Genomic DNA, 71,926 nt, shown 5'->3' with positions numbered 1-71,926 from the left:
GGAGAAGGGGGAAGCACAATCTAAAACTGCAGCTGAAACTTATCGTCCTCTCCTGCTACTCTGACGTACACATGGTCTCTTATGCTCTGAGTTCGGTCACTGGCTTCCTGTGTGAATTAAGTTTTTAGCTTCTTTGTCCTTTGAGGTTCTATATGGCGCTGTCCTGCCTACATTTTACCTCATGTGCTGCATCTCCCGACTGTTCCCTTGGACTCCTCTTCCCAATTACCTATCTTAGGTGTTTATATGCCTCCTCCCCTTACCGTCACATATGAGCACCTCCTAATCTTCAGTGTATCATGATGATCCTTGTGAAGATAAATTTTACAGAGGGGGAACTATGACACAGAGACTGTCAGAGAATGAGCCAGGGTTGTGTAGTGAACGACGCTCCTGTCTGTAGGACCCCAGCCTCATTTGTTAGGTGTGTGGTGAATAAGGCAGGGGATTGCAGGACTAGAGGGTGGATTCATGGCTGAGATAGTTGATTGCCACCCTAGAAATTGGATTCTGCCTGCCTCTGCTAGAGTTCCTGTTTGGGCAAATAACTTTGATTTATCATAGAATCTCAGGGTTGGAAGGGACCTTAGGAGGTCATCTAGTCCAACCCCCTGCTCAAAGCAGAACCAATCCCCAGATAGTTTTTTACCCCAGTTCCCTAAATGGCCCCCTCAAGGCTTGAACTCACAATCCTGGGTTTAGCAGGCCAATGCTCAAACCACTGAGCTATCCCTCTCCCCGGAAGTGCTGAGTGCTCACAGCAGCAGACGACATCAATGAGAGCGCTGTTCTGAATAGCTAGTGCTACAAAATGCTAAGTATTCTGAAAAATCAGGTCCTAGGAGTCTTGGGCTATGTCTACACTGCACACCTTAAAAAATGTGGCTGTGCCAGTGCCACTGCAGCCACGCCATTGTAAGTTGCGCGGTGTAGTTGCTCTTTATCGCCGGGGGAGAGCTCTCCCAGAGACAAAATAAAGCCACCCCCAACAAGGGGCGGTAGCTTGGTCGGCGTGAGCATCGCGCCTGCGCTGATGAAGCACTGTCCACACCGGCGCTTTTCGTTGTTAAAACTTTTGGTGTTTGGGATGTGTTTTTTCATACCCCTGATTGACACAGATTTTAACGACAAAAGCACCGGTGTAGAGACAGCCTTAAATTGGGTAACCAGGAGTAGTGGCTATTTGTGACCTTAATCTCTCTGACTCCGTTCCCCATGTATAAAATGGGGATAATACCATCCCCCCACTTCACAGGAGAGTTGTGAAGTTAAACCAAGTGTTTGCAAAGCACTTGGATACGATAGTGATGAGCTCAATAGAAAAACCTAGGAGGAAATCAAGGCTTGGTCTACATTAGCAACTTCTGTCAGTATAACTGCGTTGCTCAGGGGTTTGGAAAATCCACACACTGAATAACTATGATAAAATTAAATACTGACTAGCTGTTCCTTCCGTGAACACTATCCATCCTGTGCATTGAATGAGGCAAGGGTCCTGTGGAGAAAATAGGATGTGATGATATAATTAAAGCCAGTGACACAACGCATACACACAAAGGGGCTGAATTAATGTTGCAAAGGCTTAATTCTGGCATTTCCTAAGTTTTGAGTGCTTGTCTTCGCAACCTTTATGTTCTCTTACTATTTCTGTAGAGTGCCCTGTATCTTGTTCTGGCTGTTTTAGTTAGCTACTCAGTAAGATGTAGTGATGCTTGCTGCCTCTTTCCGCACCAGATGCGTTGTCCCACATTAAGAGTAAACGTTTCGGAACGCAATGCTATGAACAGTGGATCGTTGACACTCAGAAGAAGTGCAGAATGTTGCAACTGCCGGATAAGGAAGAAGAGAGGAGGATTTGTAGAGCTCTCTTTATTTATACTGAACACTTACGGGTAAGTGAATGCCCTCTCCTGTTGCATGTACAGAGGGATCAGTCATGTTCCCAGCAGTGCAGGTGCCTCCAATTGGAAGTTGAATAGGACCCTACACAGTTCCCAGATTTCTGGGTGCTCTTACCTTTGTAGTAATTATGGGATGATGCAATGGGCCAGACTCTCGGCAGTACAGATTGGCATCGCTCCACTGGCTTTACTGCAGAAGGAATGCAAAAGACCTTGAGCCAGATCCTCAGCAGTGTAAATGGCGGGTTCTAGCCCACGAAAGCTTATGCCCAAATAAATGTGTTCATCTCTAAGGTGCCACAAGGACTCTCGTTGTTTTTACTAAAGCCAAGGAGCTATATCAATTTACACCAGCTATGGATCTGATTCAAGGTCTTGATTGAATTCTGTGTGCTCCAGGGTAATGTGTAAAGGACTGGAGCGCACTGGGGAAACCTGTGGCTAATTGCCCGTGGCATTTGGGAACTGGTGATAGTAACATTTTAGAAGAAAGATGACATTTATTTTGTCTGTTTCGTTCATGCAAAACAGTTTTCAATGTTCTATTAAGCTCTATGGGTCAAATGGGTGGAACACAGTCTAATAAATGTAATGTGAAATGATCAAATAGTTTGTTTTCTTAAGGGCTTTAGAATACTGCAGAAATTAAACATTGGGGGATAGAACTTGAAACATTTTGAAAATAAACCTCCCTTAAACCATAAGAATATAAATTACGGGTGATTACGAACAGTGGCATTATGTCAGTGCTGGACTTCAAGCACCTCAATGAGTGCATTGAACTCAACCCTGAAACATGTGTAAATCCTGTAGGATCACGGCCAGTATTTGTGCCTATATCAGGGCCTCGATTCCCATCTGGCTTACATTCAAACAGAGGTTTGAATAATCAGTTTGAGATTGGAATCAGGCTTCAGAAATTCAGAGATTGGAAAATAAATTAGTGGATTTTTCTCAGAAGTCTAGTTTAGCGGAGAGTGCAAATGTACACTTGTTTGAAAAGAGCAGATGCATTTTTTTAGCACCCCACATCTGAGCTGTGTCTTGGATGCTTACTAAAAACTATACTATTCAGAGGATACTGCTTGCAATCACTGTTTTCCTGTGCTACTGTAGAAGTAACAAGTATTTCAAATGAAGAAGCTTATCTTAGTAAAATTCACTGGGGTTCCCCCCCCATTACTGATGAGCATTTGGCCTGAGAAATGAGTGTTTTAAAAATATATTCATCTCTCTAAACAGAAATACAATGATGCCCTCATCATCAACGAAGATGCACGGACTCAGGATGCGTTGGCCTACTTGACTGAATTTTTCAATGACATTAGAAGTGGAGGGTTTGATGAGATAGATAAACAGTTAACAGCGAACTTTGAAGGTACTTCATGCAGCCTATCTGAAAGGTGCAAGTACCAGGCAGGGGGAGAGGAATTGTTTAAGGTGGTCCAACTTGCTTTTCTTCTTACTTGTATCCATGTTTAGAGGCTGTAACAGTTGGGGTCCAGACCTTCCAAGCCAGTTGTTTGCATGAAACCAGCTTTGAGTAGCCATCTGTTGTCTAGCCCAGGAAAAGACTTTAAAGTTAATGGAAAGTCAGTGAGACTTTCCCTGTGCTCCCAGTGGACAAATGTCCTGGCTCATCAGTGGGGGCTGAACTTGAGACCTTAGTGCTAAAACCATGAGATAAAGAAGTAATAACCTTCGCTGTCAGCTGCTATAGACTCTTATTCTCTTATGTGGGTCAGTGGCTAGCAGATAAAGACTGTCTGGTCTGTCTGTCTCTCCCTCCCTCCCCTGCTGTGTTTTTACATGAGCACTGGGAGCCTGGCGATAGGGGAGGGAATCATGAGTGCTAGCAACTTCAGAGGGAGGAGCAAGGGTAGGACACAGCTGGGGAACGGGCACATGCTGCGTTCTGTGCTACTTGGGCTCATGCTACCCAGGCACTCCTGCAAGTATTACAGCAATGCCTCAAGGGACTGTGATGCTAACCCCCTTCATGAGCTGTGGTTTAATGCCACAGGGTAGCCCTGCATGTGGAGAACAGCTGATTAAGAAATCAAGTGTACTAAATTAGGCTCTTATCTGGCAACTGGTTGTGCAGAGTAATTCCCGTTGAGGTCTGTGGGGATTCACATGGATGCAGGGTCTGCCTATACGGAGCCAATGGAAGGATCATAACTTTGGGGTTTGTCTACATGGCAAGCTAGGGCACTGTAGATTCACAGCCTGGCTGGCCACACGCTGATCCCTCAGTCAATCAAGAGCCAGCAGAATCAATATTTGTCTTCAAAATAGCTGGGTTGTGTGTGGGTTTTTTTTAATCAATTTTCTGGTTTAGATGCCTGCTCAGGGGGTATGCTGCTGTGATTTCAGCTTTAAAATGCAAGTGATTCAGAAATAGCTCCATAGGGACACGGTTACACATATACAGCTTTTTTTCTTTGTTTTTAAGAGAATAGTTGAGAATTTTTAAAGACATTAAGGGCAAGGGAAAGTCACTTGACATTTGGCTGCTAGATATGAGTCAGCTTGCTGTTTGCTGGAATGGATGATGCTAACTGCAATCTGAGGTCAATGTTTTCTTCCAGCTAAACAACCGGAACTGAGAGAGGCCTCAGTAGATGAGCTGAATGAGAATCCCAAACTGGAGGAGCTCACCTTCATCCTGAATGAAGAATACCGCCTAAAGCCAGAGACCCGCACCCTTCTCTTTGTTACCACAAGAGCTCTAGTGTCTGTAAGACCTTCTCCCTCCAACACTACTAAAAGGGGCAACTAGAAAATAAATATGGGGTAGTGTAGTAGCCTGCCTGGGCTGCGCTTATTGCACACGCCAGGGGCTCCTTGCATCCCTTTCTGCGACCAAGAGTTTGGAAAGGGTTACTAACGGGTGTCTTGCTTTACAGGCTTTGAAGAAATGGATTGATGAAAATCCTACACTCAGCTACCTAAAACCGGATGCGTTGATGGGGCGTAACAAAAGAAACCAGCAGACAGGTATGGGAGTTTGCACTGAGGGAAGCAAGTTGTTATACCATGTGTTCCCAGACCACTTAATGCAATAATTTATCTCTGTAGTCAGTCTCCATGTTCCAGGACAGGCCAACAAGCAAATGCCCAAGCTAATACTACAATTCCTTCATCAATATTAGGGAGGGATATGAAATGTACAGGAGATTTTACCACATCTAAACGGACTCCTGCTTTTCCTGCCAAAACCTCTGGTTAAAACGCTAGGTGCATTAGCAACAATGCTCTGCTATGCAGTTCTGCTAGATAATATTAAAAAAATCCCTCCTCTCTTTACTCAGAGCGATGCAGTGGGTGTTCCCTGCCTCATTTGTGGCTCACTGAGTTTCCCTGTGGTTGGAGGTAAACACACGTTTAAATACTTGACTGCACCAAACAGAGTAAATCTGACTTATTTTGAGAATATCTTAGTGTTTTAAAATAGCCAGGGAACAGGATCTCATTAAAACAAACCAGTTTTTAAAAGGACAACTTCAAACACTTGAAAGTGTAAAATGTTGCTTGCCAAAGTGATTCACAGTGTGACACCTTAACAAGAGTCCCTCTTTGTTAGATATTGTGCAGCTTTCTAGTCCTCAAGCAGGCAGCTGTGTATCCTGATTTGAGGCATTTCTTTCAGTCTCCAGAGCAAACAGACTGACTTTTGGTACTGACTGCAAGGATATGTGTATTATTTGATTTAGGAACTTTTCAGCATCTCACCGTGCATTTTGTATTCTGACTTTCTTGTACTGTAGGGATGACACTCTCAAATCAAAAGGATGTACTGGATTCATTCAAAACCAACGGCGACAGTAAGATACTAATAACTACAGCAGTCGCAGATGAAGGGATTGATATTGCTCAGTGCAACCTGGTTCTCCTCTATGAATACTCTGGCAACGTCACCAAAATGATCCAAGTCCGAGGTATGTGTCACTGGAGCTTAAGAAACTATTATCATGTGAATATGGTATAGGTCTAGAAAATACCCCCGTCAGCCTCTCTGACTGGCTGTCATGTTTACTTTAGGCTTTGTGTGTGTATCTTACTCTTATTTCTCTCTGCCTCTGAGTGCTTTCAGCTGAATGAAGGGTCAGGACAAGTCTTGATGTCAGTTTGTCACAGGACAGAAGAGCCATTAATTAGATTTGTGTGTGTGTGAGTAAATTATACAGATCACATGATGGTGCTACACATTCAAGGAACATCTCAAGTGTGCATTTGTGCATGCAAGTAAATAGAAATATGCACAGAAGAATAATTTAATGGCAAGTGCAACTGGAAATTCTGCAAAACATGCCCCCATGGAGAATTCAGAAGAAACTCCGTTAGGAAGTCTCGCATAGTGGCTTGGCCCCTCTACGCATATGCATATGGGCACAATCGGTCCTTAAACTTGTGTAATATAGTGCCCTCAGGTGGATTATTGGAAGTGTGGTTTGAACCTGGGACTCCTAGATTTAAAAACAAGTGTCTACTGTCTAAGCTAAACGACACTATTAATGCAAAGAATGCAGTGCTCATAAACCACTATGTAGTCCAGCCACTAGAGGGGGATAGAGGGTCCTACTCTAAATGTGGGTTACACTTTCAGCTACAAAAGGGAAAAAGGGTCATAAAATTACCCAGCCCTTTTAAAAATTCTGCTGCAATATTTAATTTTGTGATCTGAGCACGTAGTCAGGCTATGCAATTCAATACTATTGTGAAACGGTTATTTTACTCATTTTAAATGGACCTTTCATTGAGTGAGCTCCTGGCTTTTGGGGTTTATATCACACTCGATGGCAGTGTTTTATTGTTACGTATCTTTTGTATTAAATAATTACCTCAAAATTAGACACTTAAAGTGTGAGGGAAAAATCTCTCTCGCTACAAGTGCTGTTGTAAATATCTGAAAAAGAAATTGGGCAGGTTGTCAAGTATCAGAGGGGTAGCTGTGTTAGTCTGGATCTGTAAAAAGCAACAGAGGGTCCTGTGGCACCTTTAAGACCTACAGATGTATTGGAGCATAGGCTTTCGTGGGTGAATGTTGCATCCGACAAAGTGGGCATTCACCGAGCCTATGCTCCAATACATCTGTTTTAGTCTTAAAGGTGCCACAGGACTCTCTGTTGCTTTGGGCAGGTTAACTCTATAATTTTTGGAACTCAAACTAAATGTGAGTAATGGTTGGTTCTAACAACCCTCCTTTTTAAAAGCATAGGACAACATGGGAATCCTATGAATTATTATTATTTATTATTCTTAGTTTGTATCACGGTAGAGCCAGACCCCAGTTGAGATTAGGGCTGCATTATGCTAGGCATTGAAAAAATACATAGTGAAGAGACAATCCTTCCCCTAATGGTATTTCCTACTGTCAACTATCAGTTTTCATTTTGATGGGAATCCAACAACGGGACAGATAACTAATGGATGTTCATCTCAGTCTTGATCCTCACCTAGCCTTATGGATCTTTCTAAAAGAAACCATATACAGTGGTTGCTGGCCACAAAATGTCTGAGCTAATCACCCCTGAAGGCCTCGTGCACCAATGTGTAACACAGTACTGACAGAGAATACATACAAAATAGGGTGGGGTCTTTGTAACTTCAAAACTTCATAGAATGTGTGTGGTTTTTTGGATGCTTGTTCGGATTAAGAGGGCCTGGGCCCAGTGAATTTTAATTGGGAGGCTTTTCTAAGCATGTGTAGTTGCTGCAGCTTGGGAATGGGCAAGGGCCACATGAGGAACGGGTAAGGGCCACATAAGGAACCATGCAGAAGCATAACGTTTCCAATGTCTCTATGCCTGCATTGAGATCCAGGCTTTGTGGCACAGCCTGGCTGCTGTTTTGCTCTGTTCTCTCTAGAGCGTTATAAAAGGGCTACCTGTCACCCCCAGGTCGTGGAAGGGCAAAAGACAGCAAGTGCATCCTTGTGACAAGCAAAAGCGAAGTGGCTGAGAATGAGAGAAACAATATCTATAAGGAGGAGATGATGAACAAAGCCATCAAGCAGCTGCAGGAGTGGGATGAGGAAAAGTTCGCAAGGAAGGTGGGTCCACTCGCTGCCGTTCTGCATGTTCCGAATCAGAGACAGACAACCTAAATTGGCCATTGTCACTGGGTTCTCAGCTGCACCACGTATTCACTCAGGGTGAAATTCACTCTGTGCACAGACACAGCACAGGGCCTGTGCGCCACTTGAGGCCTTGTGCTGAACCTGTGCACTGGGGGGCCAGGGGGAGGGATACATTTCCCCCTGTATGTGCTAATTCATTGTGTAGTGTTGCTGTGTGCTGCTGTTTCACCCCAATGGTAGCTGCAAAGCATTGGTGGTCAAAGTGGGTGTTCTAGAGACCTGTTTGCATAGCAATAGATGGACACGCTTATTTTATTTTTAGCATCTCTGCATAGGGCTGTGGGTGGGCTTATTAGCACTGAAAAAATTTCTGAGTTGATGACCAAAACCAGTTTAAGCTCAAGTAGTTCATTGTATCCACACTAGGTATTCCGATTCATGTTCTGAACCATTCCAGATTTGCTGGGTCTACACTAGCAATGTCCTGTTTCAGTTGCAGTAGCCTTTGGCTACTGATTTCACAGCTCCCTGGAGCAGTGGATTCTGGGAGTTTCAAAGCACCACTAGTGAGCAGGTTGGGACTGTAGGGGGATGGCTCTTTGAATGGTTTCCGTGATTATGCCATTCCCTTCCATCCTCACAGGCACTGGAATAGTGGTCAGGTGCGCTGCAAGGCAGCTAGTCCAGACAATATTTGACATTCACATACTCCCAGCATACTTATAAAGCCCGTGGTTTATCTCATACATCTTAGAACTGGAAAAGTCTCCAGTGTGGAGAAGGTCAGAGATGTGCTCTCCTTCATGCAAATTGTCCCAGTAGTGGTGTCTGGGCCAGACTCTTAGCTGGAGTCAATCCGCAAAGCTCTATCCACTTCAATGCCAAAATTAACTTTGACCATTTGTTTAACTGCAACTACCGCAGAGATGAAAAGCAGCAGGTGTCAAACATTGTCTGTGGGGCATGTGGCTTTACAGCAGATGAGGATCTGGGCCTATGAGATAGTATTGCATTGTAGTGAGCACTGTGATGTCAGAGCCTCGGGGCTCTGACATCACAAAAATCTGTCCTGAGCATGCTTGGAAGTAACTCCTCCCTCCCCCCCCCTCCCCAATGCTCTTCACTCATCAGTGACCATCTCAGACAGGTGCTGGCTTCATATTTCTGCTAAAAAGAGACTTTGTTCAAGAATTGGATGTCAGGCTGCCCGTCATAGATGCATAAGAATTGCAGTAGAAGTGGAAAATACATGGGGATAACTGGAGTTTGCAATTCTGAAAAGAATAGGTGTGGGGTCCGTTGGGGAGAGTTTAGATCTGAGACTGAGTCACATTTTCATAAGGAAGAGCAAAGAGGAGCTTGAATTCCACCACAACCACCATTTTCAGGACCAGGTCTACAGCTGGTATAAATCAGCATAGCTCCCTTGACTTCACTGTCGCTATACAGATCAACATCAGGTGAGCCTCTGGCCCTCAGTGTTTCTTTGAAGATCATAATAATCCATTTGTTTCTAATGCTTTGCTTTATAGATAAATGACCTGCAAAACAAGGAAAAGACACTGCGAGATTCCAGAAAGAGAGAAATAAAACAAAAGCCCCTGGAGGGCAATAGACAACTGCTCTGTGGGAAGTGCAGAGCATATGCCTGTAACACAGAAGACATCCGGGTAATAGAGGTAAGCGTATAGCTTAGGAATCTGTGAATGTTATGCTGTGCAAATAGTTCGTTACCAGTTGAGCCTTACCAGTCCAATTTTAGGGTTACAGATGTGGTGGAAGTTAAAATGACCAGTTTGATGCAGAATGGGACATAGGAACTTTAGTAACATATCATCTGTGATTCATCCTGTGGACAGTGTCAAATATTTCAATGAAAGGTGCAAGAATCAGTGTAATGTACAATTATGGAATAACAGCCCATGGGAGAAACTTCTTCCTAAGCCCAGGTTGTTAACGTTTAATTTACACTCAAACAGTGGTTTAGATTTTTTTTTAATCCTACTTTATGTATGTTTATCCTTAATCATAATCCATTGGTTTGTAAATGTAGACAAACAGGAAATATCGATATCTAAACAAACCACCCACCTTTATAACCACACATGTTCATATTATACATCTACAATATACATGGTACCTGAATACTTAATGTAACTGGATGTTCACTTTCCACCCACAGGTTACTTTTAAAAAATCCTGCTAAGCTCTTTGCTGCAGGTTAGCACTGAGTTGATGATTTCCAGTGGCTGGTTATGCATTGTAGGAGGGAAAAAAATCCTTTAACTGCATTACCTTTCAGTTTCATTGGCTTCCCCCTTGTTCTTCTATCATGACAGACGCTATATAGGAGTGCGTTATTTACTTTCTCTATACCATTCAATATTTTATATAGCCCTATCATAGTGCTGCCTTCATCTCCTCGCTAAAATGAACAGTTGTGATCTTCTCAATCACTCCTCCTAAGGAAGTCTCTCTAGTCCTCAGATGAATTTCATCACCCATAGCAGAGCACAGCATTCCAGGAGAAGACGTATATCATTGCTTAGCACTATCCTTTTTCAGGATTATTTTCCTTCTCATTCCTTAGGTGGTGTAACGTTTGTTTTGCTTTTTTAGAACTGCTGCTGGGCATTATTCACATGTTTTCATGGGGCTGCCTATGTGACCCAAGGGTCTCAGTCATGCTCTGCTCCCACCCACTGAGGTTGGGGAAAGTCAGCTGGGCAGCTCTGCAATAGGAGAGCCTTTTCCTTGACATCAGGAAAATCTAAGCATTGATGTTGGGTTTCCCATACCTGGGGTATTTCATGTGCTGCAAACGGGTGGTTTCCAAGCTGTGCTCTGGCCGAGTCCCCACTGCTCGGTGACCTACTGCTCCTTGTTTAAAAAAACTCCCCACAACTGACTTGCAGTCTCACTTATGCCACCCAGCTGTACATGCTTTAGCACTAGGAAATCACAGATGGGCACTAGCTGTGTCTCGATTGTTTGTTCGAGTAGCAGAGAGGTGTGGGAGTAGGAAGCAGCAAGGAGAAGCAGGGTTCTGGCTCTGAACTTCCTGTCTCTCTGGTTCTGTAGGGGACTGACACCCCCCCTCCCCCCAGTACCATAAAGGGGGAGCCTTGCAGCTGGAAACTCCCTGGAGTTTCCATCCAGCTCCCCAGCGAGGCAGTAACCGACATTAGGGATGATGGAACACAGTCCTTTAAAAATGATTCTTACCCTTGTAAGAACAGCTGTGCATTGTAGTACCACACAAGGAAAGATTTCATTGGAGATTTATAAGAGTCGACTCAAATACGTTTTCACAAACTCTTAGCTGAGACTTCACCAATCCTTGCAAATTGCATTTGGTTTTACAATTTTTGTGTGAGAAAGGGGATGAGTGACGTTATCATCTCCATTATTTTTTTTTGTAAGGGAATTTCCTTTTCCATAAGTGCTACTGCAACTCAAGCTATTTTGTATAGTCGTTTACAGTTTAAACCAAGTGACCAAGGCAGAACTCCCTTGGTAGTTGTGTAAAATCAGCATATGAAGACCAACAAATGGAAATGTAAGACTTTAGAAATTATGATAAATTTCTGGTATTAAGTTGCATCTAATATTTTTACTGTCATTTTAGAAGTCTCACCACACCGTCTTAGGTGCCCTGTTTCGGGAACGTTTTCTAACAAAGCCTCACAAAAAACCAAGCCGCTATGACCACTTTGAGAAGAAATGTAAAATGTCCTGCCGAGACTCCAAGTGCCAACATGACTGGGGCATCACAGTGAGGTACAAGGCATTCGATGACCTCCCAGTGATCAAAATTGAAAGCTTTGTGGTGAAGGATATTACAACTGGGAAACTCGCAGTTTTCCGGAAATGGAGAGAGGTGGATTTCGCAATGAGGGAATTTGACATTAATGAAATGTCCAGCACAGAGTGAGTAACAACTGGTTCATCACCGCCCTACTGGGTGAGCTATTTCAAGGTACACAAATGCATGTTCCTAACTCAAGTGTCAAATAGATTATATGCAGATTGGGCAAATGGCAGCTCTTGCTTAAAGGGGGCTCTGCAGTCTTTCATTGGTAATTCTAGTATTCTGAAGGTTGCACCTTATTTTGTACTCGGAGTTCCAAGTGGATGAGGACTAATAACGCTCTAGGAATTATTGTATTTCATGCCATGGCTGATAAGACTTTTTGCCCATTTTATCTAAACAGTCTGGCATTCTTAAATAACGAAGAGGGAGTATACACATGTCACTCCAATAGACTACTTAGAGCACTCCCTAATTTGTATTCTGATGGCATGCTTCACCTCTGCAAAATAGTTTGTGTAGTGTGTGAAAAAACAAATTTGAATGCCTAATCAAACTTATTAGCTAAAATGTGTAGATATTTAGGTGGAATTCTACAAGTGAACAGTTGAAGTTGCATGTTTTGCATTGATTGGATTTATCTGTTTTATTGCTATTTGTTCATGTTGCACTTTATGTAGCCTGAACTCATTAAATCTTAACATTCAATTTGCCTCCAGAGATCATTTATGCTAGGATGTAGTTGTTTACAGGCAAAATACAAGGCAGATTGGTTCCCTCACAGTAAGGAACTGAAGTTAGATTTAAGAGATTCAACTTTCTGGATTTAGAGACTACGCTTGGTCCCTAATTTAGTATTTTGTGAGAAGAGCTGGATAATTTTGTTTTCAACTGAACAAACACACTTTAGATTTAAAAAAATCCGGTTCAGAAATGTTAGGCTTAACAAAATGAAGCCACTTACCTCCTCTGCAACTGCTGCTATTCAATCTCCTAGTGGGAGGCAGGTCTAGCCAGAACTGATTTAAAGTCAAACCAAAATCTCCCATTTATACCTGCAAGAGGTTAGCTTCATCCCTCCCATTAGACAACTGAAATCCACTGTTTATCCTTGTCTGTTATGATACAGACAAACAGTTCCTTTGTTTTCAACTTAAGCAATTTACTTTAGGAGGAAAACTTTCTCCATAGTAATGATTGGCAGCTGTTTAACAATCTGCACTAACTACTAATTAGCACAATAAATTTAAGTAGACAGTATTGCTCTGTTTTAATTCCTCATGAAAACAGATGCATTTAAATAAAATAACTTTAATGGAAGTGTGATTAGTAATCCATAATTAAAACAGTCTTTCTACAACCTGGCTGCTTCCTGCAGCAAAATTTGAAGTGTTAGTCAAATGCTCAAGTTCAATTTTCTATTTCCATTGTTACACCATTACTTTCCTGCTTTAGGAGTTTAGAAAGTTTCCATTAATAAAAGCCAGTGCGTTTCTTATACTTATGTGACAGTGCCCCCCATAAGGCTTTATGGAAATATGCTTATGCTTATGAATGTATACTGAGATGTGTTATATGGCATTAAAGGCTATGATCTATTGAATCTATTAATCCTATTTGTGTGCATGTATCACTTTTGTATTCAAAGTCATGAATATTGGCTGGGCGCTGGCTTGATTTTTAAGTAGCCTTTGTAAAGCATTTGGTTAGCTTCTTAAGAAAGGAATGTGCAAATTAAGTGCCCAATCAAGAAGCACTTAATGGATCTTGGAGGCTCCGATCCACAAGTCACCTACATGAGGACCTTCAAGGTAGCAGGTAAGCCATGGTTGCTGCCTGTAAAAACTAAGTCATGCATGGACATGTGACTCAAACACCATCTTGGAGCTGGACTTTGCATAGGAGAGAGGAGGGGGGGGGTCTCCACCCACAAGAGTGTCTATTTAAGCCTGTGGGAGACCCCTCCATTTTGTTTTCAGATGGCTAAAGAGTGAGCCTCTCCATCCCCAAGGATACCTGAAAGAAACTGGAACAAAGGACAGTAAGTACAGGGGGTAGGTTGACCAGACAGCAAATGTGAAAAATCGGGATGGGGTGGGGGGGTAATAGGAGCCTATATAAGAGAGACCCAAAAATCAGGACTGTCCCTATAAAATTGGGACATCTGGTCACCCTAACGGGGTGTGAGTGATTGCTGGACCCAGACTAGAAGAAGGAGACTAATTTAGTCTGTAAAAGGAAGCTTACTTGAATTCCTCTAAGGGTGAGGTTTTTATCTGTATTCCATTTTCATAGTGTATTAGAGTCAGACTTGTGTTTTATTTTATTTTATTTTACTTGGTAATTCACTTTGTTCTGTCTGTTACTACTTGGAACCACTTAAATCCTACTTTCTGATTTAATAAAATCACTTTTTTTACTTATTAATTAACCCAGAGTATGTATTAATAGCTGGGGGGGGGGCAAACAGCTGTGCATAACTCTGTTATAGAGAGCACTCAATTTGAGTTTACCCTGTATAAGTTTTATACAGGGTAAAACGGATTTATTTAGGGTTTGGACCCCATTGGGAGTTGGGCATCTGAGTGTTAAAGACAGGAACACTTCTTAAGCTGCTTTCGGTTAAGTCTGCAGCTTTGGGGCACATGGTTCAGCCTCTGGATCTGTGTTGGAGCAGACTGGTGTGTCTGGCTCAACAAGACAGGGCGCTGGAGTCCCAAGCTGGCAGGGAAAGCAGGCGCAGAAGTAGTCTCGGCACATCAGTTGGCGGTTCCCAAGGGGGTTTCTGTGATCCAACCCGTCACAACTTACTTCTGCCAATCTTTGTTACTACAAAGTTAGAAATTGTACTACACTAAAGCACACTAGCAGGGTCCATGCAGACAAACTAGTGCATGTTACCCCACCATGAAGACAAGCCCAAAGATGTTCTAATTCAAATAAGAGGTTATAGGCTTGATGCAGGTGGTCACAACAGTCCCTCATTATGGCTTTAAAAATCTATGAAAGTGTCCCCTCCCCCTGCTGAGTAGTTAAATGGTAATAGGTCAGGAGCCTCTTTAGTAACACTGACAGTTTTGGAAGCCACTGCAACCAGTGTGTATGCAGTGAGGTCTCATGAGTTCATGTGTAGGTATTAGACACTTATTTAGAACCAAAATGTGGAGTCTTCAAAGAGTCAAACAATATTCTTCTAGCAATATTAGCATTACAAAATATTGCAGTATTTCTGTAATAGCAGTAGTTACTACTTACCTGTAAGTTTTTTTTGTAGGTTGGATGTTTATCACTGAAGAAACACATACTATTGGCCCTATTGCTGAAGATAAATCAGAATGCAAAGAAAGTCCAATGCTATGGTCAAACTTTTTTGAAAATAGATTTTAATCTCTTAGAAATTTGTCCCCCAAAAGGTCCACTGTCATAACGAAACCTAGTGCTTAGAGAAGATGTTCTTAAAGGAAGATAATTCACATTTTGTAATTAAGAGCGAGCTAAGCAATTTACTAATTTCAGCATTAGCCTCTCAGAGAGGGATTCTGATCAAATGCTGCTTAAATAGGAAAGAGCCAACCTCTGACACTTAATCCAGATTGGGGGGGGAAGGGGGAGGAAGGGAGTTAAAATCCCAGTGTACCCTGTCAGTTTCTGGGAAACTGAAATGAGTACAGTACTGTATCTGACTGACAGGTGTCAAACTAAATGCACCGTGTACAAATCACCACTTGTTACAGAACAGGCTTTGGCAGTGTTTACAGATCCACTTTCTGCATCGCCCCATACAAGAATAGTCAATCTAGTCACCATACAAAAAATAATACAGGTATTTAATTGGGAAAAATAAACGATTGTGTCAGGAAACTGAACACATTCTACCTTTGTAAACAAGCCCCTGGGGAATACAGTCCACAAGGAAACAACTGATTTCATGGTTTAGACTTCTAAGTTCCGTGATTATTGGGCATTCTCATGTGGCCATCAAAGACCGGTTTCTAACTGGACAGTTGCTTGCTGTTGCTTTAATTAGGACGCCATTTTACGGATCATGTAGTTCAGGATGCCACCATTGCGGAAATAAGTGAGCTCCACATCAGTGTCAAACCTCATGATGGCGTGGAAGGTTTTCCCTGTATCCAGCTGTGGGGATTAGAGAGAGTCCATTAACAGAGTCCATCCTGCTATTTGAATGACTAAGTTCTGCAGGTGTGCCAAGTGCAACAGGATCTGGAAGCCATGCTGTAGCAATAACAAACATTAAGCAACCAGTAATGTGCAGAAGTGCCAGAGTCAGATCAGTGGTCTACCTAGTCCAGTATCTTATCTGACTGTGGTCAGAGCCAGATACAAAACCCAGTAACTCAGGTATGGAATAACTTATCTCCAGATAAAATTTCTACCTGAATCTAGTAAAAAATGGCTTACAAACTTTCATGCTTCAAGATACAAGTATCCCTTAAAGTGGTTAACTCTTCATGCTTTTATTGTCTAAATACAACTATTTAATGTTTCTAAACTCTTGGCTTCAGTAATGTGGCAAAAATATTAATTCCATTAACTTTTTTGTAGCCTCATTTTCTGGGTGTTGGCACAGAGAGGGTAGGGAACCAGGAAAAAAAGGTTAATCACTGTTTCTATACTAAAAACTATCCAAGCTAAGCATTTCAAGGAGGTGCACACATTGTGGATTAAGATAGATAGATATAGTTTCAAATGCATTAAGTGATGCACTGGGATTTGTAGTTCTTCCCTTGAGTATTATTTTTTTTTTTTAATTAAGCCGTCTCCTACCCATATAACTTATACATAACTAGACTTATTGACTACTTTGAACTCTACACTATGGCAAAAGTGGTGGGGCCCTTTCCGAAATCTCATCTAAAAACGTGCTCACCATTTGTTTGGCCCTAGTGTATTAATGCTCACAGTTTAGCTATATGTTGCTATTACATGGCTCTGACTGTATTGTGCAAAGTATATAATTTATATGGGTGGAGGAAGTCAAACTTAAGATTCAGTAGACTGCATCAGTATTGAGTAGTTGCATGAAGTACACTTTATGGACTTCATTCTTTGCCACACAGTCTCTCTACGAAGGTGTCACCCACACAACAAGCTTTACACCATAGCAGGGGCTGGACCAAGAATACTGGAAGGTGAGAAAGTGAGTTGGAGCTGCTAACTCAAGGGTGCTTTTGAAAATCCAACCCACAGGGTCCTGATTACCTTGATCTGGACTTTCATCCTTGGTGCAAGTTCTTCAGGAATGACAATTGTATAACGTTCCCGTCCTGTGAGACCTAGACTCTCAGCATCCTCTCCAGGCAGATACTGCAGGGGAATCACGCCCATTCCTACCAGGTTACTGCGGTGGATACGCTCATAGCTCTCAGCAAGAATAGCTTTAATTCCCTGGGAAATGCAAACAGATTCAGCTGTGTTTACTGTAGATTTAGAATAGCCTCTCTATATAGGCAGTTGGGAAAATTCTCCTTAATACCATACAGTAGAGTTATAGGCAGAGATTTGCAAAAGTGACTAGTGATTGTGTGTTCCAACCACCACCAAGCGGCCTCATTTTCAGAAAGTGCTCCTTTAAAGGTATTGTATATTGGGGCCTTGAAAACCTTGGCCATGTTGTCTTTTAGAAAGGGGAGAAATAAAGACTCATAGCGCACACACGGGCAGCCTGAGTAGGCTTGTGCCCTGGGCCCATGACCTCTGTTCTGTGCATAGATGTTGGTTTATAGCGTGCTCCTGTCTCCACTACTAAGTGCTGCACTGTTAACAGCAGTCACACCATTGATCGTATGTAGTACAGCGATCCCTTAAATAACTCCCAGTTTCAACAGAAACTTTTATTCAAACCCAGCCTCTTGGAAAAAGTGCAAGTGTGGGAAATGTAACAAAGCCCCATCCTACTCCATTGAAGCTAAGAACAAGACTCCATTGGGTAGTGAAATCAGGGCTCTTCTTTCCAAAATGTATTATTTATATATGAACAGCACATAGGAGCCCCCCTCACTAACTGCATCCTGTCAGCGTTTGGTACCGTGCAGCCACAGAACAAAGAGTTCTAAAGTCCAGGTAAATAAGTAACAGTTACAAGTTCGGCCCCTTTTTGGTTGGAGTGTCATGCACAAACCAACACAATCATACTCGAGCTTGGGGGAATAATTTGCAAACCACCTGTAGTAGGCAATCTACTGCTTTTGGTGGGTGGTTACTTGTAGAGTGGTGTTGGTCATCTCAGTTGTATGCTATTGCTTTTGCGATAGCAAGTCCTGTTTAAGAGTGTGAAACTTACCTGTTTACTAGGTAAGTATGAATTTCCTTAGGAGGGATAACTGGCTTCTCTAGTATATAGCTCTTGTTGTGGGCTACAACACTGCCGGTATTGCAAAGGCTCTGCTGTGCATATAACTGTTTGCTTTGTTCTCAAAGGCAAATCAGTTTTCCCAGCAGCAGCCCCTTCTTAACCAGCATAGGCAATAGTCTGAATTCTCCTTTCATTTGGTCTCTCAGTGATTGATAGTAACATTCTACTTGGAGTTACAGACAGACACTCCTTGGAATATTCCTTATGAATTTACACTCTTCACCTTCGAGGGGGAGTTTAGGCACAGGATACTCACAAGCATCTAGGAGAAGTGAACAATGAAGGGTGGTTCTAACTTCTCCACTTCCATTTATTACAGAGTCACTCACCAGTAGAAAAGGGCCCTTTGCTGCCCAGTCCCTCGAGCTTCCTGAGCCATACTCCTTGCCAGTCAGCACGATGAGGGGATGGCCTGCCTGCTTGTACCTCTCAGCTGCATCAAACACATCCAGCTGGAAGGAATACCAGATCCATTAGATGCCTTGTAGGGACACCGCTATGTCTGAAGTAAAGAGCTCTGCTGCTTCCAAGTCTACCAGAAGGGGGCTCTACGAACTTTTCCTTCCATAATCACACACATGCAAAATACCACCATTCAGCCTAGAGCAATAGAGCTAGCCTACACCACCATGAAAGTGTGCTTTGTTCAGAACGGGAGTGGACACAGATGTAGAACAACATCGTCGTGTGAAATAGCTCTAGCGGGTCAGTTAAGACAGAGTGTTGGCCATTTACAGCACTGCCAGTATCACTTGTGCACCCCAGCCCAAGTTATACTGCGTGTTCTCGCTTCACTGGTGCCCAGAAGAGCACAGGTGCTACGGGCAGAGCTGCAAATAGCCATTAATAGCAGAGGATGTATTTTTATGTTGGGATGAGAGCTGGCAAAGACTGCATGTCTACACACCCATGTGGTTAGATTTCTCTCTCTCTCTCTCTCTCTCTCTCTCTCTCTGTTGTCTCTCTCTAGAGAGAACATAAGAACGGCCCTACTGGGTCAGACCAAAAGTCCATCCGGCCCAGTATCCTGTCTACCGACAGTGGCCAATGCCAGGTGCCCCAGAGGAAGTGAACCTAACAGGCAATGATCAAGTGATCTCTCTCCTGCCATCCATCTCCACCCTCTGACAAACAGAGGCTAGGGACACCCTTCCTTACCCATCCTGGCCAATAGCCATTAATGGACTTAACCTGCATGAATTTATCCAGTTCTCTTTTAAACGCGGTTATAGAGATCTCTAGAAATATACATCTAGCTATATAAATATATAGAGAGAGGTTATATATAGATCTGTAGAGCCTCAGAGTTATGAACTGACCCGTGAACCACACGCATCTCATTTGGAACCAGAAGTATGCAATCAGGCAGCAGCAGAGATTAAAAAAACTAAATACAGCACAGTGTTAAACATAAAACAGTAAAGGGAAAGTTTCAAAAAATTTGACAAGGTAAGAACTGGTTGTGTGCTTGTTTCATTTAAAGTAGGATGGCTAAAAGCAGCATTTTTCTTCTGCATAGTACAGTTTCAAAGCTGTATTAAGTCAATCTTTTGTTCAGAATGATGAATGTCCATTCCTAAAGTGTTCATAACTCTGAGGGTTCTACTGCATAGATATTGCTACACACAATATATAGACAGATACAGAATTATAAATCGATAAAGATGTATGCTCTAGAGAAAGCTCTCATATTTTAAAGGGACAGATTCTCAGTAAGTCAACATAGTTCCACTGAAGTCAGTGGTGATACATCAGCGGACACTAGATGAGGATCTGACCCCAAAAAACTAGGAAATAGCCCCCCAGCCATCTTAAACCCAAAGTAAGTACTGCAGGCAAACTAGCTAGGTGCCCTGAGGTAGGCAACCCCAGTGTGGGTCAAGTAGTGTACTCACTGTTTCTCCAGAAGGGAAGTGGATGGTCTGGGGTGCCTGCTTATTGATGAATTTGTTTGACAAGCGAATGTTTGCAAACGTTCCTCTGACCATGACAGCGTCGTTACCTCGGCGGGAGCCGTAAGAGTTGAACTCTCTAGGAGTCAAGCTATTAGAAAAAAGAGACACTGATGTTTATTTTTACACTGAAGTGGCTGCACGAAATAAGATGTGAAGAGGCATCTCTGAAGCTAGAGCTAGTCATCTTTTTAACTTGGTTTGAAAGCGCTCTCCAGCACTCACATGGTCCCCAGCAGTGTAGTATAGAACCAGTTCCCAGTTCATTATTTCTATTTCAACATCGTTCTTACCAGCCCACTGTAGCGCAAGCATGTAACCTGGACCTAGCCAGAGAGGCTGCCAAAGCATTGTTACCCCAAGCAACACCTGAGCAGTGCTACAATAATAGGAACCAGGCTGCATTTAGTCACAAGAACCAATAGCAATCCCTTCCGATTAGCTGCTACTTAATCACTACCACCGCTTACTTCTGTTGCTATAGGACCTACAGACCAGAGCCCCATTATGCAAGGCATTGTTCGAATCAGTAGAACGTGAGCTCTTTGGGGCAGGCTAACCGATACATAGGGGAAAAGGTAACAGTAAGGGTGGGTGTACAAGGGAATATTAATTTATACAGAGAGCATAAGAGTTATACATGACCCCCAAAGAAACACACCCAGGTCTCCTTCTACCTGAGCCAGTAACAGAGATGCATAGCATAGAGCAGGGCTGTTTGTACTGGGATCCATCCAAAGTGTTACTTTAACATACTATATTTGTTTTGCAACTTGTGTATGGGACTTTAGACTTTCAAGCCAATTGACATCAATGGGACTTGCACCCATGAAGCAAGAATAATTTGCATTCAGTAACCTCTGGTACATTAGCACATTTCATTAAAAAAACCTGTTGAAAGGCTTTTGTTACAAAAGCCATGATTTTTTTTTTAAAAAGTATACTTGTAGTTTTCAGAAATAAAACTCGTGCCGCTCAGAGAGATGGACTAGGGATCAGAGGCACAACACGGTGCACGGAACAGAACAGGGAGTCAGGCCTGAGAGAAGATTCCAACTTTAGCCCAAGGCCTGGCAGACAAAATCCCAGACCTCCCATATAACAGTAAAGCAAGAGCACCCTGTTCTCAAGCCTGTGCCAGTGGCAGCAGCTACTCTGACCAAGGAAGATCTGAACTCAAGAGCTTCTGTAGCTCAGGATGTCCTAGTCTGACCAATGAAGGAGTCCTATATTATAGAGGAAATGTGTTTAGAGTCAAATCTTGGTCCCACCGAAATCTATGAAAGTTTTGGTGTTGACTTTAATGGAACCAAGATTTGGCTGGATTATGTGGAAGGGAAATGGCTCCCTATTATCTCTGCACTGGCTGACCCAGCTCATACTGTAGCGTGAAGCAAAAAAGTCAAGAGAGGACGTGAGGTGAGAGTTGCTCACTTGCCATGTGATCCTAGGAAGGCAGCTGCTCCGGAGAGTAGAAGGAGCAGCTCTTTCTGAAGAGCTCCTGACAGGTGCAAACAGCAGGGTGGGAAGGCACGTGAATTTCAACCCTCTGACACGCACAGTACAATCATTGAACCACAGAGCAAGAGGGGGGGAAGGAGCAAAAAGGGCGTGTACGAGAAGGAAAATATAAAGCATTTAACTTGACTTACCTTCTGCTGGTTAAATAACGAGCAGCAGGGCTGTTCCTTGCTATATTCCCAGCTGGAGATATGTGGTCAGTTGTTACAGAATCTCCCAAATTTAAGAGCACATAGGCATCAACTATGGATTTAGGGGGCTGAAGCTCCAAAGTCTAGCAAGCAAACAAAATGCAATATCAATATAATCATTCTTATATAAATAAATTAAATCAAAGAACGAAAGTGACCCGGAATTTGTTGAGTTGGTTGAAAAGGGTGGGTGGTGCACTAAAAGGTAGCTAAACTAACCAGTCAAAAAAAAAAAAAATCCACCCATTCTTCAAACAAATCCTCACCCTCTGAATATTCATTAGTTATGTTGGAGGATTTTTTTTTTGGATCTAAGCTATTTTTGAATGGGAAAAGATCACACTGAGGGAATTTGGCCCAGTTACGCAGGTGGAAGTCTGGAATAGCTTATCACATCAGTGGATTACTCCAACTATACACCATTGTAACAGGAGAATTTGGCCCTGAATATAGTGTAACTGCCCTGGAAGTGAACAGAAAATCCTTTGGAAAGGAGAAAAAAAAATGTACCTACCAGGTTCTCAAAGAAAGGGGGTGATTTAATGTATGTAGATTTGGGATTCCAAGTATATAGTGTATCTGATGGCGCATCTAAGGCATTCCAGGATTCATTTACTGTCTGAAAAACAGAAACACACATGAAATTTTTCAGAAGAATCTGTCTTATTATCTATCCCTTTCTTAATGATTCCCAACGTTCTGTTTGCTTTTTTGACTGCTGCTGCACATTGATTGGATGGTTTCAGAGAACTATCCACAATGGCTCCAAGATCTCTTTCTTGAGTGGTAACAGCTAATTTAGACCCCATCGTTTCATATGTATAGTTGGGATCATGTTTTCCAATGTACATTACTTTGCATTTATCAACACTGAATTTCATCAGCCATTTTCTTGCCCAGTCACCCAGTTTTGAGAGATCCTTTTGTAGCTTTTTGCAGTCTGCCTGGGACTTAACTATCTTGAGAAGTTTTATATCATCTGCAAATTTTGCCACCTCACTGTTTACCCCTTTTTCCAGATCATTTATCAATATGTTGAATAGGACTGGTCCCAGTACAGACCCGTTGTGGACACCACTATTTACCTCTCTCCATTCTGAAAACTGACCATTTATTCCTACCCTTTGTTTCCTATCTTTTAACCAGTTACCAATCCATGAAAGGACCTTCCTTCTTATCCCATGACAGCTTACTTTGCTTCATTACTTCATTATCAGAAAGACGTTACTAAACAGCTGCAGAAGCTCTTCTTGCTGAAGTACAAAAGTCAGTTAATGCAGTACACTAGGCAACTGAGTCACCTCTATTTTCTGGTAGACTTCTTTAAACATCCCTGGAATGACGTACTGCTGTTCCACGGCCTGGATCTCGTCTCTTGTTGGCCAGAGGTCTTTTAGGAAAATTTCCTTCCCTTCTGCATTTACTCCTATAAGAAACCACACACACTTAAGAGTTTGTGTACAAACATTCCACCTGGAAAAAGTGATCCGATTTCTGTGTGCTGTCCACTCCCACTATTCTCTGCTGTACTCCAGCACTCCGGGATCGTGCTGCCTTTGCTTTCTAGCCTGGCTTTGAGCCGGTGGACTGGGATCTCGTGGAAGCTGATGATGATATTGTCAGGGTGAACTCCCATTGGTATTTTCTGGTAGGGCTGCCAGGAGATGCTGTGCAAAGCAGGTGTCCTTCAGGTCTGCCTTGCCATGCCCCACCGAGCCTGCAGAGGCACAGCACCCAATATTCCCCTGAAGGAGCTTCCCTAGGTTCAGACTATTGGTGCTATTAACACACTTCTCCTCCACGTGCGCTTAGTGGCCACGATTGATCCAACACCTGCTTGTCTTGCATCTCATATGCACCTCACTGGGCTCCTCCCAAACCAATACATAAGCGATGCTCCCTCTGGACTCTTCACTTAATATCAGTTGAATTGACTGAAAAATAGTGGGGGAGAGGGAAGAAATCCCAGCAGTTTCTTACCTAAAGGTTCTATCTCAAAGTCAATCCTTATGGTCCCCGCGATAGCATAGGCTATTACCAGTGGCGGGGAGGCAAGGTAGTTGGCACGAGTATTGGGATGGATGCGACCCTCAAAATTCCTGTTTCCGGACAACACGCCCACCGCTATGAGGTCTCCCTGCAAGACAGTGGTAGAGACAAGTGAACACAAGCAGCAGAAAGTCAAGGGCCTTCTGGCTCAAATGTATTCGGAATGGCTGTACGGTTAGAGTCAGAGGAAAGAACAACGGAAAGGAAAGCCTTCTGGGATTGTATATGATTGAGGCTACGTTTTAGTCACTGGTATTTTTAGTAAAAGTCATAGACAGGTCATGGGATTGGGGGACAGGGCAGCTAGCAAACAGCACGATACAGCTTAGAACAGCATGCAACAGAGCAGTTTACGTAATTAAACTGCAGGAGAATGGCTGAATGGTGGCACATGGTCTGTGTAGCCGGGGAGCACTCCTGCCAGAGGGACCGGCACTGACCAGAAGGCATCAGGACCTACATTTTGTGGCTATCCCAGCAGGCAGTACTGCCACCAGCACAAGGGATAGCTCAGTGGTTTGAGCATTGGCCTGCTAGACCCAGGGTTGTGAGTTCAATCCTTGAGGGGGCAACTTAGGGATCTGGAGCAAAATCAGTACTTGGTCCTGCTAGTGAAGGCAGGGGGCTGGACTCGATGACCTTTGAAGGTCCCTTCCAGTTCTAGGAGATGGGATATCTCCATAATTCTACTCTGAGGAAATGGCTCAGCACCACCTGCTAAATTACCAACACCACATTGTCTCTGTCCTGTATTACCCTGAAGGCAGGGACCATCTGTTTGTTCTGTGTTTGTACAGGACTTAGGAGCCCCAGTCCTGGACCGCAATCCAAATAATCATCAAAATGGTCCTTTCTGGCGTTGATATCTAGGCTTGTTCCTGAAGTACTGAAGTGTTCCTTGGAGGTCTTCCATCCAAACCCTGAACCAACCCAACACACTAAGGCCTGGGCTACACTAGGGGGGAGGATCGACCTAAGATACGCAACTTCAGCTACGAGAATAGTGTAACTGAAGTAGATGTATCTTAGTTCGACTTACCTCCCGTCCTCACGGCCGATTGCCGCGGCTCCCCCGTCGACTTTGCTTCCGCCTCTCGCCGAGCTGGAGTTCAGCAGTCGACGGGAGAGCGATCGGGGATTGATTTATCATGTCTACACTACACACGATAAATCGATCCCTGATAGATTGATCGCTACCCGCCGATCCGACGAGTAGTGTAGACGTAGCCTAATATTAGCCTGCAAGAGGTCTGGCTACAAACCACCTCGATAGCCTCACAGACAGCCACTGAATGAATTAATATCATTACAGTATCGCTGAATGAGAGATTCAAAGATTGGGCCACATACAAAGCAATACCAGCTTACACTGCTCCACTGACTTTTATTAAAGACCTACAAATATATTCATACCAGTGGCCTGACATTGTTTGTTACTCACAGCAGGGAATAAACAGAAGCTTATTTTGACAGGGAAAAAAAATGTTTTACACACAGAAATCCTTCCATAAGCTTCTTAAACATGCAAGTCAAAGACATCACAACCACAAACAAACAAGCTCATCACCACACAGTTGTGAAACTGGTTAACATTAAAGACTGCAAAACCTGGCTAAGAGATGACCTCTGAATCCCAGGGCAAAGCTACATTTTGAACAGGAAAACACAATAAAATAGAATCTTGCTATGTAGCCCTCAGCTATTCTGAAGGGTCTCCTTTCCCACAGGGTGAGCAGAAAACCCTCTCTGCCTCTCCAAAACACAGGCTTCACTTTGGTTTTTTCCCTGTTAATGCCCTTGGGTTACGAGAAAATGCATGTAGGAAACATAAGTTTTGACCCTGCTATCAAATTCTGAGCTTCGGCTGAGAAGAGATTGCCAGTCAAGTGAAGATGCCTGGTTCTGGCACAGAAACATTCCTATGAGGAGACAATTTTAGAGACCCAGCCCCTTTTCACCTGTGATCTATTCAAGATTTTAAGCTAGAGGCCAGATTCAGTCCTGGTATAGACTGACTGGAACAACCCTGCAGTTGATGCATTTGCACCCTCTTACAATGGGGTTATATTTGGTCCGAAGTCTCTAGTGGTCAAAGGGGAGAGAAGTGCTTCCAGACTCCCTTGAGATGACTGAAGGCTCGGTTTTCAAAGGTGGGTAGTGATTCTGGGTGCTCTACTTCAAAGGGCCTGCTTTTCCGAGGACAGGCGCTCAGCACTCCTAGAAGTGAAACCAGGCCCCTTTTAAAAAGGTATCTCAAGTTGACCACCCAAAAACTGAAGCACCCAAAACCACTAGTCACGATTGAAAACGTAGGCCTCTCTCTCCACAAATCCAGCCAGACAGACCCATTTATAAACAGAATCAGAGTCATTTGGGTGGGGGATATTATTCCAGGGGGCTACATTTGTTCCATTTCCAGACACCCATTCACTCTTTAATTAGACAGAAAGCTACACTGCATTAAAACAAGGACATCCCAACTAACGAGCATTTTCCCTTTTATAAAGCTGGCTTCTACAGAATCTCCAATGATGATGGTAGAACTTCATTCGCACTCAGCGACTGGTTGCCTTGCAAGCAGATAGAACTCTACATTCCCCACTGCCGACCAGAGAGCTTCTTGTGGGGATCACCATCCTGAGGTTTTCTAAGGCTGCACCACAGGATGATTTAAGTAGGCTCTCCTGCTCTTGCTGCAGCTTGCCATTTTGTTTGCCGGGAGCAAGTTCTCATCTGAGTTTAAGTATCACAGCCCTCTCCTGCATGGATCACCTTGGCAACAAACCTTCGAGATGTACCTCAATCTCTTGACCAAGAGAAATAAATACGTGATTTTGTCTCTGAAAGACCACGAGTATTCCATGCTGCAGAAGATTTAATAGCAGCTGAGTACCTGAGTGATGGCTTCTGCAACAGCCTCTGGTAGAGGTCCACTGTTCCCAATGCAGGTCATACACCCGTAACCCACCACTTCAAACCTAGAGGCAGTATTAAATATATTAGCGAACACAAGATAGATATTAATTACTTATTGATAAAGCAAACGATCAGGCAATTTCCACTTTGAGGAAATGTGTTACAACACAAGCTATTCAATATCGTTTTCTCCTCAGAAAACTGTCTGTGATGGTCATTTGCATTCTTTTGCTGCTTCTAAAAAAAAAAAAAAAGGTGTATATAGATAGGTGCATAAATTTGTGCACCTAACTTGCACACACAATTGCGATGAGTACAATGTTTTGCATGCAAACAGTCATTAGTGCATGTGATTGCAACGATGCATACTGGAGACCATATGTTTATCATCAGCCAAGGCTTAGGACAAATTCCTGACCTAGAAGTCTTAAGTGAGATACTCGTTTAGAACAATTACATTTAAGAAATAAGCCATTCCCTTGCCGAACAACAAGTAGCCTTTAGTGAAATAAAAGGCTCCAATAGCCAGCTGAGCAAATGGCGCGGGCTGGGTTACACAGTCGAGAATCTAGCCCGAAGGGCTCAGCTATGGCTTTCAAACTGTGGACACCCATCATTGTCTTATGGTCCATCACTTGCTGCAAATGCTTTGCTTGCCCAGTCATTACATTTGCCAAGGATGATGGGAAATAGGCAGCAACGAGCCTTGAGACTACAATGAAATCCCCTCTTACCCTAGCTGAGCAAGGTAAGGCATAACTCCACTCTCCCTCAGATAGTAAGTGACAACCCCACTGCCTGGAGACAAGCTGGTTTTAATGTATGGCTTCACAGTCAGACCGGCATCAACAGCTTTCTTTGCAAGCAATCCTGCAAAACACAAAGGGCACCTGTGATTGTTCTTGGCAATGGCACAATCCACCTTAAAAAACAACACCACAAAAAAATCGTCTGATGGCTTCCTTGAATAGCTTGAAACAGAAGAGATTCTATTTCCGCCATTTGACTGTTTTGAATCAGCAACCCGTGTGCTTAAGTTCCATGACTCCAAATGCTTTGATGAACTGTGGTACTGGTTTCTTTCATTTTCCATGGAAAGCTGTGTGCAGCTACATTCAAAGACACACACACACACACACACACACACACTTGGGCAGAATACCAGTATAAGATAAGGTGCTTGATCAAATTAGGAGCTATTTCTATGCATTAAACAAGGGAAGAGGAGCCATAAAACATTCCACGTAAGACAATCTGGTGAGCCAGGGCTGAACTAACTACTGGCATAAGTTCATCTGGCCCCTTGATGTAAGCAAATGGTCTCACAATGTGTAGCCTGTTTAAGCAGCATTATCTACTTGCCTTCGGAGTGTGACCCTTTCAAAGCAGCACTGTATCACAGTCCATCTCTTAGAGCTTGTTAACAAGAATATATTTACCCAGAGCCTGAATTCTTCTCTTGGACATTTTATTCCTTTTAAACTGTTTGTCTGTGGACAGGCGAATTCAGTGCTGATGGTACAGAGTTGACAGCTTTGGAGACCGAAGCCTGCCATTTATTCACAGCAGCCCTGCAAGCTGGATCACAGTGCCCACCTCTGTGTCGCTGGGGCAAGAGGACAGCTCAGTCTCTCTAAAACCTGTGACCCCTCCAATGAGGCTGCTAACAAAAGGTGGCTAGTTTTTGCCAGCTGCCGTGGTCAGTTTGGATGATGCAAACAGACCACCAGGTCATTGCAGATAACACTAATGGATCAAATTGAAGGCTTTTATTTAGGCTTGACACCTAAATAAAAAATGTCCCAACTTTCAGAGGTGCTGAGCACTCACAGCGTCCAGAGACATCAATGGGAGCTGCAGGTGCTCAGAAACTGAAAATTGGGCTACACTGAGGTGCTCAGATAAAACTAAGGCCCAGATTTTTTTAAAGCCATTTAGGCTTTGCAATGCTGAGCACAGCAATGCCTAACTGATTTAGGAACCTACATCTTATTTGCAAAGGGATTGAGGCATGAGTCTAAATTTACTCCCTAATGCTTAAATCCCTTGGGTGGGGGGAAAGAGAGAAAAGAAAAAGAGATTTAGGCTCCTAAATCAGTTAGGCATTGCGACGCTGAGTACAGCATCACCTAAATACCTTTAAAAATCTGGGCCTAAGAGCCTAACATTAGACACCCAGTTTGAAAATTGGCACATATTTAAAAACACACAAAACTGTTAAAAGAACATTATTAAGGTTGCAAGTCAAACCAACGCTCAAAAGTTAGGCAGTGACAGAATTAAGGTTGCTTGTGCAAATCTTAATTCGGCTCCCGTGCATGTCCGTATTCTGATACAATCTTTATAATTGCACGATCACATACTATTTTTGCCATACGACCCTTGCCTCATTCAGTGCATGGGATAGATGGTGCTCCCTGAATGAGCAGCTATTCAATATTTTGTTTCCTCCTTATTGTGCAATGTGCGGCCCCAAGCCTTATTTACTACACACTGAAGACAATTATCCATTTCCTCATGGGCTTCTCTATGCACTCATCACTATAATGTCTGAGTTCTCCATAAATATTAGTGAATTTATCTTCACAACACCCGTTAGGTTGGGAGAGGTATTAGTAAAGATGGGGAGCTGAGGCAGAGAGAGACTAAGGTCAAAATCATCCACCGATTTTGGGTGCCCAATTTGAGATGTCTAGGACCCGATTTCCCAGCACACTTATTATATAGCACTTTATATGTTCAAAGCACAGCTCCCATTGATTCAGTTGCAGCTGTAAGCACTCAGGACTTCTATAAATCAGACCCAGGGTCTCAAGCCAAGAATGAAGAACAGTTAGTGACCTCATGTGAATAGTTTGGTTTAAGTGACTTGCTCAGCATCACATAGGAACTCTGTTGCAGAGGCAGGCACAGACTCCAATTCCCGAAACCATCCTGCCTCTTCCTGCAGCTCCCTGCCTCATTCACTCCCCAAATTCCAACTTGTGCAACAAATGAGTTCCAGGTTTTACAGACATTCTCTTTTATTACACAACCCTGTTTCATCCCCAGAGCTGGTCCATCCTGCGCACTGAATGAGGCAGGGGTCCTGGGAGTGAGGGAGAATATATGACAACGTAATTAACAATTACCCTAATGCACATGCACAAGGGAGCCAAATTAAGGCTGCTTGGGCTGAACTGTTTTAGCCAAACTTTTTAAAGCTGGCAAAGTTATAAGCAACTGAAAAGAGGGTCTTAAAATGGGCAGCCTTAACTACAGGCATTGCTACTCGCTCAGCCTAGAATATTGGCAATTGTTTTTGATTTGGAAAACAAACCAAACATGACCACCACCTGAGTGCTGCATAACGTGCAACTTGCAACAGCAGTGTGAACGTGCATCTTTATTCTGGCCAGTCCTGAACAAGTGCACAACTGCCCTCCCACACCCAGATGATTGGCAGGAGCAGTACGGCAGGGTCGGGGGGGTGGGGGGAGGGGAGGAGGAGTGCACCCACAACCAGGTCCTGGAGCAACTACACAAATTACACCCACTTGCCTGCTCTCTTTCATTCCCTCCCCCGCAAGGTTCTGACCTTGAATGTCTTTCCACAGCTCCAATCACAGAGGAACTGCAGAGCCACCTCTGTGTGCCTTTGGAGGGGAGCCAGAACTGGGGCAAAATGAGGCCATTCCTCCACCCAAGGTTTTCTGGCACATGCACAAACATGGCGGCCAGCCAGAATTTGGCACAAAGATGAAAAGAAAAGAGAAGAGAAGGAAACAAGAAACAAACCAGGAACATGAGTGAGAAGTTCTTCCCTTTTCCCCCAGGGCATGAATGGGAGGGTGAGTGTCAGACAGAAGCATCCAATGACTACCGAAGAGTTTCATCATTGCTATCAGAGTACTAGATCTAGAACAAGGAACCTCGGGGACTGAGCAATTCCAACTGAAGAGAATGCTGTTCTTGGGACTGCGTACCATGCAGCTCAATGCAAATTCCAACACATACACGAGCCTAGCCTCCAGCTAAAATCCATTACAAAATCACCATTGACTTGAATGGCAGCAGGACTGAAACATACATTATCTAGGCCAGTGGTTCTCAACCAGGGGTCCAGGGCCCCCTGAGGGGCCGTGAGCAGGTTGCAGGGGATCTGCCAAGCAGGACCAATGTTAGACTCGTTGGGCAGCTGAAGCGCTGCTGTGCAGGGCTAAAGCCCAGGCCCAGCCCCGCCACCTGGAGCTGAAACCGAAGCCTGAGCAACTTAGCTTTGCGGGGCCCCCTGTGGTGTGGGGCCCCAGGCAACTGCCCTGCTTGCTACTCTCTAGCGGGGGCCCTGGCTTTTATATGCAGAAAAACAGTTGTTGGGGCACTGGTGGGCCGTGGAATTGTTATGGCATCTTGGGGGGAGCTGGGGGTTAAGAAAGAAAAAGGTTGAGAACCCCTGATCTAGGCTACTGTTCAGACAAAGCAATTTGACACCACCCTTGCTTAGCACTGCATCAAACGCCTGAAGGAGAGAGCAGAGGCAGGTGATAATTAGTGCAAAATGAAACTTACCGCACTTATAGACTTGTCAGCGCAAGGAAAAAAACATGTGATTAGCAGCCAGAGTTTCCAGGTATCAGCCCAAATATTGGTCCCTGGATTCCTCTTGCCAACTCTATGGGCTAAATTCAACTCTGGCATAAAGGGATGTGATTCCTTCAATGTCAATGGGGTTTGCTTTTATGACCCAGACCTAAAACTACAGAGAAATTGCTGCAGGCAAATGATCAGACACACTTACCAGCTCCTAACATAACCGAGGGGTTGCTGGTATTAGTACAGCTGGTAATGGCAGCAATCACCACCGAACCATGGGTGAGCTCAAAGTCAGAGCCGTTATGAACAAACTTCACACGGTCACCGTGACGTTCCGGGGCGACATTGAATCCTTTGAAACCTTGCTATAAAGGGGGGCAATCAAAACAAAGGGAGACGATGGTTAGTGTGTGAACTGGGAAAGGGAGCCAGAATGGTACCAGAAAACAGCAGTATGTTAAAAGGGGAAGGAAAAGTGTTTGGTGACAACTGTGTGTTATAGGCCCCCTTGGGCCCAAGCCACAGAAGAGGAGTGTGTAACAGCTTCAGCACAAGATGTAGCAGCTCTTGCTTTTAAACTCGGGAGGCTCCTGCTTCTGTCCCCAGCATGTCAGCCAACGTGGAGGCTGTCACAGTTGCTTAATTGGGGCCAATCCTACCCCCTCATCCCTTGGTGATGAGGTGCCAGCTGCCTCTTGCAGTAGAACACAGGGTGGGATTTTGCACAGGAAGACACCAGAACTCCTTTACTCTGCTCCTGTGTCTCTTGGATCCCAGATCAGACTGTACATCAGCGCACAGCATCAGGATCTAGGAAGCCACCCCACTCCCCGAGCCAGGTCACTCAGGTCAGACCTGGGATTTTGGCCCGAATGCCCAAGATTTCATACAATTAGCACTGAGTGGTCTGAAGTTTGTGTCAAGATCTAGCTGAATAGACAAAAGATTGAGTCTTATAAAAAAGGGGAGAGAACTAGCTTCTCAATACTATGGACTGGGATAGCAAGTCTGAATGGCATAGCAAACCTGGAGGGTTCAGCTGGATTTGAAAACCAGAGCATTCTTCATAAGCATTGGCTTTTACAGGGAATAAGCCTGAGCTGTAAAGTTTAGATCTGGATTCAGGTCTGAGATTCCCCAGAATTTAGGGGTGTTTAGACTTGGGTCCTAATCAAAATCCTAGATGCAGTCCTATTGATTGCTGTTTTTAACGGGATGGACTGCAAAAGGCATTTAGGGTTGTTGTTTTTTTAATTTTAGCTGGGCAAAAAGCACTTCTGGAAACCTGCAGTCTCAGACTGGTATGCCATTATCAGATTGAGTCACTACTTCAATACTGCAAACGCTTCACTAATGGGCCAGGAGCAGATCCACGGACCACCCATGTTCCATGACCCATAACTTAAGAACCACCACTTTAGAATACTTATTCCTTAGCGTTATCTTCTAGGCTACCATTGAAAATAACCATGAAACAACATTCATGCAAGGTCATTTGTACACAAAGTGTCCTGAACTGACTGACGCAGACCTGTCTGTCTAGTGACTAAACACTACAGATATCTTTCCGTTTGCAATGCCACGTGCCCTTACCTTGGCTCCCAGGCAGGTCTCAAAGTCCTTCTTCATTTCTGACACAGCTACTTTGTCCTGAGGTCTTTTGGGCCCACTACAGCAAGGCACGACGGTATGCAGATCCAGCTCCACAACCTGTTCAACAGGAGGAACGGGACTGCTCTAAGCTACTACCAAGGAATGAGCCAAATAATGCAATATACATTGCTCTAAAGGACACTGGGGTTCCAATGCAGCAATGCTCAACACAAGCAGTCCCACTGACTAGTCATGCGCTTAAGCGCCTTACTGAATCGGTGCCTTCAACTCTCTCCCGACAGCATGAGAGAGTTGAAGGCACATTTAAGGGCAAAATTTCTCAAAGCCATTTGAAGCGAGTGACAAGCTCAGATACTGTTCGCTCCCAAGGAAAAAATTTCACAGCCACCTCAAGTCCCCATTTCAAAAGTGACTTAGGCACATAGGAGCCTAAGTCTCATCGACTTTCAAAATAAAGCCAATACGATACGTGTCTAAGTCACTTTTGAAAACAAACAGATTTGAGGTGGTTTGAAAATTTTACCCCCACCCTCAAGACAAATCCTAGCATCAGGAAGCATTCTGGGAAATCCTAGCACAGGGGTAGCACACAAGATCACACAAGTAGCCTCTTGCTCACCATTTTGATAGTTGGTTTATAGATAAAGTTGTGCAATTAGAGAAAATTTACAAGTTTTCAGACAGGATCAAATCCCTTTAATCTTGCCTTGTTTGCTAATTATTAAGAGATATTTGGGGGCAAGTTCTGTCCTCATTTAAATCCATGCCACCCTATTATAAATCAACTGGGTTGCGATTGCTGGACAGCATTTCCCTCAAGTTTTCTGTGTGGTCATGAGGCTGCCTCAAATTCTGGCCTATACAGTCACGGAATGGACCAGGGCGTGCTTTGGGAATGAGATTACAAAAATCACAGTCATGTTAATTTTTTCCTTGCTTTGTGAAAATTCCTCTTTAAAAAAGAGGAAACTGAGAACAACAAAAATAAATAAAATGAAAGAGAGGAGAGCGAAGGGGTGTACGTGTAGGAGAGAAATAAAGGATGGAAGGTACAAGATTAAATGATGATCAGGACTCTACCTGGGTAAAATCTGGATCCTGAGCGGAATTATTGAAATCTCTAAACATCCCCACAGCCACAAGGTAATTCTTTATGTGCTTAATTTTTTCTTCATCCCGACCTAAAATGAAATCCAGAAATAGCTAAATAAGAACCAGTCAAGACAAAGAAATTGGGGCATTTTAAGTATGCAGAACAGGGCCTTGAATGGGATAGATCGTATTAGCATCAGCTTCATGTTTAACTAGAAAAGCCGGAAGAGAAAAGTCACTGGATCTTTGAAAATCCCAGTCCCAGTTAACTGGGACTGTTACTTGCATTCCAAGGTTGGAGTTGAACTCTTGATGTTTTCTAAGCAGAAAGTTTCATATGTTGGCGTTCATAAGGGCTCAACCCCGAGACACACAGTAGTAGGGTTACCAGATAGCAACTGTGAAAAAATGGGACGGGGGTGGGGGGTAATAGGTGCCTATATAAGAAAAAAATCCCCAAAAAACGGGCGTGTCCCTTTAAAAAGGGCATCTGGTCACCCTACACAGTAGCTCATATACATTATGTAAAATGGATCCTTTGCCGAGCCCAAGGTTAAGGTTTAGGAAGGTGCTAGGACCAAATGCATGGCACTATGGGTCTGATTCTGATCTCTCTCATACCAGCGAGATTCTGAAGTAACTCCATTCTGGTCAATGGAGTTACACCAGAGTCAGGCCCTGTACCACTAACTGTCAGAGCCCAGGTTTATAATCTGGATCTTCAAGTTCTGGTTTCTTTTTGCACTTACCCGTTTGGATCAGGTACCTGATGCTGACTTCATCGACTGGGAAGAAAGCTGCAGTTGCTCCATATTCGGGGCACATATTGGCAATGGTGGCTCGATCAGCAATTGACAGCTGGGCTACGCCAGGCCCAAAGAATTCCACAAACTTACCCACCACCCCAACCTGGCGAAGATGCTGTAATACATGAACCAACAAAGGTACTCAAACGCCATTTCTAATCTGTGGATGCTGACTGCATTAGCCGTACGCACTAGAGACAGTTCGGGCCTACGGGGTTCTGCTCCAGACAAGAAGCCAGGCTTCCTCAAAGTTCTGGGCCATTTGGGACCAGGGTTTTGTTTGGTGTGTAACAGAGCTTCAAAACTCAATGCCAAACAGGCCATACGTACGCGATTCTGCTACCACTGCAGGCAATGGCAAAAAATTCCTCTTAGCATCAATGGGAGTAGGTTTGGGTCTCAAACCTGACCAGGACAACAACGAGGATTGTAAGAGCCTGTGCAGTGCTAGCTCTTCCTGTCCCATCCAATCAGATAGGTGGGGGGAGGGAAGGGAGCAGGACTGGATGCTGATTCCACTCCATCTCGGGTGCGGCTGATCAGCAGGCAAGAGGGAAGGAACTGCAGAGCTACTGCAGCCCAGGCCCAGCATGGTTGGGTCTCAGAGGATGAAATCAAGATGACAGCCCCAGAGACGGGACTCCTCAGGCTGCTGTATACAGTCGCTCTAAGATCACCCCATGCACACACATGCTGCACTATGGCCCATTATAAGAAATCCCCCATGGCACAGATGTCGGTTACCTTGGTAACGGTGAGCACTATGTCTGTGGATGTTACCAGGGGATGAGGATTTCCCATTAACTTGTAACCAATCACTTTAGGAAGCACCATGCTGATTGGCTGGCCCAGCATCACCGCTTCTGCTTCAATGCCACCCACACCTGGATCCAATTGGCAAGACAAAAGCAGATTTATTTATTTTTTAGATGAGGCAATGCATGCTGAAAGTTAACTACCCAGTGAAATAATATTACTGCAAATAAGGGAAAAGAAGTCACCACACAGCAGGGCTTGGAGTGAGCTGGTCCTAGGGGATATTTCTTAGATGTTCTTACGCTGTTCCAAGCTTTTGTTAAAAAAAAAAAAAAAAAAAAAAGTTTCTAGCCCTCGGGGGCTCACTTTCATTTGGAAATTGAATCATGTTTAAACACAGTCAGGTTAGTGGACGTGAGGCTGGCTGGTCAGTGCAGACAAGCACATGTTGGGCTCAACACGGGGATAGCTGGTCCTGAGTAAACACTAGTTGCAGAAGAGTTGGTCCATGCCTGCTGAGCACAACTGAGCCTTCTCTACACTGGCCAGTCAGGGTTTTATTATTTTAGTACCTTTCACCTAGAACCCCAGTCATGGACCAGGACCCACTGTGCTAGGCACTGTACAAACACAGAACAAAAAGATGGCCCATGCCTCAAAGAGCTTAAATACAAGTGCAAGCCAAGAGTCAGCAGATGGATACAGGCAGATGGGGGAGTACCAGGAAACAGCAAGACAATATTGGTGATAGGCACTGGTCACAGCCCACCAGCAGCCTGACCACTCTCAAGTTGTCAACTAGTCGATTGTTTTTCAACTCTATTTGTAACAGTTTCCTTGTGAAGATGAGGCCATGGTTATAAAGAATCTTCCCAACGTAATAATGATTAATTATTTGTATTGAGCTAGCACTACAAACTCCAGTCACAGGCCAGGACCCAAAAACACAGAACAAAAAGACGGTCCCCATGCTCCAAAGAACTTACAATCCAAGTACCATGAGCTGATGTAGTGCTGTATTACCAAGGCTGCAGATACAGAAACTCCTTATACAGATTTTAATCTATAGCACTATGTAAAGTAGATACATATATTACGACTTATACTGTGTGTGACCGAAAACTTTATGAGCGTCTTTGTAAGCAATCAGCATTATTGTAAGCTCTTTGAGACCAGGACACTTTGTTCTGCGTTTGTACGGAGCCTAGCATGCTGGTTGATGGAATCCTGGTTAACGAAGGGACTCGTAGGTGCTTTCACACTACACCTGAAGTATCACTGCACTATTCCCCAGGTATTCTTTATACTAGGTATAGGGATGACTACAAAATACTTCGGTTAGACTATCTACTTATACAGATAAAATTTCAAAGCTTCTATTGTCTACCTTGGCTAGGAACATATTTCTGTTTGCTATTCTGGCAAGCATTGTCCCATTATTGTCCAAGCAAAGAACATCTGGTACTAGAATACTGGCAAAGACTGATCAAACCTTGTTTTGATGTACTTCATCCCCTCTCATCAGTGTAGGCTTTGAATCTGAGTCTTTGATCCAGCACTGCTTTTACAGTTACTGTTGCTAGGTAAACGTTTTCAAAAGCATCTAAGTGATTTTACGCTCACGGGTCTCATTGAAAGCCCGTGAAACTTTCAATAGGACTTAGGTTCCCAAATCATTTAGATGCTCTTGAAAATTTTACATCCGTCTCCCTCACCACTATCCATGGACGTTTTAAACCCTCAGTCAAGAATATTTAAAAATAAAAGCACAAGCACATCCCCTCCGACCTGACACGTGACTGAAATGTGATTTGTCTATTACTCTTACAATCACTGGGTATGGAATAGGAAATCAGGTTACAAAATCCTGATTTATAGGGTCATCTGAACTGGACACAAAGGAGTTTGTTGTACTTAGTCATTTTATTGTATATGTGATTTGATAGGAACACAAGCCATAACCTAGCCAACCAGTTCATAAAACTTTAGTGCACTTACCCCAGCCCAGCACTCCCAGACCATCAATCATTGTAGTGTGTGAATCAGTGCCTACCAGGCTGTCTGGATAATAGTACCCATTCTGATCGAACACCACTCTTGCCAAGTATTCTAAATTCACCTGGTGGACAATTCCCGAGCCAGGAGGAATAATCTTCATGTTGTGGAAAGCTTGGGAGCCCCACTGAAACACAATGAATAAGAGCCCCAAATATTAAATACACAATACACAGGAACAGTGAAAGGAGTTGATTCATCCTATCTTGCTACATGTAAAGAGGAGAAATTTTTCCCATACCTTTAAGAACTCAAATCTTTCTTTGTTCCTTTCAAACTCCAGCTCCTGATTCTTCTGCAAACTGTCTGACCTGCAAGTGAATAAATGAACAACAGAGCTACAAGTCTCCAACTGAATTTAGTGTGTGGTCTGATGTGTGCGTATGGTGAAAGAGAAAACAGAAGAGCACTTGTATCTCATAATGCAGATCAGTTTTATATGTTTCAAGCAATTGCAGCAGTGAGCTAAAGGCAAATGTTGAAAAGGGCTTAACAAGTCTTAACAGTAATACCTACCATCTGGCCCAAATGTTAATCCCATACCGCATGTAGGCATTAAGTTTGCAGTTTGCTAAAGTCTAGTCTACATCTTAAAGCAATGGAAAGTTTTCAAAACCTAAATTATACACAAGCTGCATAGCAGTAAAGGAAGCTGATGCCAATAATTGTGATTGAAGATATGCTAATACTGATCTGGAATATACACTACAGTTCAAGCCTGTACTTCTAAACAAATATACGAAGCAACTGTATATAAACAAAAAATCCCCAAGAAGTGATTCTTTTTGGATCAGGAACACTGCTATACTCTCTGAGCCACGTAGCACCTTGTGGTCACTGTGAAAGAACTAAACAGCAATTATAGCTGGTCAGCAATTCTTTTATTTTTTATTTTTTGAGAAATTTGTCCATCTAAAATGGGATTTCATCAAAAACTACTTTTTGTGAAACACTATTTTTCCACTGAAAATATTGGGCTTTTGTAAAAACAAGAACCACAAATATTTCTATTTTTCAATTAAATTGACAAAAATGACATTTTTCACTGTCACAAAAAATTCTCACAGGAAAATACACTTTTCCTCCTGTAGTGAGTTGGTGTGGCTCCCCTCCTGCCCAGAAGAGGGAGCACCCTTGCAGGCACCCGAGTGGGCGGAGCCACCACCGCCTGTTCCCGCCCCCCGGAAGTCAAGGGGCGGGACAGGAAGTATAAAGGCCGGCCGCCGGAGCTCAGTCAGGGCCCAGCCACCGCAGGGAGCAGACATACGGCCGGGAGCTCGCGGCCGGGAGACCTCCGAGGCCGGAGGCCGTTGCCCTAACTGGCCGGAGCTCCCCCGGGCCCACTACGAGGAGGAGCCGCCGAAGCGCTCCCGGTATTGGGAGGAGCCGCTGGAACTCCCCTGCACCCACTGCGAAGACGAGACGCCACCAGAGCCCCTCCGCCCCTGCTGTTACCCGGAGGAGCCGCCCGAGCCCACTTACCCGGACTTCCCCGAGGAGCTGCCGGACCTGCCGCCAAGCCCCGGCCGAGAGGAGCCCATGCTAGTGGACTGGCCTGGACCCGGGGCCACGGACGAGGTAGGCCCTGAGGGGGGACTTGGAAGTAGCCCGGGGGTAGCCGACCCCGGTCAGGCTGCAGAGACCTGTGAGCCGATGTCAGTGTGTTTCGGTCAGGATACCCCACTGACTCGCAGCGGCAGCAGCTGCTACTAGGGCCCCGGGCTGGGACGCAGTGGAGTGGGTGGGCCTGCGTCCCCCCCCGCCACCCCACTCTCGGGTGGCAGGTTTCCCCTCACCCAATGCTCAGGTGTAGGAGCCTGGGCTTACCCCAACGGTTGTATTGTTGCTCAGCCCCTGCACCAAAGGGCCTGAGCTGTGACTGTTTGTGCCCCACCCTGAACCAGGGCCTGGGCCTACCAAACAAACTGACTGTTGCTCAGCCCCTGCACCAAAGGGCCTGAGCTCCCTGAACTGTTTGTTTGCTCAGCCCCTGCACCAAAGGGCCTGAACTCCCTGAACTGTGTGTTACTCAGCCCCTGTACCAGAGGGCCTGAGCTGTGACTGTTTGTGCCCCACCCTGATCCAGGGCCTGGGCCTACCAAACAAACTGACTGTTGCTCAGCCTCTGCACCAGAGGACCTGAGCCCCTTCACTGTTGTTGGCTCAGCCCCCGCACCTGAGGGCCTGAGCCCTGAACTAACTGGTTATTTGTTCCACCAGTCGTGAGTTGGTGTGGCTCCCCTCCTGCCCAGGAGGGTCGAGCCCCGGCACGGACCCACTATACCCCCCAACCAGCTCTCATAATAAATATAGATTCAAATTAAATGGAAGAGGAGTATATTTAAACAGATCAGTACCAACATGTACATATACTCCAGAGACCACCCTTCGGACATTTAATTCCAAACTGAAATCCATTCCTGAATTTTTCTCAGTGATATTTTAAGACTGCATTTAAAAGTTAATGAGGAGCAGATCTCAGACAAATGATCCAAGTCAAGATCGGGGGGGGGGAATTGGACAAACTGCTGAGCTTTTCAGTTAGCTGGGTCACTGCCAATGGAGGTTTGCATCCATATGGCTTTTGAGGTTTAAAAGAAACCTGCTTTTCTAAGAATCACATGGAGGGAATATTTTACAAACAAATCAATCTGTCAAGAGGCTTATTTCCACAAATAGGATCAAAATCTTTTATTTAAAAACAAAACAAAAAAAACAATCTGAGATGGGACACTAGATGGGGAGGGCTCTGAGTTACTACAGAGAATTCTTTCCCAGGTACCTGCTGGGCCACATGCTCAGGATCTAACTGCCACATTTGTGGTCAGGAAGGAATTTCCCCCCAAATCAGATTGGCAGAGACCCAGGGGGTGGGGGGAGGAAGAGGGAGGGGTTGCCTTCTCTGCAGCATGGCTCACTTGCAGGTTTAAACTGGTGAATTCTCTGTAACTTGAAGTCTTTAAAACCATGATTTGAGAACTTCAGTAACTCAGCCACAGGTTAGGGGTCTATTTCAGGAGCGGGTGGGTGAGGTTCTGTGGCCGGCAACGTAGAGGAGGTCAGATTAGATGATCGTGATGGTCCCTTCTGACCTTCAAGTCTGAGAGCTCTTAGATTCTAAGATTTCCCCCCCACCCCCTTTTTGTATTGTTTTCATTCAAGTGGGCAGTTGTAATATTATTTCCTACAGAGAGTAACACATATGGAAGAAGTTACTGGGTAAGGCAACTGGAGTATGATGAATTTAAGGAGTTTGGAAAACAGAAGAGAACTAGGGGATGACATGAGAAAGCAGGACGATATCACACAGTTCAGTTAGGAAATGCAGGAGAGTAGGTAGATTTCTAAGCTCCCGATACTGCAATGAACTCTGTGCAGATGGACCCCTATGCCTGTTCAGAGTCCCACGGATTTCAGCGAGGCTCTGTACAGGTGCAAAGGAGCTCACTAAAGGATTGGAGATTAAGTATTCTAGTGTTTCCAGTTTGCTGTTCCTTCCTTCCCCCCTACATAAAACCAATGCTTTGAGCTTTTTCACCAAGGCAGCGATGAGCTAACAACCCCATTCTCAGAACTGTGCCAACACAGCCCACTGTAGTAAACGGTCTAACTTAATCAGTCTTTGGCCTCTATAATGCTAGGAGACAAATTCTCAGTTTGCATAACGCAGTGTAGCTTCAATGAACCTACGCTAATTAATACCAGCTGGCCCTGGCTTCCTAGCAAGCATGGAAAATAAAATCTGTTTTATTTCCTTACCTCCTGTTAAAATCCACCTGGATGGAATGATCAATTACTAGATCAGCAGGACAGATGGGATTAATTTTTTCAGGGTCTCCGCCCAGTTTCTTCACAGCATCACGCATTGCAGCAAAGTCAACCACTGCAGGTACACCCCTAAAATGAGAGAATTAAGTGAACTGAGGGGACAGAGCCCAGATCCTCAGGCATAGCCAGCCGATGCCACACTGCCAGTAGATTCTGACTCTAAAGCCAACATTGGAATCACCACTCCATTGCAGCGGGACACAGAACCGGGGTGGCAGAAAGAACAAAGCCACATTTGGATTCATCAGTGCGGAAGACTTGGGTGGAAACTCATAAGGTGACAGAGGGAGGTGGTTGTGCACCTTAGGCGTTGGACTGGGAGACATGAGACCTGGATACAATCTCTGTGACCTTGGGCAAGTGACTCTTCCATGCTCTGTGCCTCTGCTTCCCATCTGTAATATGGGGATAATACTACCGCTTTTCTCCTCCTACTAGCTGTATGTACAGTGCCTAGCCCAATGGAGATCTGATCATGGTTAGGCCTTCTAGGAACTAAAGGATTATAGATCATGTTAGTATGAGTCGCTAGGAACATCATCGGCTTTTGACTTGCAAGCCAAACAAAGGTGACCCAGAACCCATGAGAGTGGGTGTGACTATGGAACCCCTGTGGGAGCGAACAGGCTGGCTTTCTGGAGTAGAACTGCACTGACCGAGGGAAGAATAACAAAGCCCCCACCCAACTGTGCCAACAAGTTCTTGAACTTGACTTAAGAAATGCCCCCAAACCTACCACCCACATGCTTCACACTCCGTAAGTATTTCTGTTAGGCTATTGGCCAGAAGTCACATTTTCACCTCTGGTGACAAGACTTTGTAACAGTCCTATAAACACGGCAGCTCCAAGAACTGACATGGCAACAAACAACAGACCTTCCTCTGGGTTTACAGTAGTGTCTCATCAGAGCATCTGGAACCACTTATCAGTTGAACCCTCCCGTGCTGAAGTGAAATAGGTCAACCTTTCTTTATTTCCCAGGTGGATAGACTGAGGCACAATGGGTTAAGTGGTTTAATCCAAGGCAACACCGCTAGTCAGGATTAGAAACCAGGAATTCTGGCAGTCCGTGTCATGTTCAAACCATGAGACCATAACTTTCCATGTTTGCTTTTGCAGAGCAGATGGTAAGCTTGTGGCCTATCACAGATGGTACATTTTGGCATTTCCAAGGTTACCCTAACTACCACTGCCCACCAGGGGCATTTTATGTAGCACTCAGCACTTCACTTTTAGGCTGTTATTTTTGGGAAACATCCTCGCATAACAAAACATCTAATTCTGCAGGGTGGCGAGTGCACATAGTGTCAGTGATGTGGTCATGGGCATTCAGGACCATTTAGGATTAGACTCAGAGTGTACTTCCTGAAATAGCAGCCCAGAAGAGAGAGACTGTTTTAGAGTTCAAAGTGCAACAAGCAAAGATGTTCTTCGCTGCAAGGGACTAAAAATAATCAGCCTATAATGTTATAGAAGACTTGTGTGTAAGAAAAATAGTGCAGATTATTAAATACAACAGGATCAACACAGGGAACGGGGTAAGGGACTATGCTTTTCTTCTTTGCAATCCTAAATGTTTACAGACAGACAATACTCCAACCAACACAGCTCACGTTTATATTATGGTAGTTCCTGTGATCTAAGAAAATATGCATCTGAACGTAGTGAGTGTGATGTACAGTGGGTGCATTTCAATTTCCCCAGGCTATATACAGCAAAGAAAGCAACTGATATTATGAGCTAACTGGTTGATACAGAAGAAGAAACAGGGCAGTTATTTTCAACATTATGGGGGATTGAGGGAGTGACACCAGAACATATGCATTTATGTACCCAGAAGCACTCAAGGTGATGTGGGCCAGTGAATTACAGAACGCACAGGGCTGAAAATCAGGAACCCTCTAAATTCGAATCCCAAACTAGCAATTTACTCACTATGGGGCCTTGTGCCAAGAGCCAGATTTTCAGTACAGCTCACTCCCATTTAGGCACCGATACAAGCGCTAATCTTTTCAAGAAAGCTCAGCACTCAGCAGCTCCCATGGTGACACTTATGGACAGATTTTAGGAGATCAGCAGCGACCCTGGACATTTATTTAGGTGTCTAAATGGGAACTGAGCTCTTTAGAAAGTATAGGTCAACCTCTCTGTGCTTCGCTGTCTCCATCTGTAAAGCGGTCACCATACCTCACACCTCCCAGGATGTGAGCTAGTTAGGACCCCAATGCTGTTCCCAACAGAGGCGATGACAGTTTTGCCACTGACGTCCAAAAGTGAGCATGATTGAGCCCTCAGTGCCTGTGGTGCATTTTGGAGAATGCCAGGCAATGCATTATTTGCTAGAGTGAGAAATGGAATGAATCTGTAGTCCAGTAACATGGAGAACACCAAGGCTGTGCTGCATTCCTTCTTATCACCTGGGTCCGAGGTCCAAAGGACAGTGGATTTTTGATGAAGTACTTTTAAAATGACCACTGTTTGCTTAAAGGAGCTCTGCCAACTAGACATCCAGTATGTTTAGAATAACGTGGCACCGCATCCACCCTCTATTCCCCTCTGCGAATGGTTGTGGTTTTTACAATCCCTTTTCCCTAGTCTTAGGAAGCATTCGACTCACGTTAAATCCTGCAGAATAACTCGTGCAGGATTAAATGGCACTTCAACATTCTTGCTCTGCATCACATTCCAGTCGAGGATATTCTCAACATCTTCCTTCTTCACTAGGAACTCGTCACAGTTGCGGACGGCTGCCTCCAGGAGGACCCTGATAGAAAATGGCAAACGTCCTGGGGGAAAGACAGAGAAAGCAGATTGGTTTTCACCTTTTAGATGAAGTTTCCAGATATCTGGGTGTGGCTGTGTCCTTTCACCTTTTGGGTAGCGAAGTTCTGGCTCCACTGAAGTCAATGGGAGTCTTGACATTGACTATAATGGGGGCCAGGATTTCACACATCTTTATTGGTGGCATACATCTTGCAATCACACACTCTTATCAAGTCCATCACATTATCAAGGCAGCATGGGCGAAACTTGTCCTTCCACTGATCTGGCTAGACCTTCATGCCCAGCCCGGGGGATACCCCTCACCCGTAGGAAACACTCAACTACCACATAAAATGACCAATGTGCAGACCAAGGTTAGAAAAAAGAACCTCGTCATAACAGGAAATTAAATAAGCCTAGATGCTAGTACCCCAAAAACATGATTAGAAATTGATCTTCAAGGAATGGCTTTTGAATTTGTACCCATGTTTCTGTGCCCACAAATCAAGTATCATCTAGAGCTGCAGTGCCTTCCCATAGTTATTTCCAATGCCCACCACAGCCTGAGTACACACGTACCAGGCAGTTCCTTCTGAATGCTGCCAACATACCGTATCTCGCATCTCCCAATTTGTTCAGATTGAAGAACTTCTTCGCAGGCTGGTTGGGGTTTAGCGGCTCTGCAATCCACGCAAAAGGGTTGCTCATGATTAAAGCCCCTGTGTGTCACTGAAAGCACAAAAGAAAATCATAGCTGCTGCTCTAGGGGTGAATTCTGTATCAGCTGGAGCATATACTTCGCAATGTACATTAAACACACACACAATTCTCTTGTGACTCCTCTGCAGTCATTATTGTAGGAGTGTTGTGAAGATTATAAACAAGCTCAGCTGATTTCCACAGGGCTCAAAGGCCTACATTTACAGCACTGTGGGGGTTACAATGTTTACATGGTGACTATCTCCGGACAGACTTTGTGCCTTTCCGCTTTGCTAATCACACAGAGATTGCAGAGCCGTTTCTTCAATGGAAACTGCGAAGTCTGAACTGACAGGTGCCCCTACCTGCCCACAAACAAAAACTTCGACACTGAACCAGAAAGAACCTATTAAAACAGGGGCGGGCAAACTTTTTGGCCTGAGGGCAGCATCGGGTTTCTGAAACAGCACCCAGAGCACCAGGACAGGCAACCACGCTGCCCGGCTGGAGCCAGCCACGCCACCCCGCAGCACAGAGCACCGGGTCAGGCCCTGGCTCTGCAGCGGTGCTGTCCCAGGAGCTCGCAGCCCCGCCGCCCAGAGCATTGCGCCGGTGGTGGGGCGAGCTGAGGCTGCAGGGGTGGGGGAACACCAGGGGAGGGGCCAGGGGCTAGCCTCCCAGGGCAGGAGCTCGGGCCGGACAGGAGGGTCCTGCGGGCCAGATGTGGCCGGTAGTTTGCCCACCTCTGTATTAAAACGACTAATCCCGTGAAAAGATTTTCAGAGGTGCTGAAGTCTCTTCTTGACTTGATTGTCCATTATCTAGTGGCCTAATAGACAGAGCACTTGACTGTGACTCAGGAGATCTGGATTCTATTCCCAGCTCTGCCACTGGCCTGCTGGGTGACCTTAATCAAGTTACTTTACTGACGCATGCCTCAGTTTCCCCATCTATAAAAGAAGGATAATGATACCCACTTCCTCTGTAAAGCGCAAGAGCTAGGTACTATTAATTATTATATTAATATTAACAACAATAATAATAATAAATAATAATACAGGGCCATGTTGTGCACACCCCAATCACAGTAGTGAGATTACTATCCAAATAGTCCAGTTGATTTCACTGGGTCTACCTGACTCAGTAACAGGTTCACAATCTGTCCCGCAGTGTTTTCAGACATCAGTCACACCTCACTCAGTTTTAATGCTTATAATTAAAACTAAGCGTGTGGGTGGAGAGGAGAGATGCAGAGGGATTTGAGTTTGGTTAGTGAAGCGGGAAAGGCTTGTAGAAGTCTATGATTTATGTTTATACAGAACTGCCAATAAGGTACAAGGCACGAGACAGGCTCACGAGCAGGCAAAAGCGCCAAGATAAGGGAATACACTGTTTACCTAAGGTAACAATGCATTTTGCATTTACTGCTTTACGCAGAAAAAGGAAAACAAAAACAAACCACAACTCACTCCGTGACACACTTTCACCTCTGGGAACGCACACAAGAGACTGTCTTATTTAGGAGAATGAACAAAGTATTGACACTTCACTTTGCACACACACAAATATCAAATATAAAAATATCAAGTCCATATTATTTGCAATTGCTGCATAAATTGAGTTGTTATCCCTACATTTTCATAACATCAGAGCAGGGACCACTTCAATTCCCATCTGCACAGAAATCTCTAAATTCCCTTAAGACACCAATTGAGGTTTTGAACTTGGATTCTTCAAGTAAATGGGCTCATTTCATTCATTCATTCACTCACACACTCACCCCCTCTCCATCTTATTTTGATCTTCTACGTGTTACTTGACAAAGTGACTCTTCTTCCCAGTCTTGCAGCTATGAATCACTCACACAGCAATGTATTGACCGCAGCATTCCCTGAAGTTTTGTTCCTCCATTTCTTAGAGCCTCCTGGATACTGCATGATCATAAGAGAACTCATCTGCTTCCTTCCTGCTATTCTAGCCAGTCATTCTCCTGGATGAATTTTATACCATCTTCGAAACTCAGCCCTTTGTTTCATGCATGCTTAGTTTTCACAAGATTATTTAGTACCGCAGAAGATACAAAACACTGGGATGTTTCCTGACAGATAAAGCAAGTGACCATTGCTTTGCAGTGGCCATAAAACCTGTTTTCACTGTATCCATTTGCCACATTCTCATCTAGCTTTACAGTTACAGCTACAACAGCCAGTCATATGTCAGTGTCGATCATGCCGGTCATTACCTATGAATAGTGGGACTATAAACCAAGTGATGCTGGCACAAAGTTCAAGCCAACCACCCATCTAGAAGCTGCAGGGGGGATGAGACTTGCCAAAAGCCCATGGTTCTGCATGGATTTGTAAGTAATCATATGCTTTGGATACAGATTAACTTTCTATCACAGTAGAGTGTTTATTATTATTTTGCCTGCCTTGAAATGGGAACATACAACAGTCAGCATGCCACGGAGCTGGTATCGCTGGCCTTCCAGGATTTGTACAGTATGGAAGGTCACAAGCATTTCGTTGCTGGGTCATGTCCATGGTCAGCAGTGCTCCTGACATTTTCAACGAACAGAAAGACTCATAGCTGATCACACACTAAATAAATCGTTGGTGCTTTCATCCAACAATCTCAAAGTGGTCTGCAGAATTAAAATGAGATTATACCCCAGATAGTGGCTTTGAAAAAAATAAAATAAAAGACATGGGATTCTATGCTGATCAGCTGCCAGGAACTCCAGATCAAGTCACTCAGTTTACACATAAAGATGTTTTCTAGCTGCCAATCCTGTAAACAGAGTCAAGCTGAAGTCTTTCTGGTTTATGCATCACCACCGCCACCAAGATTCTATGGGTTAAATTCTGCGTTGAGTTACCCCTGGACCAGTCTTGTTTAGCTAAACTATAGAAGTCCATACTTTGGCGCTGAAGGTCCCAGGTTATAGTCCCTGTGTATAAAACCATTTCACACAGGTGTAACTGACCAAAACCTGGTAAACGATTCTGTCGGGGATGCACAGGAAGGAGTAGAATCCAGCTCGCTCACTCTGCAGAGCTAACAGCCGTAAAAAATTATTTTTACCCATAATGTCAACAGATAGCACTCAAAATGCAAATAGAGAGCAGATCTGATGATTAAGAAAGTGCAGGAGGTTCACATTTTATAGGGGTCATACCAAAACTGGATCCAGGCCATCTGATCAAAAACAGAGGGGGGAAAAAGAACACTGAAAAGGCCCTAAGTTATTCTTGCTCCATCTCATCCAGCACTCTCCTCTCCCCCCCGCCCACCCCCCAAAAAATGAAAAAAATCCCCACACTCCATTGTGTTCAGTGTCTGGACAACCAAATAGCGTTTGCTAAACTCCTGATCTCTGAGGTTCACATGCATAAGGAATCAGATCAAAATTTCTGTAATTTTCACCTGCTAGCCAGCACATGAAATGAGTGGGAGAGCAATTAGAAACTCCACCCCAGCAGCATAGTGGGATCGAGAAAAGTAGGGCCCAAACTGAATGAAAGATGAATGCAAGGGGGGGGAGGGGGGAAGAGGAGGAGGAACAGCACAAAAGACCACAAAGAATGTACTGTTAAACGTGTGGTTAAAACAGAAAAAGAAAAAAAAATCATCTGTGGTCAGATTCCTAGAGTTTCCCCATCCCATGAAGCTCTCCCTGTTTAGCTGCATTTCACCAGATCAGTGCTCTGCTCTTCCCTTCCTTGCATGATTTCTTCAGAATCCAGCCCTCTGCTAAGAAACCCTTGTTCATTAACTGAATCCCTTGCTTAAAGGCTACTCACACTACACGAAGCTACTGCATGTTTTGTACAGAGCATCCATGAACAAAATGGCAGATGAAATTCCATGTTGGTAAGTGCACAGTAATGCACACTGGAAAACATAGTCCCAACTATACATATACAGTGATGGGGTCTAAATTAGCTGTTACCACTCAAGAAAGAGACCTGGGGTTGTGGATAGTTCCCTGAAAACATCTGCTCAGTGTGCAGCAGCAGCCAAAAAAGCCAACAGAACAGTAGGAATCATTAGGAAAGGGATAGATAATAAGACAGAAAATCTTAATGCCACTACATAAATCCACACTTTGGATACTGTGTGCAGTTTGGTTGCCCCATCTCAAAAAAAGATATATTAGAATTGGAAAAGGTGCAGAGAACGGCAACAAAAAATGACTGGGGTATGGAACAGCTTCCGTATGAGGAGAGATTAAAAAGAGTGGGATTGTTCAGCTTAGAAAAGAGACAATGAAGGGGCAGGTGGATATGATAGAAATCTATAAAATCAGGAATGGGTGGAGAAAGTGATTAGGGAAGTGCTATTTACCCCTCAACATAACCTAAGAACTGCGGGTCACCCGATGAAATGAATAGGCAGCAGGTTTAAAACAAACATAAGGAAGTACTTCTTCACACAACACACAGTCAACCTGTGGAACTCATTGCCAGGGGATGTTGTGAAAGTCAAAAGAATAACTGGGTTCAAAAAGAATTGGATAAGTTCATGGAGGACAGGTCCATCAGTGGCTACTAGCCAAGATGGTCAGGGATGCAACCCCATGCTCTGGGTGTCCTAAGAATACATCTACACTGCAATAAAAAACCCACAGCGCTGATTCTCAGAGCCCAAGTCTGAATGTCTACACTGCAATTATTAGCCCCGTAGACTGTGTCAGCTGACCCGGGCCAGCTGTGGCCACGGTGCAGGTCTCCTATTGCACTGTAGACATGCCCTAAGTCTCTAACTGCCAGAAGTTGGGTCTGGATGACAGAGGATGGATCACTCGATAATTGCCCTGTTTTGTTCATTCCCTCTGAAGCACCTGGCACTGGCCACTGTCGGAGACAGGATAGCGAGGTAGATGGATCATTTGTGACCCAGTATGGCCATTCTCATGAACTGCAGTGCACAAGGCAAAGCTATTTAAAAACCCAGTCAAATAGAAATATACGAGCAGGTACGTATTAATCCCTACCTTTATAGATACAAGTACATTGTTTTCCATACACATAACATTTGGACTTTAGAGTAAAGATAGAATCCTTATGAATGTTTAGAGTGTAGTTGTAGCCATGTTGGTCTCAGGATATTGAAGAGAAAAGGTAGATCAACTTGTTTGTGAGAGAGACAACTTTCGAGCTTACACAGAGTTCTTCTTCAGGTCCTTAGGAACCCAGTTCTGTTTGTACTCTATTCCTCCTATATCATGTAGCTTATATATGCAAGCAAGCAGGCTAGCTCTATATCTTTTCTTATGAGTTTAATCATTTGTTACATTATAGGTTTGTTATTACAATAGGTTTATCAATTTGTATTAGAGTATTTTAGCTGTAATGCAAGGAACCTACAGGCAACACCCTGTATGTTAAGCTAAGGCAAGTTATCATACATCTGTTTGAGACCTTTACCCTAGATAGGTGGCGTTGAGCTAAAGCATATAGTATATATGTTTGTGACCTTTCACATAGATAAGTGGGCAAGTTAACGCAAGTTGGTAGGTAAAACCACCCAAGTTCATGGCCTTTTTCAGACTTAACAGGTACACCACGAAGAACATGGAAATAACCGGTTAGGACAGAAATAACAGGTGAGGATGAGCTAATGGTCTCTAATAGTTACAAACATGTCATTAATATGAACAAACATGCCAGCCTGAGTGTACCCTAACATTTTTGTGGGTGAGGAAGTTAAGTTTGGACATGGAAGGAGGGCACTTAGGCTCTAAGCTCAGGCCCTATAATAGGGGTAACCCACCCTGCTGAGGGGGTTCAGCTTGTTTTTTTGTTAGTTTGTCATTGTTAGTTCTTAATTGTTAGTTTGAAGTAAACTCTAAGTAGGCTTCTATAGCATTTAGCTCTAGCTGCTTCTAACCTGTGCACCACTCACTCAAGACTTGAGGAACCTGGACCATTGAACTCTCTTGGCATGCCAGAGGCAAGGCTTAGCACCAGGTTCTCAAGGAACGGTGTGAGTACATTAATCGAGAAACAATTCTAGTATATAATACAACATGTACTGCTAGAACAATATCGCTGCTTTTGTAATTGGTTGATTATTTGATTAATATTCCATTACTGTTCCATTTATCTCAATAAAAGGCTTAAAGCTGCCTTTTGTTCTCAGTGTGAGTTTCCTTGTCAGACATCCCAAGGGTCCCTGCAAATTCTGTGTAGCCTGATTCTGGGACCTTATTATCTTTAGATCAGATTAACTGGTGATCCTATAATCCATATTATCTAAATAATATTATTAATCTCCCATAAAATCAGGCAACCACCAGGTGGAAAGAGGGCGAGTTTCTCCAGCAACAAAGGGGTTATAGTCACATGAAGTTACTCACGTGCTTTGAGACAACATCCCTAAGTGACTAACTAGTCATCACAACTATTCATTTTATTATTATTAAAGCAAGGGGGGGAAATCAGCAGCATTCCCAGATCTTACTGCATCAAGAGACTCATTAAGTTCAATAAAGCTATGCTCTCACACACCAAGTTGCAACTGAGGTGTGTTTGTAGCACGTTTAGACACACAAGAGCTAGATTACTAATAGCAGTGAAGCCGCGACAGCACAGGCTAGGTGACTGAGTAGTTTGAGTGGGCTTATACAGACAGTACTGAAGTTCATGCTGCCACAGCTTCACTGCCATTGGTATCTGAGCTTGCTTGGGTCTGTCTCCATGTACTGTAGTGTAGACATACCCTGAGTGACTTCAGAGGATCTTAGACCAGTGCTGAAGGGTGGGAAGGGAGCTGGCAGATCTTTTCCCATAGTTTTATTTCAGTACCATACAAGACACATGTTTTATAAGCCAGCTGGTGCTCTCTGGTGATTTTGACAGCTGGATTCTCCTCTCACATACACCAGTTAGGAAGGGTAACTCCACGGAAGTCAATGGAATTGAATCAGTGTGAGACAGAGCATCAAGTCCACTATGTCTGGTGTGTTCGTGGAGTTGCGTGTTTGCTGGATTTGGTGGGAGTATCTAAAGCAGATGACAGGTGAGGAAATTATATTTTGTTTTACTCTCTGCTACGTATGGTGGAGTAATCCACGAGGCAGCCCTCGGCATCAGTTCAGCAGTATGTGGTGTAGCGTAATGCATTGAAGCCAGAACACCAACAGTGAAAATCAACATGGCAAAGCAAAACTATAACTGGTTCTTTCACAGGATTATTGGCTGCCTCTTCTAATCCCTTCCAGTAGCAACTTCACGTTAATGGCAACAAAAGTATTTGGTTTTTAAAGGACCACACAGAAGCCCATTCATCTGCTTTGCTCTGTAGAAAAAGTCTTATTGCCTAGAATATTTTACTTCCAAGATCCATGTGCATGGGAAATTGGAGGAGGTGAGGAGGGAATTGTGCTGGTGAAAGATTCCAGGTTATTATTGATCATGTTTTTTTATGATAGTGATAAAGGACCAACCAAGAACAGGGCCCCACTGTGCTGTACAAAGCACAGAGCAGTAGACAGTCCTGGACCTGAACAGCTCAATCTAAATAGCAGGTGTGGAGACCAAAACTCCCTATCAATCCACAGAGCAGGTACAGAATAGGCAGAAGCAGCACAAGCTTTGTGGCACTGTCCCATCAATGCAATTTAATGCTGACTGACGTGAAAGGATAAACTTTAGGGCCAATAGGATACTCAAATCTCCATGTCTATCCAGTCCCTGGCCTCATTAATGACTTGGATAATGGAATAGAACGTATGCTCATAAAATTTGCAGATGACACCAAGCGGGGCGGGGGGAGCAATTTGGGGGACAGTTTAAAATTCAAAATGATGTTGACAAATTGGAGAATTGCTCTGAATGCAACAAGATGAAATTCAGTAAAGACAAGGGCAAAGCACTTCACTTAGGAAGGAAAAATCAACTGCACAACTACAAAATGAGGAATAACTGTCTGGGTGGTAGTACTGCTGAACAGGATCTGAGGGTTATAGCGGACCACAAACTGAATACAAGTCGTCAATGTGATGCAGCTGTAAGAAAGGCTAATATGATTCTGGGGTGTATTAACAGGAGTGGTGTATGTAAGACACAGTAGAGTCCCACTCAACTCAGAAAGGACCGTTACCTGTTCTGTAACTGGCGTTCTTCGAGATGTGTTGCTCCTGTCTATTCCACATTAGGTGTGCGTGCTCATCACCTAATGTGGAATACACAGGAGCAATCACTCGAAGAAGAACTGGTGAGGCCCCAGCTGGAGTACTGTGCCTGGTTCTGGGCACCACAATTTAGGAAAGAGTCCAGAGAAGAGTAACAAAAATTATAAAAGCTTCAGAAAAACCTGACCTCCGAGGGAAGGTTAAAAATAGTTGGGCATATTTAGTCTTGAGAAAGGAAAACTGAGGGGGGACCTGATAACAATTTTGCAATATGTTAAGGGCTGTTATAAAGTGGACAGTGATTAACTCTTCTCCATGTCCACTGAAGATAGGACAAGTAGTAATGGGCTTAACCTGCAGCAAGGGAGATTTAAGTTAGCTAGTAGGAAAAACTTTGTAACTAAGGGTAGTCAAGCTCTGTAATAGGCTTCCAAGGGAGTTCGTGGAGTCCCCACCATTGGGAGCTTTCAAAAACAAGTTGGACAAACACCTGCAGGGAGGGTCTAGGTTTACTTGGTCCTGCCTCAGTATAGAGGGCTGGACTTAATTTCCCAACGTCCCTTCCAGCCCTATATTTCTATGATTCTCTCCGCTGAGGTGTCTTATATTTTGTTATGTTTTAAATGACCTCAAACATTTGGACAGGGGCCATTTTTTGAGCCTCTCTCCACACATCTAAATAACGGCCAACTTGTCTCACATGAGCCACCAGAACAGGCTTCAGAGAGTAAAAAAACACCTCACCGTCACTGACGCTCCATGCTGGATTCAAACTATCCCTTCAAGGCAGAAGGTTTTGAATCACATTACCAATTCCCCAAGCTGCCTATTACCCCTCATTTTAACTATTAAAATTGTCAAAAAACATTACAACGCGCACACACTCACACACTCAAAAGCTTTACTCATCGGTGTTGCGGGCTGCTGCTCCTCAGCATTTAAGCCAAAAGGCACTGGAGCAGAATGCCAGACTATTAAATTAAAGCTCTCTCATGACAATATTGGGCACAAATCCCATTGATATAAATAACCAGCGCGTCCAACTCAAGGGCACGACCTGACCCTTAATTTGTCTAATGCATACAGCTCCCCTTCCAAAGGGAAGGGGGAGGGGATGGGGGAATAGGTGAGACTAAAATCTACAGAAAGCCCCTAAAAGCAGTCTCTTTTCCATGCTCTCACATTCTGATTAGATATGGGCCTGAGTGGACATATGCAAAGCTGGTTCCAATCTTCACCAAAGTTCAAAGCGATTCAAGCGCAGGTGGTCTGGCACAGGCACCATCTCTAGCCCTGTTAACCCTGGAAATCAAAAGATATTGGAGCAAGGGATTTCCTGTCCAGCTGGCATTTTAGCATATTTTGAGCACCTAACTCCTCCCTTTGTTCCCTTGAGAATACCTCTTGTCTTAATGCGGCGTCCATGGATTTATCCAAACTATGGATTAGCCAAAGGAAGACAGAAGCGATCTCTAGCCAATCATGAAATATATCAACATATCAATATTTTACTTACTCAAGAGTCCATGTGTAGTATGGAATCACTGACATAAAAACAGCTTTATTTTTTTGAAAAAGGACAATGCACAGTGGACAAATATTTTAGATTTACGCTTAACTACTTTAATCATCCAAGGCAAAACAGGACAGTTACAGCCCCTGTAATATACACGACATGGAATCAAAGCTAAAGATATCTGGGTAAAGTTCAATGCCTGTGATATCATTTAGCGCCAGGACAAGCCTTGTTTTACAATGTATTTTCTACATTTGCATTCTCGTATACCTAGTGGAGTGTATAAACAAAGGCGCTATTGTAGTAAAGACGCTGATTCTGGTTAGAGAAAGAAAAGCTCTTTCTAGTTATCATTTGCTCTATTTATGTCATATAAACCCACTATATAAGAAACAGACAGTATTGTGGTATTGCTGTAAATCAGTCCATTTAGTACAGCGGTTTCAGTGCAATGCATTACAGAAGCCTGGAAAAACAGAGCAGTTTTAAGATGTACATAATGGAGAAGGAGACAAAGAAGAGGCCACTGACAATTTGGCAACTGAACAAACATTTTGCTGGCATAAAGCAATGACACAGCTGGGACCACCTGCACTTGCAATAAAATGCAGCAAAGTGTAAAGGGACTTGATAGCATTGCATGTGTAAAAACTTAAGGGTTCCACTTTCAATAATAGTGCTTTAAATGAACAGTGCACTACAACAAGAATGGGGTCCAATCAGAATGTATATAGACCATTTGCTCCAGAGAGAATTTATCTTTTTTAATTGATAACACGTCTGACCTAAAACCTTGGCTGGCCCCTTTAACATCAATGTAATAATATAAATATAATACAGAGCCACTCTGGACTACATTTTCAGTGCACTCTGCAAGCAACTAGGTGGCTATTTCTTATTGTTTTAGTTTGTACACATCAGCTCATCTTATTGCTTAAAATATGCAGGGGGGGTATTTTATCCCACATCCCATTGCAGTTCACATCTGTGGGTTTCCTGTGCAAATTCTGCGATTGAAAGTGTGAGCAATCAACTCAAGGTAGTCTCAAAAAATTCCAGCCACAGGAGCTTAGATGAGCTGTCAGACAATGGTATAATTTTCTGCTAGAAAAGAAGCTCAAGGCAGGTGAATCCAGTCTTTGATGAGGACAGGTGTGTGCCTCCCACTTGAGAGCGGTTGTCAAGTGTTACGTGTTATTATGAAGTTCACTCAACTTGTTATCCAACATGATCAAAGCTAGCAAAGTGACACGGTGGACCAATCTCTGGGAATCTGAACATCTGCTTTCCACTCCATCAAGTCACTCCCCTCCCAGGCGCACACTTCCCCATGCTAATTCACTCACTATCCTTCCTTGCACTGCAAACACAAATTGATACTATACAAGTGATGGCCCAAAAGGCTTCTGTGGCTTAGCTTTTGTTTTGATTGATAATTCAGAGATGCAAGACACACATACCATCTGTGGTCTTTTCAAAGAAAGCCCTTAGAACAGAAGCTGGTTTTACAGGAGCTAATGAATTCAAAAAACTAAATGCCGATCAAGGCATAAAAGTTAAAGAAACACTGTAACTTTGCGTATGCAGCAAGTGTTCTTGTTAAAAATAAAGACATTCTGTAACTACCTTTTTTGTTACAGGGAAAGAAGTCCCAAGCAAGTAACATAAACATCCCTGCATTTCTGGGGTAAATATTCTTAGAGATTAAAAGAACGGCAACACTGAAAATTAAAGCCATGCCTTTTACCCAGATGGCAGCAGCAGCTCTGAACTTTGCCCTAAATCCAATCACTGAATCAGCTTGCTACTGGTCCCTTTCTAATGAACAGGCACAAGGCAGTTGATTGTTTAATACGTAGCGTGGACTAGTTTTAACCAAGCTCCCCTCTTTATATAAAGTAGAAGTCCACCTGTGTGTTTTTCTGCATATCCGTGCTAAGGGGAGGAGTTATGCGTATGCACTGTGAGCCGTGCTAAGGGGAGGAGTTATGCGTATACACTGTGAGGAGTGCACACGTCTCTCTGCAGGAGTTAAAGACAAGTGCAGCAGCTAGCACTTTTTTCATCTGTTTCAGAAAAGGTTGTGGGATTAGGCCTCAAAACAGGACAGAACAATCCATTGGGGGAGGGAGAAAGAGTGATCAGAAGATAATGTAAATCCTTCATTCTTTCACTTCTCTCCCATTCCATGGGACAGACCCACAATTGGGCTGCTTTAGCCACACACCTGCAAGTCCTCTGTCTTCACCTGCTATCTGAGCTGCTTGGGAGTGATCCAAAGGGATGCGCAGACACGTAGGTGGAGGCAGAGTCAGAACACCTTTGGAGTCCTGAGCCTAGGAAGCTGGGACTCCCTTTCTGTTTGTGTAAGCAGAAGGCAAGTGCTTAGATGAGAGATTCTGATCCAAACAGTGCCTTGAGGCCAAACCAGAGGGCGGGACCCTGAAAATGTACTTGGCTCCAGCGCAGACAGACAGAGCAGAGGGGACTGAAGATTCCTTCCCAGCCTTCTGCTGTCTCAGGCAGTGGAGCGAAGAGGGTCAGTCCCCACTTTGTCCCTCCTTAATTACCTTAAGTAGATTACTGCCTTCTGGCCTCCCAAAACCATCACAACCACCCACAGCAGTCATTTAGTGAAATCCCAGGGCAGGTTTCTGCATTAGCAGCTGTTTGACAAAGGTCTCTGTGCTGCTTTTATATAAACACTGTTTTCTCTTGAGCTTTTATGTAGTTCTTTTGGAAGAGTCAGCCTTTTACCCCTACCACAAACCTTATTAAAATATAAGGGAGGAATGGATTGCTCAGGGGAATGGTCAACAAGGGAGGGGCTAACTAGGACTAGTAGCCAGAACTAAAAGCTTTCATAGTCTTTGGCTTGGGAGGGAGTTGGCATTATCCTGCCTGGGGCGGCTCATTGCAAAGCAAACCTCTCCCTTGGTGAGAGAGTAGCGAGTAGAGACACATTGTCGCCTGAAGGAGCCCGGCTGCTGTGCGGAGTAGGGAGCTAAATACGTACAGGGGCTTTGCAGATCTCCTCTAACCCATATTGTGATTAAGGTCCCAAAAGTTGAGGGAGGCAGAACCCCAGCTAGTTCACTGATTGGGGCAATGCAATCTGGGGGTGTTTCCCATCCTCCCCTATAATGAATGCTAAATTCTCTCTTAACAATACTAGAAGTTCAGCACTCCTGAGCAATTCCACAGGCGCCAACCCATGAGAGAATTCAGTTGTTTTCAGCCAAAGAAGGTAGAGAGAAATGTTCAAGTGGTCCTTCACTTGAACAGTGTAGAAGAGAACAGGGCTCTTATCATCAGGGAGGGGCCTAGCCCAGAGACCCTGATGTACTAATTCAAATCACACTGACATATTTGAATAGTAAGCCCTTCGAAACAAGGACTCTTCATTGTGCGTCTTGCACAGCTCTGAGCTCCTCGCTTGTGTCAGAATCTCCCTCACCTTTCCTCCTCTGACCCATGCAGCAGCTCTATGTTGTTAACACAGAGACCGAGGTCTCAAAGTACAACTGCCACTCCACAGATAGCTTCATGCTTCTCTCTCAAATCTAACATGAATCATAGCCTCATGAAACAGCCAAAATCTGGATGGGGACGGGGACTCTCTCCTAGATGTCACTCCTCCAGACTCAGGATCTGGGCATATTGTCTCCACTAGGAAAATTCCAGGCAGGGTTAGCCGACAAGGTGGCAAGAGTGTCTGTTCTGTGTTTATACTACAGCCTTGACCATCAACAGGAAAGCAGCAAGCAGTGCACTGTTTTATGGCAGCAATGCCCTGATGCAGCTGCACCAATGCAGATTATACGGCTTTACCACCATTTCATGAAACCTGCTAGAATTAGTTACTCTAAACATGGGCACTAATGTGTCTAGTGTAAAAGCAGCATGATCCAGTCACTGGATAAGGCACTGGGCTGGGACTCCGGAGATACAGGCTCTATTCTTGGCTCTGCCATTGACCAGCTGGGTTGCTTCTCTATGCCTCAGTTTCCCTCTCACCCTTTGTCTTGACTATTTAGATTGTAAGCTTTTCAGACAGACATACTCACTCATACTATGTGAACATACAGCACCTAACACAATAAAGCCTTGATCTCATTTGAAACCTCTCACGCTACCTTATGACAGACACAGAGTGGTAAGAGACAAGGCTGAATCGCTTATAATGAACAATAAAGAATTAAAAGTTATATTTAAAGCAGTATTCGGCACACTCTTTCCTTTCCCTGATTTTATTAAACGTTAACTGTCTCTTTCCCCATCCCCTGCATGGAACCTTGAACTCACCATAGGGGTTTTGTTTGCTTGCATGTCACCATCAGGGAGAGCAGCAGAGCTCTTTCTGCTACTGCAAACACACTCAGTCTTTGGCCTTGATTCTGCAAGCTAATCCTTGCAGGCAGGCCCCTGCATAGCCTCACTGACTTCAGTGGGGCCACATATGAGCAGAAGGGTTAGGGTGACCAGATAGCAAGTGTGAAAAATCAGGACGGGGGTGGGGGGTAATAGGTGCCTATATAAGAAAAAGCCCCCCAAATCAGGACTGTCTCTATAAAATCAGGACATCTGGTCACCCTAAGAAGGGTCCATCTGTGTGGAGCTGTGCTACGGTCACAGAGACGCCATATGGATGCAGAGGTCTGCCTGCTCAGATCAGTGTGCAAGATTAGGCCTTTGTGTAGATATATTGTGTGGGTAAGATATAATTTGCCTTAAATTAAAATAGGGAGATTTTCAAATATATCTATATAGCGGCTTTTAATATTTAACAACATATATAACATCTAGAACCCCGAGTGAAATTCTCAATATTTTTAAAGTTACAATATTTTATATTTGTGTTGTACACTGAAAAGGTGGCAGGGTCACCCATTAATAACTAGAAGTCCTGCTCATTTGGAGATCTGTTTCACTTGGAATAGGCAGAAAGAACTATGCAGTCATCACAGAAACCCTGAAGAAGTCAACAGAGTTCCTCTGGATGTACACCAGCGTGACAGAGGAGAATCGGGGCCTGTGTGATTACTGCCAGTTAAATTAAAATCCCGGCCATTCCTGAAGGCCACGGACCTTTGCCTCTATTTCTGGGAGCCACCCCTCCAGGGCAGCAATGTGACTTAAAAACACGGATCAGTGCCGGAGCTGGGAACAGAGCTCATGTGACCAGCCTTCCCTCAAAGGGGCCTACCAGTTTTCCCCTCCCTTCTCAAGGGGACATTACAAGAAAATTCAGGAGACTGAAACTGACACAAGGGGAGGGGGTGAACGATACGGAAGAGCTCAGCACGCCCAACGCTGCATGCCCCCGGTTCTAGAACGCTGCCCAGGCTGGCAAACGGGGCAGTGTTCGGGGGGGAAGGACCCAGTAAGGGAGGAGGACGGATACACGTGTGCAATGACTGTCCAGCCAGGGACACCCGCGGCATCGCCGGGAGAGGAGAGGCCTGTTCATTTTCACCAGCACGTCTCTCCTCCCCGGCCCGGCAGCGCAAGCACCCGGCCACCCCCAGTGCCCCAGCCAGCAGCTCCGATCCCCGCGGGAGCCCCCGGGCCAGCAGCGCTGCAGATTAAAGGGAGGGGGATCCACTGTAAGGCCGTTCCGGGCAGGGGCAGAGCCCGCGCGGGTCAGCTGGAGGGAGACCCCCGCTCCCCCAACGAGCGGATCCTACCTTCCCCGCCGGGACCCGCGGCGACCCCCGCGCAGCGCGCTGCCTGCCGGCCAGCGGGGACAGGACGGAGAGGCGCCTGGCCGGCCGGGGACCTCGGGCAGTAGCCGCCGCCTGCCTCCTCCGCTGGCTGCGGGATAGGCTGCTCCGCCCGCCTGGGGCGGCCAGGCTCCTCCCCTGCTGCTAGGGCGGAGGTGTGGGAACCAGCGTCAGCTGCTTCCCCTTGCCAGCGGCTCCCTTCCCCCGGCCCCGGCGCTGGCTGGCTGGGCCCCCGCCCGCGGCGGCCTCCTTAGCAGCCACGGGGGGAAAGCGGCCGGACCCCAAACGTCCCCCTCCTCCGGCCGTCCCAGCGTACGGGGGCAGAGGCCGGCGATTTCAAGGCCAGATCATCTTGTCCAGCCTTTCAGGGTGTGTCGCCCCCACTTCCCCCCATCCAAAGTCCAGCATTATCCCCTCCCCTCTTGACATTTACTCTGCCAAGACAAAAGAGGTCGCCGTGACAACGAGCAGCCCAGAGGATGGTTGGTCGGTGCGTGTTGAGAGGCGGAGAGAGCTAAGACGGGTAAGGATGTGGGGAGTGGGGCAGAGACATCTTGCTTTACCGTAACACAACATGTCAGTGCCTCATACCCTCCACCCCCTCCCTCTGTATTTTGTGACACCCCCGTCACACCCAGCAGTTAAGAAACACTCCACTGATCTCCCCGGTGACTTGTGTAACACAGGGCACACAGCTGCACCTAGGATTCCTCTGGGGATGGGGGGACAATCCCAGAAATGCAGGCAACTAAACCAAAGCAATTCACCGACCCTGCACTTCTGCACTAAACAAACAGCAGGTTCCAGACGTATGGTCTCTTAGCTCTAGCACCTCACACACTGCCTGGTCTACACTACGACTTTAATTCGGATTTAGCTGCGTTAATCTGAATTAACCCTTCACCCGTCCACACTACAGAGCCAGTTAATTCGAATTAAAGGGCACTTAAAATCGATTTCTGTACTCCACCTCGACGAGCGGAGTAGCGCCAAAATCGATTTTGTTAATTCGAATTAGGGTTAGTGTGGCCGCACACCACCGAATTACTGTGGTTAAATTAATGGGGTAGTGTGGCCGCACACCACCGAATTAATGTGGTTAAAAACCAAATTAATGTGCTTAGTGTGGCCGCGCACAATCGAATTTATACAACCTGTTTCCCAAATTCGAATTATCTAAATTCGGATTAATCCCGTAGTGTAGACATACCCACTCTGTTTACAAAGAGAAATGGCTTGACTTCTACCTGCCAGCTCACTCAGGATTTGAAGGCACTAGTGCTTGGACAGCAGGTGTTGCTGATTTGAAGAGGGACCTTGCACAAGTGTCACTGAAGGCCTAATTTGGCCTTCAGAACCTTTCTTTTGCATGACCACACATGAGAAAGATAGCCCCTCTCCCCCCCAGCTTAACTCAGAGCCCAGGGTGAGTTTGCAAGGCTGGCTCTTGGAAAACACATCTTGTTACCTACAAGCTGGTCAAATTTAATGTCATGATGCCATTACTGTAGAGTCACTTTCTAGAGTACAGCCACCTGATCGCACAGAATGGGCTATGAGTGGGACCAACTTAAGGTTGTTCTGGGAACCTTAACCTTGAGTTTTCTGACTTTATAAATTGGTTGTTTGCCATTTGGCCCCTATGCTGGCAGACTCCGGTGCTCATGTCCTGTCCTGTCAATCTCTGTGTGGGTGCAGTGGGCCTCTAGCACATAAACAGCTAAAGGATCAGGGCCTTATTCTCCATTTTTATAAATAACCCCCCTCCCCATTAACTTTCCTTTCTGTCTTAAACTTGTGGATCAAATTCTGCAGTCCTTACTCACACAAATCTTTCATTGACTTCCATGGAAGCTTTGCCTGAGGAGGTACAGTACAGCCAATTCCTATGTTTACTAAAATCATTTCTTTATTTGAACATTGCTATGATACCGATGGTGTTTTAACCCCTTCAGACTATATAATTATGTTGGGGCCTGATTTTCCAGACTCTCACACTTTGAGTGACATTATGTATGAGCAGAGTCCCACTGAACTTGATAGAACTACACACAAGAATAGATTTGCTCACATATGGAAGTGTTTGCAGAATCAGGCTGACAGGATAATATCCTTGTGTTCTGTGTGTGGTTAGTTCATGAGGAATTTTACACACAGCAAGTGTATATTTTGTTTTTTTAGATTGCAATATTTCTGAGACCCATTTTTGGTTCTGTTTTTACAAATTTATCCAACATACACACAGGCTTTAAGCACATGACTGCAGACTGTTTACAGTTAGCACAGAGTTACAATTTATGGATCTGATTTTGCAAACCCTTATGCAAAGGAACAGTCCTGTTGATTTCAATGAGATCATTCATATGAATAAGCACCATCCACATGATTAAACTTTTCAGGATCTAGCCCTGCTTCTGTTCTGTAGATGAGGGGTAAGAGGTAATGCCTTAATAAACACTGCCAGATGGCTCCAGTGCTGGTGACAGGAGAAGCTGGAGAATTCCCCAGACCCTTTAGAACTTTTCTCAAAATCCCAGGTGCTTCATGTATCATCAAGAGCATTTTAGTTATTCATGTATTTTGTTGATTTTGCCAGTAATAAAACATCCATAACCTCGTAGTAAGATAATCATTCCAATATGTGCATCACACAGTGATTATTTAGTTAACATTAAGATCAACAGTGCTGTGAAATAAATAACTTTGGAACGCCCCTTTTTCTAGAAAACATGGTGCCACCCACGCCTTCAGTCCTGCCAGAATACAAATCCCATACAACTCAATAGGCCTATACAATTCTAGACCCAATAAATAAATAAATAATAATCCTTAACTCATATATAAGGCTTCCTCTGTAGGTCTCAAAGCACTTTACAAAAGAAGGTAAGCACAGTTAGTATTAAAGAGGAGACAGAAGCAGAGAGAGGTGAAGTGATTTTCCTAAGGTCAAACAGAAGTCAGTGGCAGAGGTGGGAATGGAATCCATGTGTGCTGACTCCTGGTCCAGTGCTCTAGCCCTTAGATCTCACTACCAGCCTCCTTTTGCCGTTAGACTTCTCCGAAGCACTTTGTCGCAGTTCTTAGGCTAGAAATATGGCAGTGCTTGCCAGTGATTCCATCTGCAAAGCCTTATTTTCACACGTCTTTCTCTGAAAAAAGAAGAAATTCCTAACTTTCAACCATATGATACATTGACAAAGGGGTGCCCGAGCAATTGTATTTCTGTTATAGATACTATATGTATAGTATATATTTTTAGTCTAATGCAAAACCACTTGTCTTGGTTTTATATGTTCAGCAGCAGGACAAAAAGGATTTTGGAAGGATGGGGTCAAAAGATAAGGTTCACCCGGAGGACCACTGTCAAGGGTGTGTGTATGCAGTGCTGTTGTATTCATGTGGTTCCAGCATATTAGAGAGACAAAGTGGGTGAGGGAATATCTTTTATTGGACTAACTTCTGTTGGTGAGAGACACAAGCTTTCGAGCTTACACAGAGCTCTTCTTCAGGTGTGTGTGTGGTAATTTTGGTCTATCAGACTTGACTGTTCTTTCAATGGGTCTAATTTATGGGATTTGGATTCTCCCATTTCAAGTGGTGGTGGTTTGGGTCTCATCCCACCAGCATCCACTTGTGAGAGGGACACTCCACATGGATATCCCCCCTCCCTGGTACAAAGCGGATGGTGGGGGGTTGCCTCTGTGATGCTGCAGCATCCGCTGTCCCCCCCATGCACGGGAAGGGGATAGGGTTGGAACCAGGGCATGCACATTGCTCCTTCAAGTGCCACAGACACTCCCCATTAATGCTATTACAGCCCCAGGCCGGTTGGTGTTTGCAGCACAGAGGTCAAGTATTAACTGGGCATGGGGAATAATGCAGCCCCTCACCCCTCATTCCCAGTAGCAGGGTCAAGTTTGTACTAACGTACCTCACTGCTTGTTGTGCAGGTAGGTACAAGCTGTGATTTGGCAACGCTGCTAATCCCTCACCTTTCATCAGCACAAGAGTCACCCAGTGTTTGGAAGTAAGGGTTGCATTGAAATGGTGCCTGGGTTTAGGGTTAGGTTACAGGGACCACCAGCCATTCACCTGGGAAGTGCTGAAGCAAGTCACATGTGCTGAGTCAGGGCCACGGGCCATAGTTCTGCTAGCCAGAACAGATACAAAAAGAGTAGCGTGCCTCTCTCCTTGCCGTCATGGGAGCCCCAGAGCCTGTAAGTTCCTGTTTTCTGATGTGTTTTTTAAATAACACTTCACAGAAGATAAAATCCAAGGAGGAGCCTCATGTCAAGCCTTCCTCCTCTCCTCAGTGTTTGGAAATTCACTAGCAAGTGCTATTGACAAAGCCTCGACTCTGCACTCAAGTCCAGTAGAAAATGCCCTGTCAGGCCACTCGTCACCTGATGTCCTGAAAGCCTATTGGATTGTGTCACCTGTGTCTACCCACTCCCTATCCTCCCCATATCCAATGTGACTTGTGATTTTGCACAATAATTTCTGTGATTAAAGGTTCAATCCTGCAAGCACTTAGTCATGTGACTTGTCCTTACCCAACCAAGTAGTTGCATGCAAGATCATGCCCTAAATCAGTGGTCTCCAAAGTGGGGTGCGCAAGAGGACCCTTCGGGGAGTGCAGCAGGAGGAGCGGCTTTTTTTTTTTTTTGCGCTTGGGGTGGCAAAAATGGTAGAGCCGGCCCTGCGGCGCGGCAGGGGGTGCGTGCTCAAAATTTTTTTACCAGTAGGGGTGCACGATCAAAAAAGTTTGGAGACCACTGCCCTAAATCACTGCCCTCGAGATGAGAGAACGTTCAGATCAGAAGTTTAACTGGCAGCTCACAAATGAACTCATGTTTAAGCCTTAGTGTTACTCCTCTGCGTCCTGCCATGTGTTGCATGCTGTTTGGAAATGTTGCCATGCAACCGCTACACAAGTCTTAAAGCAAAGAGCATCGGACAGAAAGCTAGTTAGAAATATAAAAGTGGGCAAAAGTTGTTATAATATTTGATGTTTGCTGCTTTTCTGACTAAAAGATCTTTTATTAAACTGATCGTCCATCCCTTAAAAGCAAACATTGGGGGTGGCAGAGTTTGGGGAAAGAGACTGTCATTTCTCTCTGATTTAAGCATTCGCTTTTGTTTTTCTTCTTTTGTGCAATCATAGGCCTCACTTAATCCCTTTAAATGACTTGCTTTTAAAAACAAACAAAAGCAAAGTAAGGAATCATTTACATCGTTATGGGTATATTTATACACCGTTAGCGATGATATGGAAAGAAACAATTGAGTCCTGCCCTCTGGTGGTCAAATTGGTATAGTGCAACAGGCGGTGAAGGCTCAGTGCAGGAGAAAGGGCATCTTACTATTTATTTGTCTTGTGGTAGCACCTAAGAGCCCCAGTCATGGACCAGGGCCCCATTGTGCTTAATAATGTAACATTTTGTATGTCTATAGCACCCTGCATCCATAGAGGTCAAAGCCCTTTAGAAACATGAATAGCTTTTAGTCATACAAACCCCTGTGAAATAGGAATCCCAGTTCTTGTTTTACAAACTGGGAACAAGACAAAGTAACAAGTCTGTGGCAGAGCCAGGAAGAGATACCAGGCATCCTGGCTGTCAGGCCTGTGCTTTAAGTGCAAGACCATCCTGTCTTGCGCTTAACTGCTCTGACAGAATTTTCTAAGTAAGGAAGGAGACGGTCCTTACCTCCCATCTCCGAGTGGCTTATGACCTCCATGTTTCAGGAAGCAGGACAGATCTAAAATCTGCAAAGGGAAGGCTGCCTGTTCCTACTGAGATCAACGGGACAACTCGTGTAATGACAGGGGAATTCCCATCTGCCCTTTGAAGTCAGTTTCAGTCCCCTTTGCATTGCTGGAGTGGTGCAAAAGGGACTTAATTTGGATTAAAATATGGTGTATGGTATTTATAGAAAGAGACACATTAGAAAAGCACTAGCTGTTTGAACTGTCGGTGTGTAAACAACATGTCATACATGCCAGCCTGTACATGTGCACAACTGCCTTCTGCTGGATCAGTACTGTTATTATCCAGTGCCTAGAGGCTCTCCAGCTGAGCTAAGTGCCCCATTTGCTAGGTGCTGTACACGTTAGACAGTCCCTGGCCCAGACAGCTTATAGTATAAATAGACAAGTCAGACAAAGGCCGGGAGCAAGGAAGTCATTTTACCTCCATTTTACAGATGGGGAACTGAGACATCATTAAATAATTTGCACAAGGTCACACAGGATGTCTGCACTAGAGACAGATTTTGAACCCAAATCTTGTGAGTCTCAGTTCTGTGCTCTAAGCACAGGGCCATCCTGCCTCTCAATTTGCTGAACAGAATTAAATCTGCTTAAGTGTTTGCAGCTGCGTTGCCCTCCAGAATTTGGTTTACATACCCTATTATTATTTTTTAAAAAAAATTCTAACTGAGCTTCTCTTCAGCTGTAAAGCCATGAATCTGGAAGCAGAAAGTCATGAGTTTTTTATCCCTCAGACCAGGGGTGGCCAACCTGTGGCTCCAAAGCCGCACGCGGCTCTTCAGAAGTTAATATGCGGCTCCTTGCATAGGCACCGACTCTGGAGCCGGAGCTTCAGGCACCAACTTTCCAATGTGCCGGGGCGGGGGTGCTCACTGCTCAACCCTTGACTTCACCCCTTCCCCCAAAGCCCCCGCTCCTTCCTGCCCCGTTCCCTGAGCCTGCCACGCCCTCGCTCCTCCCCCTCCCCCCAGAGCCTCCTGCAGCATGGGGAAGGAGGGGGAGGCGCTGATCAGCAGGGCTGCTGGCAGGCGGGGGAGGGAGGAGCTGACGTGGGGGCTGCTGATGTATTACTGTGGCTTTTGGCAATGTACAGTACATAGGTAAATTCTGGCTCCTGCTCAGGCGCAGGTTGGCCACCCCTGCCCCAGACACTCTGGGGGTAGCTCAAGTCGTGTCTGTGCACACATGCAACCACAGATTATTCCAAAGACACAGTTAGGACTAAGCTACTTCATCCTCATATGCTTCAAAAACTTACATATGGAAGCTCTGATGAGAACTAAAATGATCCCAGTAGTCTTAATGGTAGTTTGTTCAACGTCGCTAGTTAATCCCTTTTCTAAAGAGACTGCTTTTAACAAATACGGTGGGGGCGAAAGACCTCTCTGGCTTTAAGATTAAGCTTGATAAGTTTATGGAGGGGATGGTTTGATGGGATAATGTGATTTTAGTCAATAAGTCAATAACATGCCATCGCTGGTAATTAGTATCAATGGTCAATGTGGGTCTGGCTGGAGAATCTTGCCCGCATGCTCGGGGTTCTGCTAATCGCCATATTTGGGGTCGGGAAGGAATTTTCCTCCAGGGTAGATTGGCAGAGGCCCTGGAGGTTTTTCGCCTTCCTCCGCAGCATGGGGCAGGAGTCGCTTGCTGGAGGATTCTCTGCGACTTGAAGTCTTTAAATCATGATTTGGGGACTTCAACAGCTGAGTCAAGGGAGAGAATTATTCCAGGAGTGGGTGGGTCAGCTTTTGTGGCCTGCATCATGCCGGAGGTCAGACTAGATGATCATAATGGTCCCTTCTGACCTTAAAGTCTATGAGTCTATGAGTCTAAATATCAAATTTTTATACGCTTGAGCTTTACTTTTTCTAACTTTGCATTTTTATAATAATAATAGAGTCCTGATCCTGGTAGGAGCTCCAAATAGGCCTGCCTGAACAGAGCTCAATGCAGCATCAGGAGCTAAGGCTCTCATCCTGCAAAGTATAAGGCTCCAGTCCCACAAACGCGTATGCATGTGCTTAACTTTATTCACAGAAGTAAAGTTAAGCATGTGCTTAAGTGTTTATAGGCTTGGTGCTTTACTCACATGCTTAACTTTACCTACTGAATGGTCCTTTACCTAAAGTTAAGCACATGAGCAAGTCTGTGCAGGATCAGGACCTACCTCTGCAAACTTTTGACTTTGAAATTTTGTGTATTGAGTCAGACTGATTTATGCAATATTAAATGTATCCTTTTCCATCAAAAGGAATGGATAAATTATATACCCCATGTTTGGGAGAGTGGAGTTTGTAAGACTTGGAAACAAGACTCTTGCAACACCTGTGCCTTTGAAAAACGGTTGCAATATAATTCCCACAATAGCATTTCAAAACAAATAAAAAGGAATTATATTCTGTCCAAGTGAGTTACTAACTTGAGTGGATGGAAAGCAGCTGACTTTACAGAGGAATAAGTAGGCTTCAGGTTTTCTGGAGTCCTCCCACTTGAAATCAGTTTTACAAGCACAAAAGCCTATACACATCAGTCAATACTATTAAGTCGGACTAGATAGATCCGGGTCTGGTGAGTCTCAAACCTCTTCTGTTGAATTCTGTCACTTCCAGTTAAACATTTCTGATTTTATTCTGGTTTAACCCACGAATTGCTCCACTTAAAGAAATAAATAAAAGGGAAGGATAGGGAAGGCTTCTTACATATATAGAAAGGGTACAGAATAGTATCCTCAATGTACTGTATAGTATTTACACAGCTTGCTTACAGCTTACTGGATTTGGGATCACACACACACTCCCCTTCTGTTCTCTATTGATGGAAATCAGCACCATAAGGCACTGATCCTCACAGGTATTTAGGCACCTAACTCCTATTGATTTCAATGGAAATTAGGTGCCTAAATGCATCTGAGGATCTGGGGCTAAAAGATCAGAATATTTCTCCAATCTAAGCATAAGTAGGTGAGGTTGTGTGTGTACAAGGGGAGAAATAAACATACCAGCTTCCAAATTCCTGGTGCCCTTTCTTATGAAACAATCTTTTGAACATCAGAGTTACTCCCTAAATTAAGAGGGCAAAAACAAACTTTATACCTATCTTATCTAATTACACACACTTGAAACCTCCCTATTGTTAGGCCTTGATTCAGCAAAGTGCCCAAGTCCCATCGACTACGTATCTCAAGCATGTGCTTAAAGTTAAGCAAGTGCCTAAGTGCTTTGCTTATTTGGAGTATGAAAAGGAAAGCTAGTTGGCTCTGCCAATTCTCTGGGCACGGTTGAGTCTCTGGGACAGATTCTCAGCTGATGTAAATTGTTATGGCTTCACTGAAGTCTAGGGAATTATGACCATTTATGCCAGCTGAGAATCTGTCCCTGTATTTCAAAATAATCTTCATCTGCAGAAAAGTATTAAAGCAAAATATAAATCCAATGGATAAAAGAAACATCATTGTTGTAGGGACCAGAAACAAGTGTGGTAGATGTTTAAGTTTTTCACTTATGGGACTTATTGCACAAAAGCTGTATGACATTACGACTGATTAAATTATAGTGGACACAAGGGTGATTTAAAAATAATTGTGGACATATTTAGGTAAAATGAAGGTCAGTTTGAAAGCAGTTTAAACAAGATTACTTTAAAAACAAATGTCATTTTATATCGCAAATGAGTAGCTTGAAAATAGCCATCATGAGAAATGTATTGGGAATAAAATTAGGTTGGAAATAATAGGGAATTGGGGGTAAAAATCAAGTTGTATTGAAAGGGAAGATGGGCATTGTGAATAAATAAGATGAACAGAAAACAGCATAAAAGTAATCAGAGTTGAATCACTTTATCAAAATGTGAAAAAAACCTGCTGGTGGAATCTGCTGAAAATTCATTGAATACGTCACCAGCCAGAAATATTGGAAAGCTTGCTGAATAATCATCAAATGTTAAGTTGTCTTTTGGATGACAACTAAGGATGCACAGAAAGACATGACCAGATTCTCTTGGGTGTAGCTCCACAGCTGTCACTGAAGCTGTGCTGATTTACATCAGCTGAGGATCATGTCTAGGAAGTTTCACTGGTTTATTGGTAGACTCTTGCACTTCCTGTCACACTTCCTGGTGTGACATCCCTCGTGCCCTGGTATGGGGAACCTCTTGCAAGAGGGTGCTTACCAATACTGCAGCAGCTGAACTGCTGCTCTTCCTAAGTTTGGAGCCAGAAGGCAGTCTGGAGAACCCCTTTCTTCACTCCTTGCATTGAGTTTGGAGGCAATGAAAACATGAGGGACTTGCACTGACTTCAGAAGGGTCTGGACTGGGCCCACAGTGAGGGTTATGCAAGAAACATTCCTTCTGAGTTATTCTGAGTGTAACTATTTCATTTGAATACAGCGGTTAAGATCCTTGCAAAGGCACTTCAAGAGCCAGGAGTCCTCAATCTCGCTCTCTCTTTTTCCTTCCTACTCTCATCATATTTATGTGAGAAAATTTTTTATCTAGAAGTAAATCCCACTAATTTCCCCGAAGGGTGAGAGTGACAGAATAATACATTCCCAGCCGGAAATCAGTCATTTTACACCTACCCCAAAACCAAACAAGTATTTTTAATTGGCAGCTTTAAAGAACAGCTGGCACATTATGGAAAACAATGAAAATCATTCCACTTGGAAAGAATTCTGCATTTTATATGCCTATACACAAAGAACATTAAGGTTGCAAAGCGAAGTACTGACAATACCACCACCAGCACAACCTTAACTCTGCTCCTTGTGTGTGTGCACTATGATAGTCTTTAATTACCTCGAATGCTAGATCAAAAATTTTCCATCAAATTTGTCTATCAGTAGAAAACTAGATTTTCAACTAAATTTATTTTTTTCACAGAGTCTGCTTTTTGCAGAAAATTTTAACATTTCCAAAAAACCCACACATACTTTCCCCCACCCCTAAACAAAACAAAACCCCAGACATGGGAAAACTGAAATATTTCATGCAGAAACGTAAATATCTTGATCCAAAATGGCATTACAATGTCCGACAGCAGATGTAGTTCAGGAACCTTATGCCTCCATTCTCCTATGTAGGATGGGCTGTCTGGCTGGACAACATCTCCCATGATGCACTGTGGTCAGGGTCTCCTATGACATACCCTCTCCCCTCACCACAGGGGAGAAAATGGTGCATTGTGGGGGAGATGTTGTTCTAATGATCACACAGTACAATATCCACAAGACCTCACCTCATTGGCCACACAGACTGGAAGGTGCACAGAGAATGAGTTGGCAGTTCATATATATATATATATTTTTAATCCTTACTGTCTTTTTCACAGCTTCCCACACAAGGACTGATTCTGTCACCCTTACTCATGCAGAGTAGTCCCATACCCTGTGGTTAGTCCCAGTAACATTGCTCTCCATGGGTCAAGGTGGTAATTCCATTATAAACCCCCGGCTTTGGTCTCCTAACAACCATCCCTCATTCACCTTCAAACCTGCACACTGAATGAGGAAGTGTCCTTCAGAAAAATTCTGTGTGATCATGTGATTAATGTGCTGTGATGGATATATACCAGGGGGCTGAGCGAGCAACCCAAATGTTGACATTTCCAGATACCAAAGAACTCAAAATCTGGAAATGTCAAAGTGCCAGTTGCCAGTTCAGCCCCCTTGTATATAAGAAAAACACTAAAGCAAATACATTCCCCCAGGCAGATCTAACTGCTAGACTGCAACAGAACACTTGGACACGTACAACACGCAGACTCCGTGAAGTCAGAACTCCCTAACAGCCATGCT

At 44.3% G+C, this 71,926-nt stretch overlaps 2 protein-coding genes across 2 annotated transcripts in view; one reads left to right on the top strand and one right to left on the bottom strand.

Moving 5' to 3' along the window:
* Positions 1 to 12,890, top strand: part of LOC113405309 (probable ATP-dependent RNA helicase DDX58) — a 33,935-nt gene extending 21,045 nt beyond the window's left edge. Inside the window, exons 11-18 of the mRNA XM_026646380.1 lie at positions 1,735 to 1,892; positions 3,144 to 3,279; positions 4,493 to 4,641; positions 4,811 to 4,901; positions 5,672 to 5,842; positions 7,805 to 7,956; positions 9,516 to 9,662; positions 11,612 to 12,890. Of these exons, the coding sequence (XP_026502165.1) occupies positions 1,735 to 1,892; positions 3,144 to 3,279; positions 4,493 to 4,641; positions 4,811 to 4,901; positions 5,672 to 5,842; positions 7,805 to 7,956; positions 9,516 to 9,662; positions 11,612 to 11,917 (1,310 nt within the window). The 3' untranslated portion in view covers positions 11,918 to 12,890. The remainder of the gene's footprint in view (positions 1 to 1,734; positions 1,893 to 3,143; positions 3,280 to 4,492; positions 4,642 to 4,810; positions 4,902 to 5,671; positions 5,843 to 7,804; positions 7,957 to 9,515; positions 9,663 to 11,611) is intronic.
* Positions 12,891 to 15,161: 2,271 nt separating this feature from the next.
* Positions 15,162 to 60,342, bottom strand: LOC112117253 (cytoplasmic aconitate hydratase). The gene is made up of 21 exons (XM_024215176.3): positions 60,326 to 60,342; positions 44,898 to 45,015; positions 44,141 to 44,309; positions 41,454 to 41,591; positions 37,936 to 38,005; positions 37,638 to 37,821; positions 35,628 to 35,767; positions 34,827 to 34,998; positions 34,066 to 34,166; positions 32,965 to 33,081; positions 31,577 to 31,736; positions 27,534 to 27,669; positions 26,777 to 26,861; positions 23,815 to 23,971; positions 23,136 to 23,260; positions 22,349 to 22,453; positions 21,775 to 21,917; positions 20,066 to 20,213; positions 18,500 to 18,622; positions 17,018 to 17,203; positions 15,162 to 15,931 (listed from the first exon to the last, which is right to left on the bottom strand). The coding sequence occupies exons 2-21, from the start codon at positions 44,992 to 44,994 to the stop codon at positions 15,818 to 15,820; spliced, it is 2,670 nt and encodes an 889-aa protein (XP_024070944.1). The 5' UTR covers positions 44,995 to 45,015; positions 60,326 to 60,342; the 3' UTR covers positions 15,162 to 15,817.
* Positions 60,343 to 71,926: the final 11,584 nt, after the last annotated feature.

Source organism: Terrapene carolina, unplaced genomic scaffold (genome assembly GCF_002925995.2).
Source record: "Terrapene carolina triunguis isolate 2854851 unplaced genomic scaffold, T_m_triunguis-2.0 Scaffold35022, whole genome shotgun sequence".
NCBI classification, from domain to species: domain Eukaryota; kingdom Metazoa; phylum Chordata; order Testudines; family Emydidae; genus Terrapene; species Terrapene triunguis.
The sequence above is the reverse complement of the archived record's forward strand: the minus strand, read 5'-3'. Positions and strand labels throughout refer to the sequence as shown.

Excerpts from the sequence above, each read along its gene's own strand:
- LOC112117253 (XM_024215176.3), bottom strand. The coding sequence starts at position 44,994 with ATGAGCAACCCTTTTGCGTGGATTGCAGAGCCGCTAAACCCCAACCAG. Across the intron at positions 37,822-37,935 it reads AAAGATTTGAGTTCTTAAAG|TGGGGCTCCCAAGCTTTCCA; the intron begins GTATGGGAAAAA and ends ATTGTGTTTCAG. Across the intron at positions 23,972-26,776 it reads TTGCAGAAGCCATCACTCAG|GGAGACCTCATAGCGGTGGG; the intron begins GTACTCAGCTGC and ends ACTGTCTTGCAG.